Genomic DNA, 72,089 nt, shown 5'->3' on the forward strand with positions numbered 1-72,089 from the left:
GAAATTAAGACAGTGCCTCAAGTGTCTCAAGCTAGAAGATGAGTGGAAGAGAAGCCCTTCCCTATCCATGTCTTCTGAGATGGGATAGGCAAAGAAAATGACCTGAGGAACAGCAAAAGGAGCAGAGCCAGTCTGTAGTTCATCAAAATTTGTTTTGGACTTAAAGGTGGAACAGAAAGGAAACATAGCATGTTTATTCACTTTACAGAAGATTCAGTTATTATATCATGATGTAAATCTCATCTGAGCAAATTAAATACTGATGAAGAAAGAGCCTAGGGAATGAATGTCCTTTGTCTTCTTTTCTCTCTGACTTCGGAGTTGGCACAGAGCAGGCAAATGCTCCATATCTCTCCTGGACATTTTCAGTCCCTTGAATCCATGTGCAATTCTGACTGCCATCACCCTGAAGAACAAAATCAGAGCTGCTGCTGAGTGAAAATCTCTTCTAAAATGGCAAAGGGGACATGTACTATTTACTTGATCACTATTAGCCTCTCAAGGTTTTCACAGATGGATCTGATGGCAATAAAATCTAAACTTTCATTACAGGGTTAACAATTACAGTAATTATGAGATAATCATTTTGACATGTAATAGGTTTGTATGACATCTGAAATACATATTTTCATATTGATAATCCTATGGACTTCTCATAGACAAGTAGTCCTTATCATCATTCTATTCATGAGAGAACAGAAGTTTGCAGAGGTGACATGACACATACAAGATAACCTCATAATAAATGGCCATATAAGGTTGAAGTCCTAGCCTGGTCACCTCAGGAGTCTGAATATCTTTCTAGCAACATATAACAGCCCCCCCCCCACGTACACATGTACATACATGCACATGGTTTTAAAAATATTAACTTTATGATTATAATATTTCCATTTCAGTTTTACTTAAACTGCTATACCTTCAGATCCACACAAAGCTTTCTGAAAGAACAAAAATAATAATTTGGGGATTGTAAGTCATCTTTCATTGACTGCAAAATTGACACAGTTGATGAATGATGGTGACATAATTGAGCTTTACTCCCTGGCTCACCCTCAATTTTCAGTTGTAAAACCTAAATGCTTTTGGCAGGTTAATAGCATTATGAGAATATTTCATTATAAATATTGTCACTCTGTGTCATTTTCTATTCTCCATCTGCATAGACCACAAAAAACGTAACAGGTTGTATTTGCATAGGTACATCACTATTTTATTTTAGTGTCTACAAAATTGCAGAAGAAACCAGAAAGGTATTGTGTTAGTCAGATTTCTGTACTTGTAACAAAATACTTGAGATAATCATCTTTTTCAAAGCAAGGAAAGTTTATTTTGACTCATGGCTTCAGACATTTCTCTCCATACACTCAACTGACTTCAATGTTTTGACCCTGGTTCAAGACAAAATACCATGGATGTGGGAAGTTTTGAAGGAGTTTGTGCATGGTAGAATGGTCATAAAGGAGAGTGGGGGAAGGAGGAGGAAGAAGAAGAAGTAGAAAAAGAAAAAAAAGAAGAGGAGGAGGAGGAGGAAGAAGAAGAAGAAGAAAAGAAGAAGAAGAAGAAGAAGAAGAAGAAGAAGAAGAAGAAGAAGAAGAAGAAGAAGAAGAAGAAGAAGAAGAAGAAGAAGAAGAAGAAGAAGAGGAAGAAGACGAAGACGAAGAAGATCAACAACAACAGAAGTGGGGAATGGAGGGAAAGAATATACTCTTCAAGAGTTCTCCAAATGAACCTCATTTGTCCATGTTGACCCCATCTTCTAATAGTTCATCCAACTATCAGCTATGAATTAATCTATTGATGAATTCCAAGCCTTCATGATCCATTCACTTCTGCAGGCTATATCTCTAAGTTTTGTTCTTTTGAGGAACAAGTTTTCAAAACATGAGTCTTCCAAGGACATTGCAGGTCTGAACAATAACATGAACTAATAAGATTCTGAAATGTGCAGAAGAGAAATTTAAGAAAAGAATCATATCTAAGTCTCATTTTCTCTGAAACTGTCTCAGCGTCTTTGAGCCTAGATCGTGAAATTTTCATTTCTTTTTTTAATTTTCATTTCTGCTATAGGTACAATACTAATATTAGTAGTAATTATATTGCTACTATACTTATATTAATAAACGTAAATGGTCTGTCTTTGTTTGGTGCTGTTGTAAAATAATACTATTTATTTGTTTATTTATTTATTTTTAATTTGATTTTCTTGAAATAGGGTCTTACTGTATTGCCCAGGCTGACTGCAAATTGTGATCCTTTTGTCTCAGTGTACCAAGTACAGGGATCACAGGCAAAAGCCAAAACCCTCATCCTGCATAATTTATAATAAATAAAATATTTTGTGGAGTCTGGAAAATCTAAGATTGAGGACTTGACATCTGGGGAAGTCCTGTTTGCAGCATGATCCCAACTAAACTGGAAAGATATGGAGGGAGCACTCAACTAATTTTTTCATGAGGCATTCACTCACAAGATAAGGAACACTCCTTATAGCTCCCTTATGATAGTTTCATATTGGAAGTCAAGTTTCCAATGCATGACCTTTGGGGGAACACATTGAAATGATAGCAAGAACTTCGGTGAGACCTGCTTGATACTTTATAGTTTAAGGAATCAGCTCTAGAAATGATAGAGCTAATGATAATTGTAGGTATTTGATAATTCTAGTAATCAGCATTTTCAGATATCTTATAAAAGGAAATTAAAGAATGGTACAAGACATATCTTAGAAATATTAAATGTATTTATAGTGTTTAAATCTCTAGGGTAATGGAAAGTTGATTTACAGAGTCACAAAGAAACTGCAGAAGAGTTTGTACTAAAAATAACACAGGAACTATTTTTTAATGTTGTTATTATCCTTAAGTAGCACAAAGGAGTTATCATTTGACAAATCAGTATATGAACACAATGTATCTTGATTGGGAAGTATTTTTGTTGCATTTATTTCTCACTTTCAAATTAGAATCTCACTCAGAAGGACTATTTCACATATGTGCATGCTAGCCTCAATTTTAATCTCACTCAAATATTTTTAGGATTTTTTCTCACGTAGTTCTGTGAAGTATAACTCAGTTAACCAATTTTCAGCAATAAATTAAATCAAAATCAATTGTTATCTATCTTTTGTTTTAATAAGTGATTATACTAAAATTTGATTGTTCTAAGGACATGATTCACAATTGGTGTTGATTATGCATCTGCTGTTTCTTTTCCTATTTACTGCCAGATGTTTGGCCCAAGGAATAGAACATAGCCTACAAAACAAATGTGTCTTGTTTCTCATTTACACATTTTTTGGATGTGAATTCTCATAAGAAGATCAAGACGATGTAAACAGTACAAGAATATTTTGGTGATGATTCAAAATTGTGGAATAATAGAGTTTCTGTATGTGGTTATTTCCCAGTTGTTGATTGAGTGCTTGTTTCTATCATACTAAATTGTGGAAGTATATGGTGGTAATACACAGACAAGATATATCTCCTACTTTCCTGGGATTACAATCTAGGGGAGAATGACATTTAAGAAATAATCATATACATGCAAAAGTATGCATACTAATTTATATAAAGTAATTGAGCAGCTTAGCGATTTCCTTAAAATTATCTGCCTATTTTGTGGCTGAACAAACCACAAAGAAGTATTTGTGTTAGGTGGGAGAAGAATAGGAATGAGAAGACAGAGAGCAATGCATCAGGCTAATCTAAATTGCAATAGATGTATAAGTGCAATACCCTTGCCCAAACCCTTTGTATAATTAATTCATGTTAAAAATAAAATAATAAGAATTAAATATGAAAGAAAGACAGGCTCTGATGAAGAGCAGATACCATCAGGAAGGGAAAGGGCCAACAGAGAGGGTGAAGGAGTGTGAATATGGCAAAAGTACTTAATATGTATAATGAAAGTAGAGAAATAATACAATGTACCCCTATTATATATATGTTTATATATATGTATAGGCTGATATAAATCTCTTTAAAATGTTTTCTGGAAAAATTGCTTTTTGCTCCCCTCCTCTGTTTTGTGTTTCTTTTTATTTTTTTATTGTGAAAATACTGTACAGAGGGGTTACAATTACATGGGCAAGATAATGAGTACATTTCTTATCAAGCATTGTAGCCTCCTCCTTTGTTTTGTGTTTTAATGTTTAAATACCAAGGTTCATTCTTGTTAGAAAGAGAACTTTACAGATAATAACTTTAAGGATAACCATCTCAGAACACTTGGAACCCAGAAACTTCATAAATAACAGCAACAGGACCATTAGAAAAGAAGACTATCATAAAATTTAAAATCACCCCTCATGCTCACCCAAATGTTGAAAGCTAAACCACATCTCCACAAACTAGATAGATACATCTATACAAGCTTCATACAAGCAACACCTAAACAAGGTAGTTTGTAGGTTGAATGTCCCCATCCTCCAACTTGCCAACTTGTTCTTAATAAATGAAAAAGAAGGGGAAGGGGAAAAACAAGTCGTTTAAATAAGGATACAGGTGGACGCATTGCAGCAATGAGAAGTACAAGTTGTCATGTCGAAAACGAACTTTACAACTTTGGTGGGGGGGGAGGAAGATTGGGGGGGGAGGTTGGGAAGGGATGTGAAGGGTAAACAAAGGAGGCTACAATTCTTGATCGGAAATGTACTCGTTATCTTGCCCATGTAATTGTAACCCCTCTGTACAGTATGTTCACAATAAAAAAAAAAAAAAAGAAAAGAAATGAACTACCCATAAAAAATAAATGAAAAAGTGTGATAGGTAGAACTTCTAATATTTCAGTTAAAGACACTAGTATATGCCAACCTCATAGTTTGAAAGTTATTGATTACTGGAAAAGATAAAAAGAAGAGAGAAAAGATCAAGCTAGACTGGAGTTTCCTGGATAATATGACAGGTCCTTCAAGATGAGGCCAATAAATGTGCACATCTTCGTTCAACTTGTGAAGAAATTTTAGCTCTACCTGAAGCAAAAGGGCTAACTTTAGAGATGTGTAGGCAACAGTGTACAATTTCATTGTTCCCAAATTCAAAAGGTAGATGTTAGCATCACTTGGGAGACAAAGTGTGAAATGATCCATGATAGAAAATAATGGGCAAATAGTGCCATATACATGGTTTGAAGTCATATTTTAAAATCCATCCAGTGATTTGTTGAATGAAAAGATATATGAGGCAACTGATTCGTGAATTATTTCATGTAAGCAACCAGATAAATATGGTGAGATGTTTCAACAAAATACTCTTCAAAAATATTAAACACACCTCATAGCTGTGTTGAACCCATCTCTTCTCATTAAACTCCAACCAGTTAACAAATCAAATCTAAAGTTTTTAAAGAAACAAATATGTAGTTTTTAAAGAAACAACCTTAATGCTTGAAAACTGACCACATTACAAACCACATATTAAGCTACATTGGATTTCAAGGATCAAAGTAACACCAACATCAGTCTAGTCACTTGAAGCATAAAATTAGAAATGAATAACAAAGTTAAAAATATATGGCTACTTTACAAAAACTTAAAAAATACATATTAATATTTGTTGAAATAATATTCAAAGTAAAATTTCAATTAAGAAATAAAACCACACATTTACAGTCAGCTGATATTTGACAAAGGAGTCAAAAACATGCAGTGGAAGCAGCACCGCCTCTTCAATTACTGGTGCTGGGAAAACTGGGTGGTCACATGCAGAAAACTAAAAGTGGACCCCAGCCTGTCACCATGCACTAACATCAACTCAAAATGGATTAAAGACCTTAACATTAAACCTGAAACTGCAACTATTGCAGGACAAAGTAGGAGAATCAGTTGAACTTATAGGCACAGGCAGGAACTTCCTGAGCAGAATTCCAGGGTCACAACAAATTGGAGAGAGAGTCAACAAATGGGATTACCTTAAAATAGAAAACTTTCTGCACAGCTAAAGATATAGCAAACAAACTAGAAAGACTTTCAACTAACTGGGGAAAAAATTACCAGCAATATATCAGACAAGGGGCAAATATCTGGTATATACAAGGAACTCAAGAAAATAATCACTCCCAAACCCAACCAATTACTAAATGTGGGCAAGAGATATAAAGAGAGACTGCTCAGAAGAAGATATAAAAATGACAAAGAAACACATGAGGAAATGTTCACCATTCCTGGCTATAAAGGAAATTCAAATAAAGACAGCCCTGAGATACCACCTTACACCAGGAAGAATGGTCCACATCCTAAAGTCAGCCAACGACAAATGCTGGAGGAGATGCTGAGAAAGAGGAATCCTATTACACTGCTGGTGGGAATGTACACTTATACAACTACTTTGGAAAGCAGTCTGGAGGATCCTTAGAAAGTTAAATGTAGACTCCCCTATGACCCAGCCATACCACTCCTAGGCATCTATCCTGAACAACAGGAACCAGGATACAAGGACACAAGCACCTCCATGTTTATTGCAGTACTGTTTACAATAGCCAGGATGTGGAAACAACCCAGATGTCCCACTACAGATGAATGGATCAAAAAATCATGGTGCCTATATACAATGGAATATTATGCAGAAAGGACAAAATAATGGCATTTGCAGGGAAATGGATGGAACTAGAAGAAATCATGTTGAGTGAGGTAAGCCAAGAGCAAACAGACAAAAGGCACACGGTTTCCCTGATGAGTGGATGTTAAATCCAAAATACAAACAGAGTAAACAAGACTCGAGAAACAAAGGATCTCCACTTGAATCATTATTAAATGACCCCATGCTGATGACTGAATATATGGTATATATGTGTGTGTGTGTGTGTGTATGTGTGTGTGTGTGTGTGTGTGTGTGTGTGTGTGTGCACATCAGAGGGAAACTAACAGGAGGATACAGAAACAGAGGGAAATGGGAAAACATACAACAGGGACCCATCAGCTGCAACAGTCATTGATCAAAATAAACTAAGGTACTCAAGGGCAGCCATAGGAGGGAGGGAATGAGCAGGAAAGAGGGAACAGCTGACACTAAATGTACATATCACCAGATGTGGAAGAAATAACTGTATTGTCAAAGCTCATAGAACTCATAAACTTTATAAACCACGAGAGACAATTTGCCCCATGAAGGTTAGAAGTGTTTGTGACTTTAAATATCACTATCTCACAACACTATGAAATTTGTGAAATTTATATAATCACTTGATCACAATTAAAAAATTGCTATAAAAAGAAAGTTCAACATGAAATTAATTTAAAATATTGGCAGAAGATATCTATGCCAAGAAAATACCCATGTTAATCCAACAAAAATAAATGAAGAACATGGTCAATTTAAAAGCCAATAAAAATGAGAAATTAAACTAAAACAAAAGACATGGTATGATAAATATAAAATCAGTACTATAACATCATATTGTTAAATGTTAGATATCTGTGAACAGTCTAAAAGCAAATGCAAAAATTATACATTATAATTAAGAGAAGTTAATTGTGAAAAACAAAGGTATCATGAGACATGTTATCAATTAATGGAAATCTTCATTTTAATGGATACAAGAAAAAACACATACATCCTCTGTATGGATTCATAAGAGTTGCTTGGGAAAAATTTATAGACTAGGGAAAGATACTTAACAAAATTAAACATAGCAACGTATTTTGATGCTTAGTAAAATACATAGTTTAAAAAAAAAAAAACAAGAAAATCACTGCTTAATAAACAAACCTGCTGAAAAGGCAGCAACTTAAAAAAGAAACATGAGCTGGGCGCTGGTGGCTAACTCCTATAATCCTAACTACTCAGGCGGCTGAGATCTGAGGATCGCAGTTCAAAGCCAGCCCAGGCAGGAAAGTTCGTGAAACTCTTATCTCTAATAAACCACCATCAAACAGGAAGTGCTGCTGTAGCTCAAGTGGTAGAGTGCTAGCCTTGAGCTGAAGAGCTGAGGGGATAGTGCTCAGGCCCAGAGTTCAAGCCATGACTGACAAGAAAGAAAGAAAGAAAGAAAGAAAGAAAGAAAGAAAGAAAGAAAGAAAGAAAGAAAGAAAGAAAGAAAGAAAGAAAGAAAGAAAGAAAGAAAGAGAGAGAGAGAGAGAGAGAGAGAGAGAGAAAGAGAGAGAGAAAGAAAGAGAGAAAGAAAGAAAGAAAGAAAGAAAGAAAGAAAGAAAGAAAGAAAGAAAGAAAGAAAGAAAGAAAGAAAGAAAGAAAGAAAAAGAAAGAAAGAAGGAAAGGAGGAAGGGAAGGAGGAAGGAAGGGAGGAAGGAAGGGAGGAAGGAAGGAAAAGGACAGAGGGAGGGAGTGAAGAATGGAACAAATGAAGGAAATGAAGAAAAGAAAGAGAGAGGGGGAGTGAAGGAAGAGAGGAGGGAGAGGGAGGGGGAGGAAGGGAAAGAAAAAATCTTCATAATGAAATTATTTCATATATATAAATAGGTATATATGAAATGTATCTATCTGTTTATAATGTTTATATACACACATAATTAATATAGCCTAATCAAATTCACCAAATATAATTTGAAAAAGAAGGAGGAATTGATTGAATTTTTCTACCCTCAACCTAAGGTTGTCTTGTTCTATATTTATATATTAATCTGCTCATTATTTTTCATTATTTATGTAAGGTTAATTTTGTACAAAATATTCATGTTCATATTAATTTAATATATCTCTGCAACTTGTGTTTCACTGAAGTTTGTATAAATTCCCATTAATTATGGGGATTCTATTGTACACATACACTGTGTATAAAATGTCCTTTGATTCTTAAAAGAATGCTCGTATGTTTTAGCAGCAAGAGAACATCTAAGGTCTAAGATCACCTGTAGGGCAAAAGTGAACGTAATCTCTAAATGGGGGGAGAAATCTCAGAAGGAAATATTGTCTCATTCTGGCACATCATTTTGATCTGACATTTTATTGAGGGATATTTATGATAATATAACTAACAGTGTATTACTTTTATGCTAAGATAAACAGCTATGATATACAATAAAAGGCATATTTTCTTACATTAAATGATTAACCAGAATTCCAAGGGAATCTGTGCTTGTGACTTTAAGCTGTGTCTCCTGGCTCATAGGTGGGTACATCTCCCCTCCTCTCTGCTACTGGCAATACTTCAAGGGGGAAAAAAAATGCAAAGCAGGGCCTTTGGTCCTTATTTCATTCCCTTTATCACCCTTCCTTGTTTCCATTTCAAAGCAGATCCTTTCATGTTTTCTTTCTCCGACCTGTGGGAGAAGGAATGTATTCCATCAAGGCATGCATGGCTGACATGCCTGAGACTATTAACTGAAAGGGTTGTGATGAACAAGACAAAATAGAATGTTAACTGTTGGAATTGAAGTGCAGGAGGAAAGAAAGAAAAGAAATGGGGAAAAAATAAGTTTACTTCAAGGGAAGTTTTTACTTTTCGAGGGTTTAACTCTAAGCAGAAATATGATCATTCTTTATTGACTAGGTTAGCCTTATATCTCAGTAGTGTATTTAAAACTTGTATTGCACTGTTTTCCCCTTTACCTGTCAAAATGCATTTGTGCAAGTATTCTACAAGTCACGAAGAAGAAAACCGAGGTCCTCCCAAGTCATATCAGAGGTATAGGTGATATTAGTCACACAAATCACAGGTCATTAGATTCAGACTGATTTGTTTTATATGTAGGGAATATTTTCATAACCTAAATAGTAGAAAATTGGGTGATCCTGTAGAGTGAGCGAAGTATCTTAAGTGAACCTTCAATCTGGGTAACACTTTATGCAAACTTGTTCATGGTGAGAAGTTCCTGGATTTCGTGCACTCACATTCCACATTTCAATGTCAGTATGAAACTAAACAAATGGGCCAGGGGCAGGTGGCTCACCCCTGTAATCCTAGCTACTCTCAGAAGGTTGAGATATGAGGATCACGGTTCAAAACCAGCCTGGGCAAGAAAGTCCATGAGACTCTTATCTCCAATAAAACAAACAAACGACAACAACAAAAATAAAAAAAACACTAAGAAACCGGAAGTGGTGCTGTGGCTCTAGTAATAGAGCATTAGCCATTAGCTAAAGAACTGAGGGACAGCACGCAGGCCCAGAGTTCAAGCCCCATAACTGAAAAAAAAAAAATAGATGAATGAAATTTCTAGAATGAAATTTCAGATAGCCTAAATTTCTATTGGTAACTTTAAAATGTAAGTAACAAGTGAACTCTTGAAAAAGCTTATGTATTATATGTGTATTTTTCAGCTATTAATGTTAAAGCTTTAACTTAGTAGTTTATTCTATATGCAGACAAACATCTTGTCTCAGGGCAGCAAAGCTTCAAAGGGCTTCTAAGCCAACAGCATATGTATAACTCTGTCATACAAGAACTTGCTGATACGTGAAAGTGACCAGCTCTTAATTACAACTACTTTGTGCTTCTTTCTGTAGCTCATAGCTAGTTTGGAGTTATTCACAGATGGTTAAAATATGCATACATAAATCAGTTACTTTTCAGTATACTGTGAATTATGATTTAAAAAGAAAAACTACACTGTTATATCTGGTGCTGCTGGCTCATATCTGTCATTCCAGGTATCCAGGAGGCTGAGATCTGAGGGTCATGGTTCAAAGCCAGCCAGGGCAGGAAAACTCATGAGACTCATTATCTCCAATTAACCACCAGAAAACCAGAAGTGATAGACCACTGGCCTTGAGCTGAAGAGCCTCAGGGACAGTTCTCAGGCCCAGAGTTCAAGCCCCATGACCAACAAAAACAGACAAAAAAATTACACTGTTTATAATCTGCAGAATGCTGATTGATTTTAACCAACTTTGATTTAAATTGGGGAAATATTTTATGAAATACTAAGATATTTTTGGACAGTTTCTCTGTAGGTATAGTTTATTTAGTTAGTGATAAAATTATTTCCTAATATGTCTCATACTCATATGATCTTTAACTGATGCTTGATCAGATAATTAAGCAATTGTGATTGATTTTCCTCCACAGGAAAAATATTTTCAGAATACACACCATCTAAACTTTCTCTGGTAAATAAATAAAAACATTATACATTTCATGATAATTTCATGAGACTTTTCCAGTTTGCTCTGAATATATATATATATATATATATATATATATATAAAACAATAGATTCCAGTAGGATAATGTCTTGACTTTGCTAAAAAGAAAGCAAAAAACATTGAACTTCTTTTACCAACTAAGAGAGCTGAAAAGTTGTATTAGATGTTATAAATATGCATAATCAAAATATATGGATTAATTTTCATATTGAAATTAAGCATAAGCAGTTAAACCTTAACCTTAAGCACTGTCTCTAGTTTTTCAGTTTTCTTTGTCTCATAATTTACATTTTTCAGATAATTTATAATTTTCTACCCTTTTACATCAAGTTTATCAGAAATATGTAGTAGCACAAAAAACTTATTGTTTGCATATAATGGAGTTCATTTTGATCAGCATATTTTTATATGGTCATATGTACGTAACTATTGGGTTATTGTAATCTTTTGCTAGAACTATCTTAGGTGCAAGGGCCTAATGTCTAAAATACAACTTAAGTTCAAAAAATTAAACCGACAAACAAATCCTCAAACAAACAACAACCCATTACTAAGTGAGCTAAAGAATTAAAAAACATTTCTCTGAAAAGAAGTAAGAATGGTCAACAGACACATGAAGAAATGTTCAATATCCTGTCCATAAAAGAAATGCAAATTGAAACAACATTGAGATCCCTCCTCACTGTAGGTAGAATGACCATTATTAAGAAAGGTAATAATAACAGATGCTGGAGGGATGTGACCAAAAGGGAATGTTACTACACTGTTGTTGGGAATGTAAACTTGTTAGCCTCTCTGGAAAGCAGAATACTGGCTCCTCAAAAGGCTAAACCTAGAGTTCCCCTATAATCCAGCACTCTTATTCCTTGGCATGTACCCAAATGAACACAGAAAGACCACACCAAAACTACCAGCACAACTATGTTCACTGAAGCATGATTTACCATAGCCAAGATATGGAATCAACCCAGATGCCCCTCAGTAGACTAATGGATCAAGAAAATGTGGTATAAATGCACATTGGAATTCAATGCTTCCATCAGAAAGAATGTCATTGCCCCATTTGTTTGGAAATGGAAAGACTTGGTAAAAGTTATATTAAGTCAAGTAAGCCTGCCCTAAAGAAACATAGACTGCAAAGTTTCCCTCATTTGTAATAACTACAGTAGGTCTAGGATAGTCTTATCAAAGGATCACAATGGTTCAATGGTGTTGTGGCTATGGCTATTTAAAATTATGCTTACCGAATTTGAAACCAACCCAGATGCCCCTCAGTAGATGAATGGATCAAGAAAATTATATACATATATATATTCTAATGTGTGTATGTGTATACACATACACACATACACAATGGAATTCCATGCTTCCATCAGAAAGAATGACACTGCCCTATTTGTCCATTTGTTAGGAAATGGGAAGACTTGGAAAAAATCATATTAAGTGAAGTAAGCCAGACACAAAGAAATATAGGTCCCATGGTTTCCCTCATTTGCAATAATTAGCATACTTCTAGGATAATTTTACCAAATGAGCAGAAAAGCTCAAAAGCTACATACATATGACCATATAAGATGATGCTAAGTGAAATGAACTCCAAGTTATGGACACGAGAGGTCTTTCTTTGTTGTTGCTGTTTTTAATGTACTATGTGATTTTGTTTCCTTTGTATGTTCTTCCCCCTATGGTATATCACCTGTTGTCACTGTACTTGATTTTGGCACCCTGCACCTTGTATATACATTTGTGTAATTTGGGGAGGGGAAGGGAAATAACAAAATGCTGAAAAAAAGACACAGGGTGACCCATTGCAACAATGATACGCACAAGACAGTGTATTGGAAATGAATTTCACAACGTCAGGGCAGGGAGTGGGGGGTGGATAGGAGAGGGAGATCTGGGAGGGAAGGGATAGTTGGAGAACAATGCTTAACAAGAAATGTACTAAATGCCCTACTGTAACCCCTCCGTACAGCATCTTTACAATAAATTAAAATTAAAAAAAATTGCTTACCAAAATGAATTCCAAGAAATGGAAGCAAGAGGTGTTTGTTTTTGTTTGTTTTTATAATTGCGCTTATTTCTTTTTTTTTTCTTCTTTTCCCCTTTAGTTTATTCCCTGTTGTCACTGTTTTTTTTTAAATTTCAATACCCTTTGTCTTGTCCATAACTTTTTCTGATTTAAGGAAGAGAGGGGGATCACAGAAATTGTGGGACAAAGGGTGAAACAATGCAACAGCTATGCTTAGTAGACACCATGTCAGAAGTGAACTTTACAACTTGGTAGGGAGAGAAGTCAGGGGAGGAAAGTGGGAGAAAATGAGGGAGGGGGTAACACTGTCAAAATGAAATGTACTTATTGCCTTTCTTATGTAACTGTAATCCTTCTGTACATCACCTTTACAATAAAAAAGAATAGTACATAGCCTCATTAGCTGCAGAAAATAATTGAGTCTATGTTTTTTTAAATATGTCTAACATCAGATATATGATTTAGAATGATTACTTCTTTCTTATTCTCTTTTACATTTTAACTATACAAGCTATCATATTTTCTAATTCTGTTTTTTATATCACAGTCATTTTGTCATCACTGTGATGAAAAACCAATGGAAATAACTTGAAGGAGGAAGATTCATTCTGACTAGCTGCCTCCATTGCAGAGGTGTAAAACGAAGACGAATCCTACTTCTGAATTGTAGTTAAGGATGAAAGTGCTCTTCTGATGGTAACTGGGACATGGGAGACAGAGAGAAAAATGGATAGGAACAACGTTACATAATCAGAGACCTTTTTCCTCCAGTCATGTAGGGCATGCCGTACCACGTAGTTTCCATCTCCTCCCAAAATAGCCATGAATTTATGACTCCATCAACAAATTATACCAGAAACTTTATCATCCAATCACTTTGCCAAAAGCTGGCAACCAATTGTTTAATACATGAATCACCTGGAGATATTCCAGATCCAAGCTATAAAATCACATTTGTTTTTCTTTTATAGGTTACCACTATGCCAAATCTAATAAAATATTTACCTAAAGAAATCTAAAAAGAATTATTTTTTCCTAGAAATATTATCAAACTTTTGTATGTTTTTAATTGTGAAAATGCTGTACAGAGGGGTCACAGTTATATGAGCAAGGGAATGACTACATTTCCTATCAAGCATTGTTGCCTCCTCCTTTGTTTTCCCCTTACCATCCCTTCCCTCCCACCTCTACAACTACCCTACCCCCTCTACCCTTCCCCACTGAAGTTGTAAAATTCGTTTTCAACGTAGTTTCTTGTACATCACAGTGTTACAATGGGTCAACCTGTATCCTTATTTAAGCATTTTGTTTTTTCCCTTCCCCTCCCCAAATTAGAGAAGTGTATATACAAGATGCAGAGCACCGACATCAAATACAGTGAAAACAGGGGTTATACCATGGGGGAGGTAGATTATAAATACGTTAGAAACAATAACAAGAAAGTAAAGATATTTATGTCCTTATCTTGGGTTTTATTTTGCTTAATATCATCTTATATGGTCATATGTACATGGCTTTTGGGCCTTTCTGCTTGTCCTACATATGTACTAGTTATTGTAAATAAGGGAAAACATGAGACCTATGTTTCTTTGGTCCTGGCTTACTTCACTTAATATAATTACATTATCAATTTTTTTAAAAGGTATTATGTTTTGGAGAAATATTTCTACCTTAGTTTATTATATTTTGATGAGCCACACTCACATACAGGTCATATTTTGCTTTGAAATCACACATCTGGAATAGATTTTTCCCAAATGCTATTGAGTCTTAAGAATTATAGACTATGAACCATTAATGTCTGTGACCTAATACCCAGTAAATATTTCATTATATCAATTGAAGATCATGTTTTTAGAATATATCCTGTAACCAATTTTGTACTCTTCTCTCTATTCTCCCTTGATTTCATGTTTTCAAATTATCACTTGTAAAATACCAGTTCCAAGAAAATATTTCTGTTTGTTGTAAAATCTTATTGTGATAAAATACTTAATAGAAAACAAAAAGGAATAACAATTAACAATACCAGTTGACAAGTGGTAGAAATTGAAGGACATACATAGAAAATCGCAAGAGACAACATCAAAGGATTCTATGTGCAATATGTATTATCACACTTTTGATTCAGGAATTAAGTACAGGCACCATCTGGATATCCAATTATGTGGAGGAGAGGTTAGCATAATCTAATTCATTCTTAATAGCAGAATAAAAATGATATATTATCCCATCACATTTCTAATTATATAGTTTGGCTTAGTTTGATTTTAAAATTAATCTTTTCAGTCTAGAATTACTTTTCAGTTATTCTTGCTCTTTGAAAAACTACTCATTCCTTAGTAAAAATAAAACACATGGGGTGCAAAGTTACTCCAACTCTCATTCATAACTACTTATTTTCTCTATACTCCAATTGTATTGTCTATATTTCTATGCTGATGGTTTTATTCTATATACAATAGTTAGTTGTTCATATGCTGGTCTCTGTCATATGAATTATTCTACATTAGGAGGCAATTATGCCTTCTCTTTTTACCATGTACTTTTGCTTCCTTTCTTCCTTCCATTATTATATATTATTGCTGGGAGCACTTGGCAGTATTTTCTACCAAAAAAATAATACTATGAATGGTACAAATAATCACAACTGAAGTCAAGAAACAGTATATGGTCATCTAAAATGTTTAATGCTCTCATAAATGCCATTATTTTGAAAGTATTATCTTGAGGAAAAAAGTAGAATGAATAAGAAAATAATAAAGCTGGTTTTCAGAGTCAGTGATTTTCATGGATTGATATAGGCTGGGGACAGGCAAATAAAAAGCAATAGAGGGCTGGGAAGGTGGCTCAGGGCTGGGAAGGTGGCTCAGTGGTAGAGCGCTTGCCTTGCATGCCTGAGGCCCTGGGTTCGATTCCTCAGCACCACATAAGCAAAAAGAAAAAAGCCAGAAGAGGCGCTGTGGCTCAAGTGGTAGAGCGCTAGCCTTGAGCTGAAGAGCTGAGGGACAGCGCCCAGGCCCAGAGTTCAGGCCCCATGACCGGACCCAAAGAAAGCAATAGAAAGTGTTATTCTGATGCAAGTGTAATATACATATGTCTGAAATGCAAATGTAAAATCCCTTAGTATCAATACACACTAAATAAAATGCATAAAAGCAAACTAAGATTAATTGTTCAAAGGTGAATATCAGTAGAAAACTGCCTTGGAGGGAGAGCTGGGTTAAAGACAGTGCTAGAGGGGTTGAGTTTGATAAGGATATGTTGCTTGCTTATCTGGCAACTTAATGATTTCCATTGTTAGAGAGGTCATAATTATTATTTTAATATCTAAATAAAAATTATTGGCCTTAAATTGGATTGAAACCCTGATTTGGCCTCACTAACCAAAAATACATCTTCTCCAAACACTTTCATTGAAATACTCTGAGACTGATGTCATTCCAGAAGAAATAAGCATCTACCTTCATAATTTTATTCCTTAAAGTCTTCCACTAACAGGTAGAAAAACTTAGAGAAATATCTGATTTTAAGTATGACTTTTCAACAGTTCGATGCCAAAGAATATTCTTGTCTAACTATCTTGATATCCTATTGTCAGGCTCTAAGTCAAAGTGCATTTTCTGTCATGAGTTAGTTTGTCCCTATTTTAGTGTTTTCTCAATTCCAGAATTACCCAGATGTTTGTCTCAGACATATACTAGTTATTGCAAATAAGGGAAACCATGGGACCTATATTTCTTTGGGCCTGGTTTACTTCACTTAATATAATTTTTTCCAAGCCTTTCCATTTCCTAACAAATGAGGCAATGTCATTTTTTCTGATGGAGGTATAGAATTCCATTGTGTATACACACCACATTTTCTTAATCCATTCATCTACTGAGGGGCATCTGGGTTGGTTCCATATCTTAGCTATAGTAAATAATGCTGCAGTAAACATAGTTGTGCTGGTAGCTTTAGTATGGTCTTGTTTGTGCTCATTTGGGTAAATGTCCAAAAGTGGGATTGCTGGGTCATGTATAGTATATGTATAGTCTTTTGAGGAACCTCCATAGTACTTTCCAAAGTGGTTGAACAAGTTTTCACTCCCACCAGCAATGCAGTAAGGTTCTCTTCTGTCAGACAAGTTGATGTTAGCCAAAATGAACCCCAAGATAAGAATTCAAATTTTTTTTCTTTCTTGCGATTGTTTCCAACATATTTATAAGATGATTTCTTTGTTGCTTTGTATGTACCTCCCCCAGGGGTTATAAGCCCTGCTTTCACTGTATTTGATGATGATATAATTTGTGGAGGGGAAGGGAAAAAAACCAAACTGTTTAAATAGGATTACAGGTGGACCCATTACAACAATGAGATGTACAAGACTTTATGTTGAAAAACAAACTTAACTTTGGCCGGTGGGGATGCGGGGGATGGAGAGGGGAAGGGATGGTATGGGGAAACAAAGGAGGAGGCAACAATGCTTGATAAAAAATTGTATTCACCATCTTGCCCATGTAATTGTAACCCCTCTGCCCCTCTTTATGGTATTTCCACTATAATAATAATAATAAAAGAATTACCCAGATGTTAAAGCTTTTAGCTTAGCAAACCATCTGTCCTCTACTAAGACATTGAAAGAGAATTTAAGTCCAGGTTTCCAGTTGACAGCTCCTGGACTCATTTCCAGCATTAGAGTTTGAGGGTATTCATTGCACTCATCTCATATCATCTTCATTTATGCAAGACTGATTTGGTACTTTTCTCCCTACTCTGCACACTGGGCATTGTCTAATAGAGAGTTTTATCAGAAAAAAATGAAACAACACAGGCTTATATTAGATAAACTTTGATGCAAAAGCATCTGAAGCTAAAAGAGAAGCAATCAGTGGGGTGTTGGGAGATTGAGGAAGGGATCAAGTGTTAGCCCAAGAGTTCAAGGTAAGCCTGAGAAATACAAGAACGATCCCATTTCAAAAAAAGAAAAGAAAGGAAACAGAAGAAAAGGAAATCAAAGAAAATCTTTCTTCTGCTCCTGTGTTATGCATTTCTGTCTAGCTGAGGCACACATTTTCTTACTTATTTTTGCCTTGGCAGCACTGATTACCTAAAAAAAGCTTCACTAATGCTTAAATTAACTATTTTAATTTATTTAGCAAATGTGCCTTGCCTATCAATCCTTGCTCTTTGTGGTGTTGTGGCAACAGTGAAACTTGAGAAAGAGGCAGAGTCAGGGCTACAAGTTCATTCAATACAGGATTTTTCAAGTCTCCTAAATAGTTCCTCACTTTGACATCATCTAATGAAATATGGGTACATATTATAAAACTATTAGTATGTTTTATAAATGACCCTTTTCAGTACTATTGGTCATTTTCCCACATGACTATGTAAAAGTGTGTATGTTTATGTGTGAGTGTGCATGCATTTTTTCTTGAATGTCAGCTACCAATCCTTCCAAAGGAAAACAGAAAGTTGCTGTCAAGATTTCCAAATTAACTTCCTTTCCCTGCCTTTGGTGTCTAGCAAGCAACTTCCTGGAGTGCTAAAGAACTGAAACAAAGATAAATCAGTCATGACTAAAGAAGTAATCTTAGTTAAAACTAATGAGAAAGCTAATTGCAGTCATTTATCTTCATGTCAGGTTCATTACTATACTACCGCTCTTCTTTGTGCTAAAGTAGCCAAAATGTCCACGCGAATAAACAATTTATCAGCTCTTGCTTTGTTAAAAATGAGGACACTAAAATAGAACTCACAGTTTGGTTGAAAGATTCTGAAGCCCACATAAAATTAAATATGTTACTTCTATTGATTTTTCCCTTCTAAAAGTAATAACTTATATGTATACAAATGTCTCATTACATATGTAATTGAATTAAATGTCCTGTGGGATTTTGTGGGATAACTTTGAAAGAAAAGATTGTCAAAGTGATGATCAGAAGGGTTACAGTTATATCAGTCATCTAATGAGTACATTTCTTTTTGAACACTGTCAACCCCTCCCTCATTTTCTCCCAGTCTTTCCCCTCTGGAACCCCCTTCCCTGGAGTTATATAGCTAATTTCCAACATCATGACTAATGAGTATCACTGATGAATTGGTTCACCCTTTGGCCCTGTGCTTTTTGATTTTGTTTTTATTTTTTTCCTTGGTTTATTCCCTTTTCCCTGTTTTTTGTTTTGTTTTTTTTTATACCTTTTGTCTAGGATAATTTCTATTTAAGCATTATTGTAGTCACTTTATTGACGAATGTCATTTCTCTTGCTGAGAATTTTGAAAACAGATTTGAATGTTATTTGATAAATTTTCTCATGCTTTCATCACATGTAAAAATAAGAGTTTTTAAGTATTTTGTCTTGTTTGTTTATACTTTTACATTTAGTTGTTTTTCTCAGATTTCAATGCAAGTACAGAATGTACTTTGATCCTATTTGCCTCCTATTTAATTCCCTAGTTAACCCTTTCCCCTATCATTCATCTCTTTTCTCTTTTGGAATACTCACTTTGCTACTGTTACATATATTTTACATTGGGAATCTTCACATAAGGTTAAAAAAATGTTATATTTTTCTTTCTCAATATAGCTCATTTTATTTAATACCATAGTCTCCATTTCCATCCATTTTCCTCTTAATGACATACTCTATTCTGTCTTACAGCTACACAAAGTATTATATGTATACACATCACATTTTCTTTATCCACTTATCTATTGACAGCCAGTACACTGATCCCAGATTTTGTGAATAGTGCTGCATTTGACTTTGTTCAAAGAACACATTTCTTTAAAGATCAAATCACAAATGAACTCTTACAAATGAATTCTTCTTTGTTAAATTTTTCAGAGTTTATTGTAAGAGAAATTGAGTATGAATTTAGAGATCCTATTATAGATTATATTATCTTCTATATGTTGTAATTAAAACACTACACAATGAGAAAACATTTGATAGTAATTGGTAACCTCCAATTTTATCACACTATGTAATAGGAAAGCAAAATGTATCATAGTGTTTAGCACCAGATTTGAAAATAGGTTGAAGTTAGTCTAATTAAGGATAAAACTAACCAAGAATCAGAAGATAAAAACAATGGTAAGGAAATGACAGCCAGAGCCAGCTTTCAACATTATGTTTTGTGAATGTATAATGACTATCACTATGTCACAGATTTCTTAAGCCAGAACACAACTGATTTAATCTCTTCTACTTTATTTGCTTTCCACACTGACTTCTAATCTCCCAGTTGAACCAAATAGTACTGGCTAATGATTCTTACTGACTTTTGAAGTTGACTTTTTGTACTGAGATTATTTATCAATATGTATTTCTTTTACTATGCTTGTTTCTAAAGATGAGAAGCCCTTTTTTCTTTTTTCTTTACTAACAAGGACAGCTCATCTCATTCTGTAGAGGTCCTATTAGTTTTAAGTTGAACAGCCCACCACTGACCTATTGCAGACCTAGTTCAATCTTTTAATTGAGTTTCATTTATTTTGATTTATATATTTTTATTATAAAGATACTGTACAAAACAGTTACAGTTACATGAGTAAGGTCATGACTACATTTCTTCTTGAGCATTGTTGCCATCTCCTTTGTTTTTCTCCAGCCATCCTTTCCCTCCTCACCTCCCCAATTCCTTCCTTCTCCCCCCCCCAACCTCTGCCCCAAGTTTTAGAGTTCCTTTTTAACGGTGTCTTGTACATCTCATTGTTACAATGGATCAGCCTGTATCCTTGTTTCAGCATTTTGTTATTTCCCTTCCCCTCCCTACATTAGAAAAATGTATATACAAGATGCAAACTATCAGAATCAAATACAGGGAAAATGGGTTATACCATGGGGGAGGTACATGTGAAAGAAACAAAAGACATCACACAGTACATTATAAGAACATTAAAACAACAGCAACAAAGATAAACCCTCGGGCTGGGAAGGTGGCTCAGTGGTAGAGCGTTCGCCTTGCATGCTCAAAGCCCTGGGTTCAATTCCTCAGCACCACATAAGCAAAAAGAAAAAAGCCAGAAGTGGCACTGTGGCTCAAGTGGTAGAGCACTAGCCTTGAGCTGAAGAGCTGAGGGACAGCGCCCAGGCCCAGAGTTCAGGCCCCATGACTGGAAAAAAAAAAAAAGATAAACCCTCTTGTGTCCTTATCTTGGGGTTCATTTCGCTTAGCACCATCTTATATGGTCATATGTGCATAGCTTTTGACCTTTTCTACTTGTCTGATAAGGTTATCCTAGATATATATTAATTATTGCAAATAAGGGAAACCATGGGTTTATCATTCTTTTGTCCTGGCTTACTTCACTTGGTATAATTTTTTCCAAGTCTTTCCATTTCCTAACAAATGGGGTGGTGTCATTCTTCCTGATGGAGGTAGATAATTCATATATATATATATATATATATATCACATTTTCTTGATTCATTCATCTACTGAGGGGCATCTGGGTTGGTTCCATATCTTAGAGTTAAACTACTGCTATGCTTGTCAGAGCCTAAAAGACTCAGCTATGGCTACTTTATATGCAGTGAAGTACAGGAGATATTTCTTTATATGTTAATTAAACTGTTCTAAAATTCATTTTTCAAGTTACTAATGAATACAATTAAAGACAAGAATGTTGGCACATGGCTGTTACTCCAGCACAAGAGAGGTGGTGAAAACTATTTTGAACTATATAGCAAATTCAAAGCTGGCTTTACTCCATAGCAAGATGTTGCCTCAAAAACAAAACAGTGTCCTTAGGCACTAAGGAAAGGCATATCAGAGTGACAATGAAATTTCATCTTTCCCAAATAAGAATGGCTATTATTAAGAGAACAAAGGGCAAAATATGCTGGATGTGGAGAAACTGGGACCATTAAACTCTGTTGAGAGTAATTAAAATAAATCTACTATAGAATTCAGTATGGAGGTTCCTTCAAAATCAGAAGATTAATGTAAAATATAGTCCTATTACATCACTGTTAAGCATCTGTCTGAAGATATGTAAAGCAACACCCATGTTTATTGTGGTACTAGTCATGAAAACCAAAAGGCAAAATTAACATAGCTTCCCATCAACTGTTTAATAAGAAAGAGTGATCAATATTCACAACCGAGTATTAGGAGAATAAATAAAGTAGAAGAAAATCTTATTTTTTCTGCCAGAAAATAAATAGGATTGGACATCATCCTGTTATGTGAAATAAGCCATATAAACTTATCTATCACATTCTCTTTTTCTCTCTCTCCTATGAGGAAACTAGTCTTTAAAAATGAATGACAAGAATGTAAAACAGGTTTTCGTTGGGGTGTGTATCAGTAGGAAGAGGAAAACAAAAGAAATACTATTAAGGAATGAATATTGTTTAAGTTTCCCTAAGTGCATATAGAAAAATGGAAAAAATCTGCTGAATTTGTTCCAAGAATGGAGAACAGTAAGAAGGGAAACAGAAGGTATAGATATGATGGGAAACATCCCAAAAACATCACGAAGAAAACCCTTCATAAAACCCATATAAAAACAACTTCTCTTTTCCCTTCCCCTCCACAAATTATACCAACATCAAATATAGTGAAAACCGTGGGGGAGGGACATACAAGTCAACAAAAAAAAAAAAATCACATGGAATCCTATAAATACTTCAGAAACAATAGCAAGGAAGAAAAAACCACTTGTGTCCCTATCTTGGGGTTCGTTTTGCTCAGCATCATCTTATCTTCATTTTGCTTATACCAGACATACACTAGTTATTGCAAATAAGGGAACTCATGGGACCTATGTTTCTTTGGGCCTGGCTTACTTCACTTAATAAATTTTTTTCCAAGTCTTTCCATTTCCTAACAAATGGGGCAATGTCATTCTTTCTGATGGAGGCATAGAATTCCATTGTGTATATATACCACATTTTCTTGATCTATTAATCTACTAAGGGGCATCTGGGTTGGTTCCAGATCTTAGCTATGGTAAATACTGCTGCAATAAATATAGTTGTGCTGGTAGCTTTAGTGCGGTCTTGTTTGTGATCATTTGGGTAAATGCCCAAAAGTGGGATTGCTTGCAACAGTGAGATACAATGAGATGTACAAGACTCTATGTCGAGGGCTGGGAAGGTGGCTCAGTGGTAGAGCACTTGCCTTGCATGCTTGAGGCCCTGGGTTCGATTCCTCAGCACCACATAAGCAAAAAGAAAAAAGCCAGAAGTGGCGCTGTGGCTCAAGTGGTAGAGCGCTAGCCTTGAGCTGAAGAGCTGAGGGACAGCGCCCAGGCCCACAGTTCAGGCCCCACGACCGGACCCAAAAAAAAAAAAGACTATGTCGAAAAACGAACTTTACAGTTTAGGTGGAGGGATGAGGGGATGGTAGATAAGGAGGTGGGAAGAAAGAGATGGTAGGGGAAAAACAAAGGAGGAAGCAACAACGCTTGATAAGAAATGTACTCATTACCTTGCTCATGTAACTGTAACCTCTTTGTACAGTATTTTCACAATAAAAAAGTTAATTAGGGGCTGGGAAGGTAGCTCAGTGGTAGAGCGTTTGCTTTGCATGCTTGAGGCCCTGGGTTCGATTCCTCAGCACCACATAAGCAGAAATAAAAAGCCGGAAGTGGTGCTGGCTCAAGTGGTAGAGCGCTAGCCTTGAGCTGAAGAGCTGAGGGACAGCGCCCAGGCCCAGAGTTCAGGCCCAAAGAACGGACTGCCCCCTCTCCCCAAAATAATAATAATAAATATTTTTTTAAAGGTGTATGGTTTTTTAAAAAAAAAAGTTAATTAGCTGGGCGCTGGTGGCTCACCCCTGTAATCCTAGCTACTCAGGAGGCTGAGATCTGAGGATTGCAGTTCAAAGCCAGCCCAGGTAGGAAACTCCATGAGACTCTTATCTCCAATAAACCACTAGAAAACCGGAACTGGTGCTGTGGATCAAGTGGTAGAGTACTTGCCTTGAGCTGAAGAGCGCAGGGACAGTATCCAAGTTTAGAGTTCAAGCCCCACAATGACAAAAAAGTAATAATATATATACTAATATATACATATATATGTAAGGAAAAAAGTGAAAAAGAAGAAATTAAAAATAACATTGTATCATGTAAAACCCAACCCAAATTTAAAAAATTATTAATCCACAAACGTTGAAAATAAGCTCTTCTGCTGAAGAGCAAGCCTGCTGCTATAATATATTTACAATTCATTGGAATAAAAACAGAGTGATTCTAAAGAATAATATTTTAAGGAGCTGGGAAGGTGGCTCAGTGGTAGAGTGCTTGTCTTGCATGCGTGAGGCCCTGGGTTTGATTCCTTATTACCACATAAGCAGAAAAACTGAAAATGTCACTGTGGCTCAAGTGGTAGAACACTAGCCTTGAGCTGAAGAGCTCAGGGACAGCACCCAGGTTGAGTTCAGACTCACGACTGACAATCAATAAATAAATGTAACCTTGTGAACTCAGGAAGGAGGAAAGGAAGGAAAGGGAGAAGAAGGAAAGGAAGGAAGGAAGGAAGATTGAGAGATGGATGGAAAGAAAGGAAGAGACAGAAACAAGGGAGGGAGAAAAGGGAGAGGAAGGGAAAGAAGAAAGAAGAAGGATGTAAGAAGGGGAGAAGAGGGTAGAAAGGAAGAAGAACCATAGAATGTTTATTTTATCTGGTTGGATTAACTAAAATAAAAATCATATTACAAATTAGAGAGGGAGTATAGCATGGTTTAAATGGTAGAGCACCCGTCTAACCAGTGCTAGTCTTTAGTTCAAAATTTTATTAATGTCAAATAAACAAAATAAAATACATGAAAATGACAAATATGGAATAAGATCTTATCAACACCTTGGTTATTATCACATATATTCGCAAAAAATTCTTAAGAATTCTCTCAGCAGATATTTTACCTTTTTCTTATTTGTATCTATTTTCATTCCTCATCTGTCCCTCTTCTCTATCTTGAATAGGCAGTTAAAAGAGAGTAAATAATAGTTTTTAATTGAAAAACTTATATAAATACCTTTGACATACAAAAATCAAATATTTAACCAGGCAAATAAATATGATGAATAATAAATCTAGGAAATGGGATTATTTGGTGAACTTCAAAGTGATGCATAATATTATGACTCCTTTTGTTAATGACCTAAGTTAAACTTCAGATTGAGAAGGTTGAAATGTGGTCTTAACAGACTTATTTGTGTACTGGTGCAATTATAACAGATGTAAAGACAAGAATCCTGGCATTCCTGTTGGATTCTTTCCTTTACATTGGGGGCATGCAAATATCCACAAATGTATTAACTGAAATATTGTAGATTCAAGGGAGAAATCAAATAGCATAATTCTTTAGAAAAGGAAAATCAAAGTTCAACACAATAATCACCAGGATATGAGTATTTGAAAGGGATGGAATGAGGTCAAGGGAAGAGGAGTAGACAAATGAAGAGAAGCAAGGGAAAATGCAGTTACAAATTCAATGTATATCCTACAAAAGTAAGAAGAGTAGGGGAAGGGGTGGATAGGGAGGAGTAGGTTCCAGGAATGTTGAAAACGTTGTAATTCATCAAGATGTAACATATTCATAAATTGCATTGTTTAATGGCAACTCCTTTGTACAGCTACTTAAATATTTTTAAGTCTTGCACTCATTTATAATTTGAATATCTTATGATCAGTATTGCCTGCTGAAACACTTTCTATTTCTCAAGGGTAAAGTTATCTTCTTTTAAATTGCTTTCATCACCAAAGTACATAGAAATTCCAAGTGCAGCAATTTCTTTCTTTTTTCTACATTATGTTCTGTCATATATATATACATATATATATATATAGACTTTATGTTTAACCTATATTTGGGCTGAGGTATATCAAGCATGCACAAGGCTCTGCATTCAGTCCCCAGCACCATAAAAAAAATAACATACTCTTGCTTTCACAGGAAATGAAAAGAGTTTAAGACTCTTATTATTCCACCTCAAAAGTAAAAGCATACATCCCTAGAAAACAGATTCAGCATTTTAATAACCAAAATGTACAATGCAATCTTATAGACTGAATTTTTGTGTCATAAACAATTATTATAAAATATTTTGCTCTAATGATGAAATAGGACTATCCTGAAGCTTAAGAAATAAATTCACATACAAAGCAACAAAGAAGTAATCTTATAAATGCTTTAGAAACAAATGCATGAAAGAAAAAAACATTTAAATACATATCTAAGGGTTCATTTTCCTTACATCACATTATCTGACCTTTTCTGCTTGACTCATACATATACTAGATATTGCAAATAAGGGAAACCATGGGACCTATGTCCCTCCCCCACAGTATAACCCCTGCTTTCACTATATTTGATGTCGGTATAATTTGTGGAGGAGATGGGGAAAAACAAGTCGTTTAAGGATACAGGTGGACCTGTTGCAACAATGAGAAGTACAAGTTGTCATGTCGAAAACCAACTTTTCAACTTTGGTGGGGGGGGGGGAGGATTGGATGGGGGGGCAGGGGGGAGGCTGGGAAGGGATGTGAAGGGTAAACAAAGGAGGAAGCTGCAATGCTTGATAAGAAATATACTCATTATCTTGCCCATGTAATTGTAACCCCTCTGTACAGTATGTTCACAAAAAATAAAAATAAAAAAAGAAATAAATTCACAGAAAAATTCTATTGCCTGATGTTGAAAGACATTTAAGTTTGAAAATCACTATTTTCCTAAGATCTTCTTTGAAACCACCTTCCTTCATTCTTGCTCACTTTCCCATTCTTCTATGCAAACAAAGCCAACCATTTACCTTTTATCAGTGAAAACTTAGCTTTGATATTGAATCTATGAACAAAAAATACCCTAACAACAACAGTGAAAAGCTAAACATTGAGTAAACATTGAAAGAATATATATAGATGCTCTTAAATTGGCATGAGTCTTTCTATTAGCAGTAAATTAAAAGGGAAGGATTGGATTTTGGCATCCTGGATATTGTATATCTGAATTAGGGAAGGGAAAGGGAACAACAACAAAAAAAATGGTTTACTTCACTTAAAATAATTTTTTCCCAAGTCTTTCCATTTCCTAACAAATGGGACAATGTCATTCTTTCTGGTGGAGGCATAGAATTCCATTGTGTATACCTACCAGATTTTCTTAATCCATTCATCTACTGAAAGGCATCTAGGTTGGTTCCATATCTTAGCTATAGTAAATAATGCTGCAATAAACATAGTTGTGCTGGTAGCTTTAGTATGGTCTTGTTTGTGTTCATGTGGGTAAATGCCCAAAAGTGGGATTGCTGGGTCGTAAGGGAAGTCTATGTGGAGTCTTTTGAGGAACCTCCATACTGCTTTCCAAAGTGGTTGAACAAGTTTACACTCTCACCAACAATGCAAAAAGGATCCCTTCTGTCCATATCCCCTCCAGCATCTGTTGCATTAGAGTTCTTTATTATAGCCCTTCTAACTGGAGTGAGGTGGAATCTCAGTTTGGTTTTGATTTGTATTTCTTTTATGGCTAGAGAGACTGAACATTTCTTCATGTGTCTATTGGCCATTCTTATTTCTTCTTCAAAGAAGTTTCTCTTTAAGTCTTTAGCCCACTTATTTATTGGGAAGGTGTTTCTTTGAGGATTTGTTGTTGGGGATTTAATTTTTTCAGTTCCAAGTATATTTTAGATTTGAGACCCTTATCCGTTGTATAGCTAGTGAAGATCTTCTCCCAATCCATAGGATTTCTATTGATTTTGCTTCCTATGTTCTTTGCTAGGCAGAAGCTTTGTAGCTTCATGAATCCCATTTGTCCAACCTTTCTTTGATTTGTTGTGCTTCTGGGTCTCTATTAAGAAAATTTTGGCTCGTGCCAAGGAGACCTAGGGTTTCTCCTATTTCCTGTAATGTTTTCAGCATGTCTACTTTGATCCTGAGGTCTTTGATCCATTTGGAGTTGATTCTGGTGCAGAGTGATTATATTAAGTGAAATAAGCCAGGCCCAAAGAAACATAGGACCCATGGTTTCCCTTATTTGCAATAACTAGTATATGTCTGGGACAAGTAGAAAAGGTCAAAAGTTATGACCAGATAAGATGAAGTTAAGCGAAATGAACTCCAAGATAGGGAGATGAGACAAGTGTTTTTTTTTTTCCTTGCTTGCTATTGTTTCTAAGCTATTTATAAGATTCTATGTGATTTTTTTGTTGCTTTGTATGATCCTCCCCCATGGTATAACCCGTTTTCACTGTATTTGATGTTGGTATAATTTGTGAGGGGAAGGGAAAAAACAAAATGGTTAAGTAGGGACACAGGTTGACTCATTGTAACAATGAGATGTACAAGGCACTATGTTGAAAAACGAACTTTACAATTTAGGCGGGGGGGGGGGGGAGGGTAGTAGGGGGAGGAGGGGGAGATGGTAGGGGAAAAACAAAGGAGGAGGCAACAATTCTTGATAAGAAATGTACTCATTACTTTGCTCAAAACCCTCTATACAGTATTTTTACAATTAAAATATCTTATTAAAAAAAAGATGAGACAAAGGACAAAGAGGGAACCAATGATATTCACAAGGCACTATGTTAGAAATAATCTGTACCACCTGGGGTGGTGGGGAGGAGAATGTTGGGGGAACTATAGTGTCCCGACCCGCAGGACATCAACGAGGGCAGTGAACCTAAGCGAGAAGGAATGAAGGGACAAGAGACACGAAGAATGACAGCAAGACAGGCGTTCTAATCAAGCTGCAAATTTTTATTTTTCACACAGGAGTATTTATATGCTTGGAATAAGGAAGCTTTTAATTGGCTGTCAAGGAAGCTTCTTCATTGGCCGTAGCAGCTGCAGGATGTTTGCTTAGGGCAGGGGGAAAGGGTGGTCATTAGCAGCTGCAGGATGTTTGCTTAGGGCAGGATCAGGGTAGGATTCTGTAAACTCAGCCTCAAGATGTTCCAGTGAGATAGTCAAGCCTATTATGTTGAGAGACTCAACTTTTGGCTCCCAACATTATAGAGGGAGAAAAATAGGAGGGGGTAACAAGTTTGACAAGAAATGTATTTATTACCTTACTTACGTAACTGTAACCCCTCTATACAACATCTTGACAATAAAATTAAAATAAAAATTTTTAAAAGGGAAGGACATTTTAGCCTTCAGTTGAAACTTCTTTGGTTCCCCCATTGCTCATTCTAATGAATGTCTCTCTTTGAGTATCATCCTAGTCTGATTTTTCCACTGGTTCAGAGTTGCATTTTAGAGTTATTCCTTTAGACTGGTTCTGAGGATTTATTGATGTAGGAGCTTGATTCTCTGGGGTGTCATCTTTAGTTTCACATCTCATGTATCAGAGCTTCTTTAATGGACTGTTGAAAAGGGAGGTCATGGTGACCTGATGAGAGTTTGGACACATAAGGTGTTGTCCTGTATTTTTAATAGATATTTTATATTAAATGAGATGAAATGTTTGCCTTAAATTTCCATTTAAAAATGAAAGCAGTTTAATTCACAAAAAGGTTACAGTTACTAATACTTTACAGAGAGTGATCTTTAAATATTATACAGTTAGTGAGTAGGTAGCTTTCTTTTTTGGCCAACTAAACTACTGTCTTGGAAAGCTAAAAAAATTGTGCTGGAGATTAGAAGTAAAGTCCTATCATAAAAGCCAAAATACAAAGGCCTTGTGGAATAAAAGTGCAAATTGCAATTTTTAGGGACAATGTAGAACTTCAAAGCATATAAAAAACTACTTAAAGAAATTTCTGCACACATTTTCTAGTGATGAGGGATTTCTTTTCTCAATTATCTCTCAATGTCCCAATAGTAAATCTACTTGTAAAAGTTTAAAAAATAATATTAAATAGTATTATAATTAAAAATGGAAATACATATATGATAAGCAAGTAATAAAATAGACCATGTAGAAAGATGAGTCAAACTTGGTTTAGGCTGAATTAATGTTCTGAATTGCTGGGGATTACATGCGTTTGGGCATCCACTCAATGCCATCTGACTATTTGACACAATAAACTGGGTCATGATTGCACAGGAAATGTCTAGACTCCTTCATCTGAAGTGCACACAGTGTCCACACTTACCAAAGACAGAGACATGGGCTTGTCCGGCTTCTGAGCCAGGTTCTTCCTGCTGAGATTTTCCTGGAGCCTTTCCCTCTGCCCATGAATCATTATTACTGTGGTGTTTGTGTCAGCCTCTGGTCCTGTTTTGTTTGAGATTATTTAATTGTTCCACATGCTGGGAGTATTTATTTATTCACTCACCAGACACCTGCACCTCTTTGATGATGTCATTTTGATTCTGTTATAAATAGAAAAGAAGAAAATCACAGTGAGGATGAAATGCATTTTAAGTCCAGTGAAAATGGCTAGTAATCACAGAAGACAACACATTGTTTTAATTTCACAGCCCATTGAAAACATTACCTCATTATCAAACTAATTAAGAAGAAGGAAAGAGAGGTGATCTGAGATGCAGAATAATATTTACTATCCAGTCAGTCAGCAGGCAGGCTCACAGCCCATAAATCTTTAACAGTTAAGCACAAATCAGGGCTCTGCCTCTCCTCCATCGGCGTACACCCTATTAGATTTTCACTTCCCTCTTTCTCTTCTGTGTCACAGAAGTTGAAATAAGTTCTCTGGTTCAAAATAACAGGACAAGATTTTTTATAATATATATATATTTTTCAGGCTAATTTTGTGTCCATGATATTAAGGGGAGTGATACAGCAGGAAAAAAGTATTCATTTTCTACCTCTTTTCTTTCAATTTTTAATAATTTTGCAAGTGTTTAGCCATGTGGCAGACAGGAAATACAGCCTTTGACTCCTGTGTTTGTCTTGAAGAAACAATTTACAGCACAATTGCCATAAAAAGTCATTATTCTGGGGCTGGGATGTGGCTCAGTGGTACAGTGCTTGTCTCTCATTTATGAATCCCTGAGTTCGATTCCTCAGTACCACATACACAGAAAAAACTGGAAATGGCATGGTGGCTCAAGTGATAGACTGCTAGCCTTGAACAAAAGAAGCTCAGGGACAGTGCCCGGGCCCGGATTTCAAGCTCCAGGACTGGCAAATGGAGAAGAAGGAGAGGGAAGAGGAGGGGGAGGAGGAGGGGGAGGAGGAGGAGGGAGGGGGGGGGAGGAGGAGAAGGGGGGAGGGGGGAGGAGGAGGAGGAGGAAGGGGGGAGGAAAAAATCATCATGCTTTGGAGGAAAGAAAAAAATGGGAGTTTTAGGAAATGTTTCTCATGATAGAAAAATATTTAAATGAGATACCTAATTTTGCTGGACAGAGGGCAGGCACATCAAAACTGTTAGTGCAGAAGCCTCCTCCCTCACAGCTTAACATGCTCTTTCCCTAGGCAACACTAGGCCCATGTAGTAAAAGCAGCAACTTATCAGCCCCTACCGACCCTTTCCCTGAGAAAGCACCCTATTAGGATAGCTAAGACCACAGAAGGCAGCCAGATCCCCCAAATCCCAGAGGAAACAATAGCTGGCAAGTCTCCCTTCCTCTCACCTGGTGAGAAGGGGCCTTGTTGGTCCACTAGCTGGCAATAAACCTTTCGTTTGTTTTTCCTACCTGGATGTCCATGTGGTTTTCGGGCTGAGTCTAATTTACTCTATCAGTGGTGCATGGCTGGGAACTAGGTTCATCTGGGTGAATTTGCTCATCTGAGCTTTCTGGGAGCCTGGTTCTCAATTGCCTCTGTGCTAATCACCCTCTCACCTGAGAGTTGAGACCCCAGGGACCTGGACTTCTGCCAGCCGGGTCTAGCCACCAGGCAGCCTCACTCCGGCCACCCAGCACACTCCCACATCCAGTTCACCAGCCTTCATTCATCTGCACAGGGTAGTGGACTTGGGATTCCTATGCTGACATTCTTTTACTCAGACTTGTAGTGCCAACTTTTCTTTTTCATAATGTTTTTATTGTAAAAATGCTGTACAGAGGGGTTGCAGTTACATGAGCAAGGTAATGAGTACATTTCTTACCTAGCATTGTTGCCTCCTTCTTTGTTTTCCCCCCCTACCATCCCTCCCCTCCCACCTCCACAACTATACCCTCCCCCTGCCAATGTTGTAAAGTTCATTTTCAACATAGTGTTTTGTACATCTCGTTGTTACAATGGGTCAGTAATATACAATGGAATTCTATGCCTCCATCAGAAAGAATGGCATCACCCCATTAGTTAAGAAATGGAAAGACTTGGAACAAATTGTATTAAGTGAAGTAAGCCAGGCCCAAAGAAACATAGATCCCATGGTTTCCTTTATTTGTAATAACTAGTATATGTCTGGGACAAGTAGAAAAGGCCAAAAGCTATGTACATATGACCAGATAAGATGATGTTAAGTGAAATGAACCCCAAGATAGGGACACAAATATCTTTTTTCTTTCTTATTGTTTCTAACATATTTATAATGTACCACGTGATTTTTTTTGTTGCTTTGTATGTTCCTCTCCCATCAAATAACTCCTATTTTCGCTGTATTTGATGTCGGTGCCCTGCATCTTGTATATACAAGAGGGGAAAGGAAAAAACAAAGTGCCAACTTTTCTTTAACTCACACCCAAACCCAAAAGCCTTGGTACCAGGACCCAAACCTGAGGCTCCAGACACAGGGGTCAGGTTATGATCTACCACTGTCCACACTCTCCCTAAGACGGAAACATTCCAGGGGGGACACCTTGATTACTTTGGCCTTAGATCATGTCAGCAATGGATGGGTAATTCTCAGTCTAAGATCCCATCTGACACCCCCCCCCCCCCCCCTGGGCTGCATACTGGACAATATGTCCTCTCTCCACCTAGCTCCTGGCCTTCAGCACCAGAACCTCATTGATCTGGACAACTGAGCATGGCCTGATTATGACCTAGGGAGCCCATCCAGATGACTGTTTAATGGCACCTTTAACCCCATCATTATTCAGGATTTATACAACCATGTGAGTGCTTGGAAAATGGAGCACATCCAGGACTTCTTCTCTTTTTTTCACTCCATCTCTCTAACTACCTCCGGACTAAAATCATCTCTCTCTAAGCAAAAAAAATCATTTTAATGCTCTCTCTCAAGGCCAAACTGTTTTCAAACTCTCCCTCCTGCCTTCCCTGCTGTACCAGTTGCCCCTCTGACTTCTTAACCCCTCCCCTTCTAACTTCTGCGGGGGGGGGGGGGGGGGGGGGGGGGGGGGGGGGGGGGGGGGAGGGGAGGAGGAGGGGAAGGAAACACCAGGAAGGTCCTCCCTCCCTCCCTCCCTGCCTCCCTCCCTCCCTCCCTCCCTCTCATTTACTCAATGGTTTCTCCTTCCCATCTAGCCCTCCAGACCAAAGCCCTCCTCTCTCCCAAGGCTAACTCCAGTATGACACTGCTCCTCATTCCAGGCCTCCGCTGCCCCCCCCCCCCATTTCCAAGCCCTCCAATCCTCACTCCACTCCAATCCTCCCACTTGTCCTCCTGCCCACTAAGTCCTCTGCTATAAATCTCCCAGCCAAGCCCTCTAACGTTTCTTGTCAGGTATCAGCTCCATCTTTGTCTCTCTCTCCAGACTGGAGATCATTTCCTATTCAATGGCCTCCACTCCTGGTGACAGGAGTGCTCTGAGAGTGAGATACAGGCAGGCTCCCAGAGGACCACCCCCCCATTCCTTCTCATGGGCCAGCCATCCTGGATCAGAGGTTCCTCTTGTACATTCTTCCTTTCTGTAGCCAGTTTGGAGTCTTTAAACTAAAACTGTTGGTTTACTGCAAACTCGTGCTAACCTATGTCCCTGCCTCCCTCTATGTGGGGGCATCAACCTTACATTTCCCAAACCCCTTCTCTGGCTAACACCTTCTTCCCTTCTAGACCCTAAATAAATGGGCCTCTGTCCTGTCTTTGTTGGTAATTCATCACTGACAGTGGCTGGCTGGCTAACACACTGGAGCAGTTTCTCTCTTTAACTGCTGTTCCTTTTATTCCTCTCTCTTTTTCTGACCCCAAAATGTCTTTGGGACTCACACCATAATTTAATTTTTTTTCTCTTTCCTGAGTCCACACAATTTGGTATCTCAATTCTTAAATTCTCCCTTCAGCCAAACTCCTCTAGGAGGCTACAAAATAAAAGTACCTCCCTCTCACCTCTTCCTTATCCGGATACTTCTATCCAATCACCTCCTCTCATTAAAAACCTGCTCAGCAACCACCACCCCCAATTTTCTTTACTGGCCTTGGTAACTGACACCTAGGAAGAGGCAAAAGGCACCTGATGGGTTTTCTACACCCTCCCGCACTCTTGCACCAAGCTAACTCTTCTAGGTGTTAAAATATCAATTCATATGGATATGCCTTGCTAACAGAATTGCTCCCTCTCTTCATAGGCCATGTAAACTGAGTCCCAGCCATCTAATATTTTTTTTTGTTAGCAAACTTGTCTAAATTTATTCTGTTGTCAAACTTCTAATTCTAAGTAAATACTTGCAGCCATCTTGGTACCTCTTGCTGGGAGGAAATTCTCCACCCAGTGTCTGGATCTACAATAATTAACTTCCTAAATGGCTTAAAATGGCAGCCTCTACCCTGTTTAGGACTGGAACAACTCAGGCATCAAGAAGACACCATGCCATGTGTCTGCACTTTCATGTCCTGTGGCTTGTGTCCTGGCTTGCTTTTGTCTGGTCACCATGGCATGCCATTCCAGCTCTCCATTTGAGCTGAACCGGTTGGTTGCTTTTGTTTTTGTTCCTTCTATCCTCTCTGGTCTATTTCCTAATTGTATTTTTTAATATTTTTTTGTTGGTCATGGGGTTTGAACTCTGGGCCTGGGGGCTGTCCTTCAGCTTTTCAGCTCAAGGCTGGCGCTCTACCACTTGAGCTACAGTGCCACTTCTGGTTTTCTGGTGGTTCATTGGAGATAAGGGTTTCTTTCCTGCCAGAGCTTGCTTTGAACTACAATCCTCAGATGTCAGCCTCTTGAGTAGTGAGGATTACAGTCATGAGCCACCAGTGCCCAGCTCTCCTAACTGTATTAAGTGTATTAACGGGCTCCAAGATTCGATCCTTCAAAATGTGGCTTCTCCTTTTTCCCACCTTATTATAAAAGTCCCACCAAAATTCCAATGCCAAAGAGGGCATCTGGGTTCCTTAAAGCCACTGGTGGATGGCCTGAGTGGGCCAGTTACCAGGCAATGGAAACCCTTTCAGAGAGGTGCACCCTCTGACAAATTCCAGGGTGCTGTGGTCTTTCCACTGCTCTGACAGCCAGCTGATGGATGCCAGACATGCCATCCAAACATGTTTTTGGAGTCACTCAAAAATCTTGCAAAAATTCTCTTATTTCTCTGTCCTGTTTCATTTTTATGTTTTCCCCCAAACCTGGGGATCAATCCTTTTGTTTGGACTTCCTGTCTCTAGGGAGAAAATCAGAGTCTACTAAGTGCTATGTCCTTTTCTGCAAGAAGGCAGTTGGGAGTATTAAGGCAGCTAGCTGAGAGCCTGGTTCAAACAACTAACCAAATGCCTTGCTAACCAAATGCCTTGCTAACACAATCAAGCCCTGAAAAAATGAGCTCCAGATAAAGTGTTTTGTTAAAAAGGCTTTGTCTTAATCTTGGTCATCTGCAGGAGTAAGATTAGCAAAAAGATCTCCTGCCACTAAAAATTATTCATAAATGTGTGTACATGTTCAAGACAAAAACTGTTAGCATGATGTAAGAAGAGAGGGAGTCCAACTGGCTGTGATAAAGAAATGTAAACCAAGAGGAAAGCTAGTAAAAAAGGAAAGGGAAATTGAGGAAACACCTTTGGATAAGAAAGTATTTGGAGGAGCTGGGAAGGTGGCTCAGTGGTAAAGCAATTGCCTTACATGCATGAGGCCCTGGATTCGATTCCTCAGCACCACTTAAAAGCAGGAAAAGCTGGAAGTGGCACTGTGGCTCAAGTGGCAGAACACTTGCCTTGAATTGAAGAGCTGAGGGACAGTGCCTAGGCCCAGAGTTCAGGCCTCATGACCAACAACAACAAATTTGAAAGTAAGAATTGTCTTAATGCTTGTTCCAAAAAAGAAAAGGTAGAAATTAAGACAAACTCCAGAAAGTTCTGGTAAGTGGCAGAAGGCATGGGTATATCATAAATTATTAATAGATAAAGCTTATTAAATGTGATAAGCAGTTGAGTTAGCTGTGATTTAAGTACTGATGTAAAACCATCATGTCATTCTTTAGGTCCATCTAAAGTCAGGTGGCTTTAACCAATATGTGTATAAATTTGTGAGCAACTGAACAGGAGACTTGACAATCCATCCAAGGGACACAGTCTAGCCCAGATCCTGCCTGGACCATCCTGACTACCTCCACCATGGTATACTGGACTCCTGCCTGATTCCATCACACACAGCTGATTCCTGGTGAAAGACTGCTTTAGATTTACAAAAACCAAGACACTTGTGGGACACTCTCTGTAAACCTTACCCAGCCTGACCTGAAAATGCTGGCTATCAAAACAGGTGTAGGCCAGGAGAGCCGCTTGTGAACTTTGGTTATCAGGTTTTCCAGGCAACCACGCTATACTATACTGTACTATATATATCTATGCTAAAACTCTCATCCCGTCTATTCAATTTTGTCATTGCAGAGTTCTGGCAAGTGTTTGTTGGTCAAATCTGGATAGAGTGCAGGTAAGCTCTACTTGTTCCCATTAATCTCCTTGTGGCAAAGATTGCAGTTCAAAATCAGCCCAGGCAGAAAAATCCCTCTGCGACTCCATCTTCCAACTAACCAGCAAAAACTGAGGCTGGAAGCATGGCTCAAGAATTAACCAGCCAAATGCTAATAAAAGTGGCACTGTGACTCAAAGTTTTAGAGTGCTAGCCTCAAGCGGAAGTGCTTAGGGATAGTACCCAGGCCTTGAGTTCAAAGCCCATGAATGCCAATTGGGATAAGTTATCCTAGCAATGATCAAATCGCAGGATAAGGCCAGTTCTGACAACAAGGAACTGTGGACAGGAGTAAGGGAGATGATGTCACATCAGCCACTTTGTGCCTGCCTTTTCAAAATTAACCAGAGCTGGGAAATTAAAAGAAATAAGTTAAGAAGTTTGCACATCTAATGTCCATACCTGTCTACCTTCTAACTGGACAGAAATTTGCATTCTTGCCTTTGTTATTCCTATTTTTATCAATTGTGAGTCTTAGACTCAGGGCTGTTAGCCTTGGCAGCTTCCTGGGTCCCCCATACATACCCCATAATCCTGACATCTACCAAGGCTTCCAGTCAAGCCCCTTAACCACCACAACACAGCCCCAACTTCTGAATGCTGGCCAATCTAGCATGCTCTCCCTTACCTAGTCAACATATGTCCAAAGTAGCTAGAAACATTTTCTACCAACTCCAGGACTGTCTGGAATGCAGGAAATAAGAACTAGTTAATCTAGCCAAGTCATCCAATTTTTTAATTTTCTGCCCCAAATACTTCCTTTTGCTGTTCATGTTCTCTTTAACATCATTTCCATTATTGCCCAGCCCCTGCCTCATGAGATTTCTTCTAGACTTCATTCAAGGACTAGCATCTACCACCAAGGAACAGTGCAGCTCACTGCCTTCTCCCAGAGGGGATCACATCTCCACATCTCTGCCTTTTACCCCTAATGTCATTGCCCCTTGCCAGCAGAAAGGTGTGTCCTTTTCCATATAAAAGGGCTGGAGATGTCAAAGACTGCCCCATTACTGTATTCATCTTGGCACATCAAATGCCACTAGACTAACCAGGCTTCTCACTCCTGAGTCTACCAAAGCAGACAAGCCAACCCAGATCCATCCAGTTGCTCCTGCGTCACAGAAATGTCAGGCACTAATGATATTAAGGGAAGAAACAACACCATCAGCCATCCTATCCACCTCAAACAAGTACCATTTAACCCATTTCTCCTTGGGGTGGGTTTAGGAACAGTACCCCTACCAGACTGGTCCCTGTCTCATCAGATATTGGAAACCTAAAATACCAGTATGAAGAATCCTTCTCCTTGGAGTCCTTGTAGGACCACATGCATTATAACATCTGGTTTCACCTGTCCCAAACTTTTGTCTGAGGCAGGTACTGGAGATGGGACATGTGCTCAGGTCCTGCCTGCTTCCGTTGTGCAAAACTGTGGCAGATATAAATGCCATCTATGTTAGCTCCTATAGTTGGGGAAAGCCTTCACATGAAGGCCCAGCAGATGCTCTGATGTTGTGCCTCCCCCTCCCCTCACCCCCAGTTTATAATGCCAGAAAATAACACTTGTGCCCAGGTTCAAAACTGCATCCATGACAGTATAGAACTACAGAAGGGAAGCTTTGCTTGTGCCAACTATGAAGGCATCTTGTATGCTAAGGGCCATGTTTCCTTACCCAAGGGCTGTTTTTTGTTTTGTTTTTTACCTTTAAGAGTTATACTCTTAATTATATCCCTGCCAACCTGCTTCATAACTTCCAATGCTGCCTAAGCCATCTAGCTGTTGTATCACCCCCCCCCCCAAGCAGCTCTTCCAGCCTCAACAACAAGCAGTCTAGTACTGAATGAGAACTGTACATTGCCCTCACTTTTCCTTGTTTGAGATACCAGAGCTTGTGGTAGGGGGTCTATAAGGGTGTCATACATTTGGCATGCATAGTGGCAAAAAACAAAAAAAAAAAAAACAAAAAAAACCTCCTCTGCCATTATATTGCTATCCTTGACAATCACGCTGCCTTGATTACTCTTACTCCACCAACAATGGTGTGAGGAGATTAAAAACATGTGTTGCTGTGACCTAACTGATAGCAGCTATACCATCAAGGAAGAAGTCAAACATCTCAGAAAACTTGAGGAAAATATCCAACAGAATGAAGGGGATGGGACCTATTCAGGTGACTTACTCTCTGGAATGTGCCTATCTTGATCCCTTAATTGCAATTTTTGCCTCATACTCATCATGCCTTGCCTATTCAGGTATATGAAGAACATCCTTATGGGAAAGATGAGACTTTTCACCAATCAGTCGTCAATCAGATGCTCCTAGGAAGGTACCTGGTTGTGTGTCTCCCGTTGACCACTTTACTCTTTTCTCAGCAGGAAGCAGCTCTATAAGAAAATGACCTTTGCCCCTGCTTCCGACCTGGAGTTGCTCTCATCTAATTATTAAACCAAAGAGTGGGGGATGTTAGCCCAGAAGCTTCCTCCTTCATAACTTAACATGCTCTTTCCCTAGGTAACACTAGGCCCATGTAGTAAAGGCAGCAAATGATCAGCCCCTACCCCCCTTTTCCGGAGAGAGCACCCTGTTGGGATAGCTATAAGCATATAAGGCAGAGAGATTCCCCAAATCCCAGAGGATATAAAAGGTCACCTGAGACCCTAGCTGGCACTTTTCTCTCTTCCTCTCACCTGGTGAGAAGGGGTATTGCTGTTCCCCTAACTGGCAACAAACCTTTCCTTTGTTTTTCCTACCTGGATGTCCACGTGTGTCCCGACCCGCAGGACGTCAGCGAGGGCAATGAACCTAAGCTAGAAGGAATGAAGGGACAAGAGACACGAAGAATGACAGCAAGACATGGATTCTGATCAAGCTGCAAATTTTTATTTTTCACACAGGGGTATTTATATGCTTGGAATAAGGAAGCTTTTTCATTGGCCGTTAAGGAAGCTTTTTCATTGGCAGTGCAAGATGTTTACTGAGGGCAGAGGGAAAGGGTGGTCATTAGCAGTTGCAGGATGTTTACTTAGGGCAGGATGAAGGTCGGATTCTGTAAACTCAGCCTCAAGATGTTCCAGTGAGATAGTCAAGCCTATTATGTTGAGAGACTCAACTTTTGGCTCCCGACACACGTGGTTTTCTGTCTGAATCTAATTTACCCTATCAAGAACTACTTTGCATTCTGTGGTGCTAGCCATAAAAAATAAGATTTAAAGAAATAAAAATTATAGTAACTTATATTAACTTTTTGCTTCCTATTTTCCTAGTACTATGCTATGTACCTTCCATACTTGTATCTCTCACACACACACATACACACACACATGCACACATGCACACACACATCCTTACAACAAATATAGGTTTTATTTATCATGCACATTTGGTAGTTGAGGGTTCATAGCCTCAGACACAGACTGATTTTCTAAAACAGTATTGAAAAATAAAGACACAGAAGCAAAATCAAACTCAGGTGTTCTGTGTCTCATGCATTCAATTTTCATCTCTGTAAATGGAAATTAAAACCTCCTATCTATGCATAGCAGAGCTAATAGGAAAAATGCCCATAAAGCCAAATTAGCCTACAAAATTCAATGCAATCCTCATAAAAAGAATGCCTAAATCTGTAGGCCTTGACTTTTTTGTTGACTTTATCCTCTTGTTCCTTTCCTATACTTTCCTTTCCATTCCTTTCCTTTCCCTGAGTACGATGCATCCATATTGTCCCTTAAACATAAAAGTGAAGTCCTACTTTTTCTGCATTTGCAGTTCCTCCTGCTTAAGTTACAGTATCATCTGACTTACTGTTACTGACACTCCCTTCTACTGCCTTCAGGTCTCCGGAGGCTTTCTCAATACATTGTTCTAAACTCCAGCTGGTTTGTTTTCACAGGATTTATCATCTGTGGCAAGCCACTTTCACGTGTGTGCTAATAGTTTCCTCGAGCCAGAAAACTGTGAGCCAAATGAAATATGGAGTTTTTGTTTGTTTTTTGGTATCCTATAGCTTCTGTATTATCTAGAACTGTGGCTACAAAATATAAATATTGTTTGTACTTTTTAATATATTTGTTAAACATATTTTTATTTCAACTTCACCAGTTTACCAGATGTTGCACTATATTGATTTTGAGATACAGCTACAGGAATTTACCCTTTATTAAAAATAAAAAAATAATTTCACTTTAGGATCATTAGGTCAAGTAGGTAAAAACATTTTTGCTATGTCTGAACCTTGCCTAATATGAATCAGGGTTACAAAGTATTCAACATTTATTTGTTATCATTGTAAATGATAAAAATATACATATAATATAATGTGCTCCTCACAAGGACTTTATGGGGAATTTTGCTGTCAACATAATTTTATATTAAAATTTCTCTCTTTAGTTTTCAATGTGATTTTTATATCTAGATTAAATCCAGACTGCTATAGTCCTATTTCATAGGTGCTAGAGTAATTTGCTGGTAAACCTATAGTTCTTTCATTTCATGGATAATTGCCCTCAGGAGATAGCTGCCAAATCTGAGAGGTTAAAGTCTCCTCCTCTCCCAACTGGACAATAATGAACCAATAAAAGCCAACTCCTCTGACTGACCTATGAGAGGGGAGATTCTGCCATACTGTTTTCAAGTCTAGAATCCTGAAAATCCTTCTTCTGCTCTTTTCCTCTCAAAGATCCTTTCCTTAGGCCTCTTCCTAAGAGTATTTCCTTGGTAAACTCAGTATTTTCTAATCTTTTCCTAAAGTGCAGGCTCTAAGAAACCTAAACTTAAGGGCAAAGTGGGGAAAGTGGTTAGGTGGATGGTTTCACCTCCATCCGGAAGAAAATCTGATACAAGAATTTCAAGCTCAATTGTAAAGTTCATTGTTTAATATAGAGTCTTGTACATCTCATTCTTGCAATGGGTCAACCTGTATCCCTATTTACAATTTGTTTTTTCCCTTCCACTCTCCAAATTATACTAACATCAAATACAGTGAAAACAGGGGTTATATTGTGGGGGAGGGACATGCAAAGCAAAAAAAAAAAAAAAATCACATGGTACCTTATAAATACGTTAGAAACAATAGCAAGCAAGAAAATAAAAAACACTTAAATGAACTTTACAATTTAGGTGGAGGCGGGGAATGTAGTTGTGGTGATGGAAAGGAAGAAAGGGATAGTAGGGGGAAAACAAAGGAAGAGGCAACAATGCTTGATAAGAAATGTACTCATTACCTTCCTCATGTGATTGTAGCCCCTCTGTACAGTATTTTCACAATAAAAAATACTTATTAAAAAAATTTGGAGCTGAGATCAAGTATTGCTGAAGAGCTGCTGAACTCTACCCAAACGATATTCTTCCTCAATTTCCACAAACCTGCTTCTCTTACAGTCTTTTCCTAAGAGCACTTCCTGTGTAAACTTAATCCTTCCTGATCTTTCTTTCTCTGTGGTTAGGAAACCTAACCTTGAAGATGAATCAGGGCTGAGGACTAGGTGGCTGAACTCCATTAGAGCATAAAAATTCTTTGATTTGTTGTGTTTCCGGGTCTCTATTCAGAAAATTTCGGCCTGAGCCAAGGAGACCCAGGGTTTCTCCTATTCCATCCTGTAATGTTTTCAGAGTGTCTGCTTTGAGTTCAAGGTCTTTGATCCATTTGGAGTTGATTCTGGTGCAGGGTGATATATAAGGATCTAGCTTTAGTTTTCTACATGTAGTTAACCAGTTTTGCCAGCACCATTTACTGAAGAGGCTGTCTGTCTTCCATTCTATTGTTTTAGCTCCCTTATCGAAGATTAGATGGCTATAGGTCTGTAGGTTCATTTCTGGGTTTTCAATTCTATTCCATTGGTCCTGAGGTCTGTTCTTATGCCAATACCAAGCTGTTTTGATTACTATGGCTTTATAGTAGAGTTTGAAATTTGGTATTGATATTCCTCCAGCAGTATTCTTTCCGTTGAGGAGCGTTTTTGCTATTCGGGGTCTTTTATTGTTCTGAATAGAGACCCGGAAACACAACAAATCAAAGAAAGGCTGGACAAATGGGATTGTATAAGGTTGCAGAGCTTCTGCAGGGCAAATGACATAGCTAGCAAGATCAATAGAAAGCCCACGGACTGGGAGAAGATCTTTACTAGCCATACAACGGACAAGGGTCTCATATCTAAAATATACTTGGAACTCAAAAAATTAAACCACCCAACAACAAATCCTCAAAGAAACAACTGCCCAATAAGTAAGTGGGCGAAAGACTTAAAGAGAAGCTTCTCTGAAGAAGAAAGAAGGATGGCCAATAGACACATGAAGAAATGTTCAACATCCCTAGCCATAAAAGAAATGCAAATCAAAACAACATTGAGATATCACCTCACTCCAGTTAGAACAGCAAAAATCAAGAACTCTAACAACAACAGATGCTGGAGGGGATGTGGACAGAAAGGAACCTTACTTCATTGTTGGTGGGAATGTAAACTTGTTCAACCACTTTGGAAAGCAGTATGGAGGTTCCTCAAAAGACTCCACATAGAGCTCCCCAACGACCCAGCAATCCCACTTTTGGGCATTTACCCAAATGATCACAAACAAGGCCACACTAAAGCTACCAGCACAACTATGTTTATTGCAGCATTATTTACCATAGCTAAGACATGGAACCAACCCAGATGCCCCTCAGTAGATGAATGGATCAAGAAGATGTGGTATATATACACAATGGAATTCTATGCCTCCATCAGAAAGAATGACATTTCCCCATTTGTTAAGAAATGGAAAGGCTTGGAAAAAATTATATTAAGTGAAGTAAGCCAGGCCCAAAGAAACATAGGTCCCATGGTTTCCCTTATTTGCAATATCTAGTATAGGTATGAGTCAAGCGGAAAAAGTCAGATAATGTGATGTTAGGAAAACAAAACCTCAAATATGTATTTTAATGTTTTTGTTTCTTTCATGCATGTGTTTCTAATGCATTTATAAGATTATTTCTTTGTTGCTTTGTATGTCCCTCCCCCCACAGTGTAACCCCTGCTTTCACTATATTTGATGTCAGTATAACATGTGGAGGAGACGGGGACAAACAAGTCGTTTAAGGATTCAGGTGGACCTGTTGCAACAATGAGAAGTACAAAATGTCATGTCAAAACCAGCTTTACAATGTCGGTGGGGGGGGGAGGGGGGGTATGATTGGGTGGGAGGGAGGGGGGAGGCTGGGAAGGGAGGTGAAGGGTAAACAAAGGAGGAGGATGCAATGCTTGGTAAGAAATGTATGCATTATCCTGCCCATGTAATTGTAACCCCTCTGTACAGTATGTTCTCAAATAAAATAAAATAAAATTTAAAAAAAAAAAAAATTCTTTATGTAAGAATTTTGAGCAGGGCTCCTGATGGGTAACTCAGGAAGCTGAGATCTGAGGATTAAGGTTCTAAAATATCCCAGGCAGGAAAGTCTGAGACTCTTGCCTCTAAAACAAAAAGCCAGAAGTGGAGCTGTGACTCCAAGGGTAGAGTGTGGGCCTTGAGAGCAAACAAGTATTGAAATGCACCTGTGCCTTGACTGGAAGTCCTAGTCCTCACATGACAGACCTACGAGATAGTGAAGCGAGTAGCTGTAGCATATTTAGCAGACTTAGTGCTGTTAGCTGCGTTCATCTTTCATGTTGTCTGGTTGAGGTAATCTACTTCCATGTTCTTTCATATCCAGTTTATCTGATATTGTGTCAGAGTAGTGTGATATCATTAGTTCTAATGTCCAACAACTGAGGCCAGTTACAAGAAGTCTGCAACAATCAAGAGTCTTACTGAAGATGACAACTAAACTCTACCGAAAGTACGCTGCCCCCCCAAAAAACTATGTTCTTCCTGTATTCTCTTCCCTCTCAATGCTCCTTCCATTAGGTATTTTCCTAAGAGTACTTTACCTCCAAATTTGGTACTTGCTAATCTTTTAGCTCTAAATAACTTAAAGATGATTCAGGGCAAGGGGCTGGGAATATGGTCTTCTCTCCATCAGGAAAGAAGGAAGATTTGGAAGAGTTTGGGGCAGAGATCTAGAGGACTACTAAAGATCAATTAAACTCTAAAAACTGTTAAAGCCTATTGCAACCTAAATTATTTTTCTTGTCACTTCCCACCCAGCACTGCTTCTCTTGGGGTCTTTTTCTAAACTTTCTCAGTAAATTTGGTAGTTGCCAATCTTTGCCTAAGACTTGGGGTCTAGGAAACCTAAATATAAAGATGTATGGGGGCCAGGGGCTGGATGGTTGATCTCAGATTCATTGGGGAGAGGAAGCAAAAGCTTTTTACAAATTTGAGGAGGGACTTTGAGTTACTTCTGCAATGATAGCTACTCAAGCTGAGGTCTGAAAATTGAGGTTCCAAGACAACCTAGGCAGGAAAGTCCATGAGAACCTTTGTCCAACTAACCAATAAAAAGCCAGAAGTGGAGCTGTAACTTGAGGTAGAGGGCTAAGACTTAAGCAAAGAAACCCGGACAGATGCCCTGAGTTCAAACTCCAATTCTGTCCAGCACTCAAAATTCTATTGTTACCACACACCTAGGAGATAATAAAGCTGGCAATTGTACCAGGATCAACAGACTCAATCTTGGTGATGTTACTTCACTTCCTCACAGTGGAGGTAATGTAGTACCTTCATCCAATTGTTTCACAACATTTGTCTTCCATGCTGAGCCATGTGACTTTGGGTCTGAAGAGTATGTGATAATTGGTTCAAGTATCCACACCTGCACCTGGCAGGAGGTCTGTGATATCATTTGCCAATCTAGAGTTCTAAAGGTCACAGCTAAAGTATACCAAAAAAAACAAAACCCTGTATTATTTTTCTGCTTATTGCGCTCAGTCCTGCTTAAGGCCTTTTCTAAGAGTAATTCCTATGTAAATTGGTACTCCTAATCTCTCCCTGAGGGTTAAGGTCTAGGAAACTTCAACTTAGAGGTATTGGAATCTGGAGCTGAGAGGCTTGTTTAATCTCCAGGTATGAAGGCCAATTATATAACAGTTTTGACTAAATGTAGGTGGATCATACCTGATATACTAGCTATTAAGGGCTGAGATCAGAAGATTGAGGCTCAAAGACAGCCAAAGCAATAAAGCCCATTAGACTCTTGTTTCCAAATTAACCAAGAAAAAGCAAGGAATTTTTCTAGACTTGAGCAAAAAAGCTCAGGAACATTGCCCAGGATGTGAGTTCAGGCCCTACTACTGGCAGACTCAAAATTCTTCTGGTCCTACAGAACTATGAGAAACTGAAGCTGGTAGTTTTACCAGGTTTAGTGGACTTCAAATCTTGGTACTGTTAGCTTTCTTTATTATGGTTGAAGAACTCTAGTACTTCCATCCTGTTCTCTTACTTCCATCCTATTCTCTCACATCTTGTTTGTCTTCATGCTGAGCTTTCTGACTTTGGGTCAGAGTAATGTGTGATAATTGGCTGAAGTGTCCACACCTGCTCAGACTTAACAGGCGCTCTGTGATGTTTGCCAATCAAGAGTTCTCCCGAAGATCACACCTAAACCATGTTTGTCTTCACTCTTCCCTCTCAATCCTGCCTCCCGTAAGGCCTTTCCTAAGAGTATTTCATTTGTAAAATTAGTACATCCTAATTTTCTCAAAGCTCAGTATAGGAACAGTAATACAGATTGATCAGCACCAAGCAGGAAAGTCTAGGAGTATCTTTAATTTACAGTTAACAATCAAGAAATGGAAATTGAGCTGGTATTCAAGTGGTAGAGCACTAGCATTGAGCATAAAAACCACCCTCTGGTGGGTTAGCTAGGATTGGGGGGAGGGTCACAACCTTGGGATCCTGAGGGGAGTGCAACTGGAAAGGTTGGGGGTGATCTGGGGGCTGAATGCCCAAGCTTAAAGTTATATCTGGGCCATGAGATGGGTGGATGCTTTTATCTGTACCAAGGTTAAACTATCAGACTGTTAGCCCAAGTTAAGAACAGGTGTGGCTCAAGTGGTAGAGCACTAGCCTTGAGCAAAAGAGTTCAAGGATATTGCCCAGGTCCTGAGTTCAACTGCCAGAACTGGCACCAAAAATGCTTCCAGAATAGGAAAAATAAAGCCTGAAATGATGTTATGACTCAAAGATTATAGTGCTAGCCTTGAGCACATGAGCTCAGGGACAGGGTCTACCCCCCAAGTTCAAGCTCGAGGCTTGAAAAAAAAAAGCCTGGTGCTAGTGGCTCACACCTGTAATCCTCAGGAAGCTGAGATGTGAGGATCAAGATTCCAACCTGCCCAAGCAAGCAAATTGCTTGCAACTCTTATCTCAAATTAACCATCAGAAAATCAGAAGTGGTGCTGTGGCTCAAGTGGTAGAGTGCTTGCCTTGAGTTGAAGAGCTGAGGGACAGTGCCCAGGCCCAGAGTTCAAGCCACATGACCAACTTAAATGAAAAAGTCCTGAAGTAGTGCTCTGATTAAAGGTGTAGAGTGCTAGCTTTTAGCAGCAAACTGAAGGGATAGTGCGCATGCTATGAGTTGAAGTTCCAGTATTGGTGCTCATGCACACACACACACACACACACACACACACACATACACACACACACACACACACACACACACACAAATGTACTGGTACCAAGAAGGTAGGAGATACAGAGGATGGTAGTTGTTCCAGGTTTAGTGGATTCCAAATCTTGGTGCTATTAGCTCTCACATTCTCATGGTTGAAGACAACCTCACATTCCCTCACATTCAGTTTTTCCTCCATGCTGAACCACATGGTTTTTGTTCAGAATAGTAATAAACCTACCTGTGAGGTGATAATAACAATCTTTTTTAATTTTTAAAATTTTTTATTGTGATTAAGTATCATTATCTCACAATACTGTGAAATTTATGAAATTTATGTAATCACTTAAAGTCACAAACACATTCTAACCTGCATTAGACACATTGTCGTTATCATGGTCTATAAAGTTTGGAAATTCTAAGAGCTTTGACAATATAGCTATTTTTTTCTACATTGATTTTATGTATAATTCTTTCCTTTTGCTTAGTGTTAGCTGTTCCCTCTATCCCTCTCATTCCCTCCTTCCCATTACTGCCCTTGAGTTGTTGGTTCATGTTCATCTATATCTAGTGCAGCTGATAGGTCCCTCTGTTGTATGTTTTCTCCTGTTTTCCTCTGATTCTGTGTTCTCCTCCTATTTTCCCTCAGATATGCACATATATACCATACATGTGTTCAGCAGCCTGGTGTCATTTAGTAATGACATGACCAGATGAGTGGAGGTCCGTTGTTTCTCCAGTCTTATTTTGTCGTATCTCCTTACATTTTGGATTTAACATCCACATATCAGGGAGACCATGTGTCATTTGTATCTTTGATCTTGGCTTACCTCAGTCAAAAAGATTTGCTCTAGTTCCATCCATTTCCCTGCAAATGCCATTATTTTTTCCTTTCTGATGGCCGCATAATATTCTATTGTATATAGGTGCCACAATTTTTGGATCCATTCATCTGTAGTGTGGCACTTGGGTTGTTTCCATATCCTGACTATTGTAAACAGTGCTTCAATGAACATGGAGGTGCATGTGTCCTTGTATCTTGGTTCTTGTTGCTCAGGGTAGTTGCCTAGGAGTGGTATGGCTGGGTCGTACAGGAAGTCTTTATTTAGCTTTCTGAGGTACCAACAGGCTGTTTTCCAAAGTGGTTGTGCTAGTGTACATTCCCACCAGCAGTGCAATAGGTTCCTCTTTCTCCACATCCCCTCCAGCATTTGTAATTGGCTGAATTTAGAATGTGGGCCATTTTGACTAAGGTAAGGTGGTATCTCAAGGATGTTTTTATTTGCATTTCCTTTTCCGCCAGGGATGATGAACATTTCCTCATGTGTTTCTTTGCCATTTTTTTCTCTTCTGAGAAATCTCTCTTTAGTTCCATTGTCCATTTAGTACTTGGTTTGTTAGATTTGGGAAGGGTTAGTTTCTTGAGTTCCCTATATATAACGGATATTAGCCCCTTGCTGATATATTGCTGGTAAATATATATTTTCTCCTAATTGGTTAGCTGTCCTTCTAGTTTGGTTGCTATATCTTTAGCTGTGCAGAAACTTTTTATTTTAAGGTAGTCCAATTTGTCGAGTCTCTCTCCAATTCGTTGTGACCCTGGGACTTTGTTCAAGAAGTTCCTGCCTGTGCATATAAGTTCAAGTGTCTCTCCTACTCTGTCCTGCAGTAGTTTCAGAGTTTCAGGTTTGCTATTATGGTCTTTAATCCATTTAGAGTTAATGTTAGTGCATGATGACAGGCTGGGGTCCACTTTTAATTTCCTGTATGTGGCCATCCAGTTTTCCCAGCACCAGTACTTGAAGAGACTATGCTTCTTCTACTGTATATTTTTGGCTCCTTTGTCAAATATCAGCTGACTTTATGCGTGTGATTTTCTTTCTGGATCTCTTAATCTATTCCATTGGTCTTCAGGTCTGTTTTTGTGCCTAAACCAAGCTGTCTTTGTCATTATGGCTTTATAGTAGAATTTGAAGTCTGGTATAGTGATCCCACCCATGGTTTATGTGTTGTGTGTGTATGTGTGTGTTTGCCTAGAATTGCTTTGGCTTTTCTAGGTGTTTTGTTGTTCCATTTGAACTTCTGGATTGTTTTCTCTATTTCAGTAAAGCACATTATTGGGATTTTAATGGAATTGCATTGAATTTGTATATCAATTTAGTAAAAATGGCCATACTGCCAAACTTAAGTCTACCTATCCAAGAACATGGAAGTTCTTTCCATTTCCTGGTGTCCTCGGTGATTTCTTTCTTTAGATTTTTTTTACAGTTTTTATTAAATAGTTCCTTTATATCTTTGGTTAGGTAAATTCTCATTTTTTTAAGATTATTGTGAATGGGGTTTTTTCTTGATTTCCTTTTCTACTTGTATGTTGTTGATGTACAGAAAGGCAACTGATTTTTTGGGTTAATTTTGTATCCTGCTACTTGCCAAAGTGGTTTATAATTTCTAAGAGTTTGGGGGTGGAGTTTTAGGGATTATCGAAGTATAATATCATGTCTTCTGGAAAAGGGATAGTTCTTTCTTCCCTATGTGGATCACTTTAATGCCTTTTTCTTACCTTATTGCTCTGGCTAAGGATTCTAGAACTATATTGAAGAGGAGTGATGAGAGTGGGCATCCTTGCTTTGTTCCTGTTTTTTAGGAGAATTCATTGTAGTTTTTCCCCATTACGTATAATACTGACTATTGGTCTGTTGTGTATGGCTTCTATTGTTTTAAGGAATATTCCTTCCATTCTAATTTTCTCCAGAGATTTTAACATGAATGAATGTTGTATTTTATCAAAAGCCTTTTCCACATCAATGGAGACAATCATGTGGTTCTTGACCTTGGATCTGTTGATGTGATGGATTACATTTATTAATTTATGTATGTTGACCTCTTCCTGTATCTCTGAGATGAAGCCTACTTGATTGTAATGTATGATTTTTTGATATGTTTCTGGATTCTGTTGGCTAAAATTTTATTGAGGCACTTTGCATGTATGTTCATCAAGAAGATTGGTCTGTAGTTCTCTTTTTTTTTGTTGGGTCTTTGCCTGGTTTGCCTGGGGATGAGTGTGATATTGGCTTCATAGAATGAGTTTGGGATAGTTCCCTCTGTTTCTATTATTCAGAAGAGTCTGAGGAATATGGGTATTAGTTCCTCTTTAAAGGTCTTATAGAATTCTGTAGTGAATCCATCTGTTCCTTGGGTTTTCCTTGTTGGAAGACTTGTGATTGCTTCCTCTATCTCATTGTAAGATATTGGCTTATTTAATTGATTTATTTCTTCTTGGTTCAGTTGGGCAATTTGTATTTCTCTAAAATTTCATCTGTTTCTGTTAGGTTTTCTGCCCTTAGTGAGTATAGATTCTGGAAATAATTCTTTACAATTGTTTGGATGTCATGGGTATTTGTTGTAATTTTTCCCATGGTATCTTTGATCTTACTGATTAGGGTTTACTCTCTTCTTTTTTTAGTTAATCTTGCCATAGGTCCATCAATTGTATTGATTTTTTTCCCCAAAATCATCTTTTTTAATTTAGTTTTCTTAGTATCCCTTAATTTCAGCTCTTATTTTGGTTATCTGGTTCCATCCGGTAACGGTAGGTTCAATTTTTTCATCTTTTCCTAGCAGTTTTAATTTCAACATGAGATTATTTACTTGGTCTGTCTCTATTTTTTGATGTGTGCACTAAGAGCAATAAATTTGTCCCTCAGAACTGCTTTTGCTGTGTCCCATAGGTTTCTTTGTGAGACATATTCATTTTCATTGAATTGTAGAAAATTTTAATTTCTTTAATTTTTTTCTGTGACCCAGGCGTTGCTCAGAAGTGTGCTGTTCAATTTCCATGTGTTTGAGTAATTTCTGCGCTATACTTTATTATTGAGAACTAGCTTGATCTCACTGTGGTCAGAAAGAATACAGGGCATTATATCAATCCTCTTGTATTTGTTTAAATTCCTTGTATGAATTGTTATGTGGACTATTTTGGAGAAAGTTCAATGGGCTGCTGAGAAGAATATGTATTGGGTTGTTGTAGGGTGGAAAACTTGGTAGGTGTCAATTAATTCCGCTTGAGATATGGCATCATTTAATTTGAAGGCTTCTTTGCCAATTCTCTAGTTGGTAGACCTGTCCTTTGAATCGAACATTCCACTTTCACCCCAAATACCATGATGCTAGGATACTTTATTTTATTCTGTAAGTCTGAGAATATTTGCTTAATGTATTGTTTGGGGAGTATAAGTTGATAATGGTAATATCATCTTCTTGGATTGTTCCATGTATTAATATGTAGTGTCCTTCTTTGTCTTTTTATATATTGATTTTAATGAAAAGTTTATTTTGTCATGTCAGGATGGCAACTCCTGCCTTCTTACTGGGAGCATTTGCATGGTAGATCTTCCATCTATTCACTCAGAGTTTGTTTTTATGTTTGGTTGTGAGATGGGCCTCTTGAAGGCAACAAATGGATGGATCTTGTTTTCTGATCCAATTTGCAGTTCTTTTTCTTTTGATTGTTGAATTGAGCCCATTAATATTTATACTTATCTTAGAGAGATGCATAGTGTTTCTTGTCATTTTCCTGCTTTCCTTAGTTTTTCTTCTTTCCTTTCCTCCTGTGCTTACTAAGTTGGATTTCTACTGATATCTGTCTGATGTGGAACCCTGATCTTGAATGCTTTCTTCAGGTTTTATTCCCCCTCTTAATATTCTTTAAAGTGTTGGGTTTTTAATGAATTTATTTAGTTTTGCTTTACTATTAAAAATGTTAGTTTCTCCATTGAATGTGAATGCTAGCTTCACTGGATAGACCAGTCTGGGTTGGCAATTATTGGTTCTTGGCTCGGATGGTACTTTCCCAGGCTTTTCTTGCATTCAGTAACTGTGTGGAGAGATCTGCAGTGATTCTGATTTTTATTCCCATTTTAATATAACTCCTTCTTTGTCTTTGCTACATGCAAAAATGCTTCTTTATTATTCAGATCTATCATTTTTACTATAATGTGCTTAGAAGTGTTCCTCCTGGGATCCTGCTTGTTAGGTGTTCTGTATGCTTCTGTTATGTAAGTAAGGTTTTCTCTTTTAAGATTGGGGAAATTTTAGGTGATAATCTTATTGAATAAATATTGCATTCCTTTATTCTGGTATTCCTCACCTTCGTCCACCCCAATTATATGAAGGTTAAATTTCTTGGTACTGTCTGCTTGTTCTTGGACTTCCCTTTCGAATAGTTTGTTTTTGGTTTTGGCTTTTTTCCATATCTGTGACTTTTATTTTCCAGTTGCTGCATTTTGTCTTACGTACCTGATATTCTATTTTCCATTTCATTCACTCGGTCAACTATAGCTTCCATTGTGGTTTGCATGGAGGAAATTGAGAGCCAATATAAAAATCATAAAGGGTTCAGAATATTAATCTCATCTTTTAGCAAAGTGTGTACTGCATCTATTTTTGAATGCAACTCCTGTTTGAAATCATGTATCTCTTTTAATAATTTATTTCTTTGCTCTTTAACTTTCTGATCTATTTCTCCCTTTAATTCTGAGTCATTGCCTCTAACATCTCTTGTATGTAGCATTTGTCTTCCATTTCTGCTTTTCTTTCATTGGCCTTTTCCCTGGGTGGCTGCTTGCCTTTAGGATTGGCTTGCTATCTTGGCTATTGATGAATCTTGTAATTTTTCTCTGTGATTTTCACATGGGGATTCAAGGATTACTGGAGACCAATCCCAAACTCTGGCTCTTTGCTTGTTTCTGGGTTGGTTGAATCTGGATGAATTAATGAAGCTTGCTTGTGGCCCTGGGTTGGCTGAGAGAGTTTTTACCTGGTCTTGGTTCTGTTCGGGGAGAGGCTGACCTCCAGCTGTTAGTCTAACCCATGTAGGACTCTCAGCTGTCTGCTGGAGATCACAGGCAATTCCCATCTTCAGCCAAGGACTAAGCAGCCTAGACTGTTAATGCTCCCTCTTAGGGGTGCTTTTGACAAGACCAGATGGGCTGGGTGTGTTCTCCCAGTTGCTTGAGTCTGCTATGAGTTCCTGACTGTGATCAGGTGCTGGCAGCCTGAGCTGTCCAATTCCCAGCCTGGTACACACAGGTCTTTTGCTGTCCTGGGTGCAATTCCTGGGAGGGGTGGAGGGGGGGGGTACAGTTCCCAGCTTTCTATACTCTGCTGAGGTGTGTGCTCAGCTTCTGACTTCAATCGGGAAAGGTGGGTTAAGCAGCTCCGGCCAGCCGGGGCCTGGCCCTGGCTCTGGATCCCAGTCCCCGGTCTGATTCACACTGGTTGGGCTCAGTTTGGGACTTGTGCTGCTGGGTTTCCTGCCTGGGGTATGCAGATCGGATTTCTTCCACCACTGGCTGCTGTGGCCTGTGGGCACTGTTCCCCACTTGAGCATTTAAGCTTCTTCCCAGGCACGCTCTTGGTCAAGTCTGCTCCACAGGCAGATAGGGCGATTGCACAGTTCCCATTTTTAGTGGGACCTGTGTAGTCCAGGTGGTAGCGGGAGGGATCCCGGTTAAGCTCTGGGGGTTACCACCAGCACTGGTCTCCCTTGGGGTGGGGAAGCTGTCCTCTATGAGGTACTAATTTATCCTAAAACTGGTTGGGAACTGTCCAGCGGGACTGCCACAGATAGCTATTTCTGTGCACTGTAATTCGCTGGCTGCTACCTCAAACAGAGTGGCCAAGGGGCTGGGGAAGGTTGTTCTTACTTTTCTTTGTGTACATTCTGAAAATTTCTCCTTTTCTTTTGTTTTCTTCACCTCCTGTCCTTCTCTGGGTGTTCACCTTTTTGCTGTCATCAGTCTCTTAGGGAAACTGAGCATTGGAGCTCAAACACTCTATTTCGTTGGAGAGAGCTGTGGTATTTCCCTACTGTTCCATCGGCATCTTGGCCCCCCTCCCTCTAAACTTACTTTTTAAACAAATGGCACGAGCATGAAAAATGGAAATTAAGCTTTGGTAACAGAATGGTCCAGCACTCAACACATTCTAGCTCAGGTGTTAACCAGCCAGAGAATCTTCTGAACCCTTTTGAAATGTGGTTTGGCCACAAGACAAATAGGCAACAAAATCACTTGGTCCAATTTGTTACAGGATACCATTAGAATTAAGCCTGCAGAAGGGATTGAAAAAAATTTATATATATATTTTCCTTTTGAAAGAGGATTTCCATTTTTCTGTCCTTAGCAAAGGGTTGTGAATATTGGACTTATTTGTTCAGTTTAGTCTCTTAAGTGTAGAACTTGATCAATTCCTGTGTACCTTTATCTTGGGGTCACATCTCCAACTGTAGCTCTGTCACAAATTTTCTGTTGTACCTGGTTTCTATAAATCTGAACTTGGTACTTGTCTCTATATATCAGACCTATTTAGTATATGAACAAAGGAAGAGTAATGTAGCACTTCAGTTGTTTTAGACTACTTGGAGAGATGAAGTTAACCATTTAATTCTTTAGAAGTGCCCTGAGTTATCACTTAAGACAATTATCCTTTTAAGTGATCTGTGGTCTAAGTGTTGAGATGCTCACCTCAATAGAGAATTATGGAGTTGTTGAACATCATCACAACAATTCTGTACTTAGGTCTTTAAGTTTAAACTTCCATATGTTCAAAATTACCTACCACTGCCCCTTATGAAGTAAATCTTTTGTGGATTGTTACTATAATTTTTTAAAGAATACTATCAGATTTTTCCTGGCACTGAACAGAAAACTAGCTCTTGGGTTGAGCCTCTGGTGAACCAGTTGCCTTAACTTTTGGGGACCATGTCCTATGTATGTATTTTTTTTAACTTCACCTTCAAACCATTCTAATGGAATGATTCAGATAATTTAAATGATGTATTTTCCTTGATTTTAAATCATTTGCATATGAAGTTGTATATGTGTATGAAGGTATATATTGAGATTTTGTGGCTGTATTTTGAAATTTTGTAAATATGTGTTTATTTGGGACTGAATTCCACTGTACTATCTACTTGAAGGCTCAAAGTTTGAGACAAACAACTAAGAAAAACCTATGCTGTTAGAAGCAAATTCTAAAAATGGCTCCTCTGACAGGATGATTGAATCATCTTGGCCTACTCTTCATGTTTTACCAATAGAAACTGTGAAACCTCTGACCTTTAGATCAGTCCTCCAGTGATTTACCACTTATAACACATGCCTTTTTTTATTTGTTGAGACTCAATGCTCAAGATTCAGAGACCTGAGGATTGAGGTTTAGAGCCAGCTTGGTTAAATTGGAGGGATTCTCATCTCCAATTAACCACCACAAAACAAACACTTAAAAGTAAGGTGTGTCTTAAGTGGTAAGAGCCATGAGTAAAGGCTAATCTATATTGGGAGACCAGGAGGCCAAGCCCTAGTACTGGCACACAAAATAACTAAACAAAACAAACTATAAACCCTTTTATCACTATTTCACTTTCTAATTTAATCTCAAATGTTTTAAAATTTAGTATCTTTAGTGAGATTTAAAGGTATACAAAATCATATATGAGGAAGATGTAACTATTTGAAAGCATATGTGGTGAAACACAAAAAAAATATGAAGAGCTATAAGTAAAGAAAAGATAAAAAGTTATGAATAAAAAAGATGTTATTTCTTATTTGTTGGTGGTAGTCTTGGGGCTTGAATTTGGGGCCTGGGCCTGGATATTGTCCCTGAGCTCTTTTGCTCAAGGCTAGCTCTCTACCACTTTGAGCCACAGCATCACTTCCAGTTTTCTGGTGGTTAATTGGTATAAGAATGTCACAGACTTACCTGTCTGGTGTGCCTTTGAACCTTGATCCTCAGATCGCAGCCTCCTGAGTAGCTAGGATTACAAGTGTGAGGCACAGATGCCTGAGACTGATAGCTAACTTTATTTATTTATTTATGCTTCCTGTGGGACAATGTTGATATGCCACTTGCTGTAAATTGATAGTGAAGTAACTATGAGAATAGAATAAAAACATACTAAAGGAGCCTTCATGTACATAAAACTATTTCCCTGGGATGAATGGGTTCCACCATTGTAGTCTTACTTTCTACCTACCCACTCCATGTTTATTTCTACAGGCTTCAGCCTATAGAGAAGAACCTTGCAATTTTCACTGTTAGTGTAAATTTGTGTATATTGCTTAGTTAACTAATGGCTTGGGCCTAATGTAAGTATATACTTGTGTAGCTCGGCGAGTAGCATGTCATTCCTGATTTGACTCTCATCTTCTAGTTCAAGCTGAATACATTTTTTTGCCACTACACAATGGTACTAAAAAAGACAGGCCATATATGAGCTATTCAAGCCTCTGCATGGCCAAGTGCAATTTCAAACACTAAGAACATAAGGATCTTTCTTAACTGTCGGGTGACACTTCTTGATCCAAAGTACCTGTCATTATGTGTGACATTGCATTTCAGACTAAAGCTCAGCCTGGAGCATGGACTCCAATGGACCTTGAGCCCCTTGAGAGTGGTTCAATTTCACACAGCTTTACTTCAGGATTATCTGTCCCAGGTTGTGACTCCCCTGCCACCTAGGTTGCCTTGCTCAAAGCAAGGCTGTCATTAGAGGTTTTTGACTGAGCAGGAGAAAGGAAGTCACTGTGGCAGGCTTTGGAAAGCATGTAATTATATATACATTTTGAGAGCTAACTCTGTTATTGGTTTTTGTATTACACATTTATCTGCCAGAGTTCCAAATCACACACATCAATCTTTCAAGCTATACTAACCTATTTGATATGGTGACTAAAATAAATTAATGACTAAATTAAAGGACTAGATATGTCAAAATAAAAAATGACATGGTGCAGAAATTAGGAATCATGTGGATCAGCTTTTGAACAATAGAAGTTTATATAATGAAATGCTTAATTATCAAAAAGTAGTTCAAATTTTAGGGTGATTTTCTTAGATCCGTATATCTGTTTCACTATATCTGTATCTAAACTCTCCCTTATTTCTTTTTCTCTCTCTCTGTCTGTTTTTGTCTCCGTCTCTATCTCTCTATCTATATATTCCCATACATATAATTGACTTTTATACTTACCAGAAAATATTTAGTAAAATATCACCCATCAGGGTCTAGAAAATGGAAGGGAACAGAGGCCCTAGTGAACAGAATATATGAGAAATTATTGAAATAAATATGCTAAAAGAAAAATCTATAGCTAATATAATTTTAGTGAATATATTCACTGTTCTTATAAAGTTTTGTGTGGGATACAGAAAAGTGAATTGGATAGTAGTATTGCTGAGAAGTTATATTTCATTATAACAATGGAAAAATTCATAAATGATATATGAAGACATAATTTAGGGTAGTTGAAATCATTGACAAAACACTAGGAGAAAGAAAAGAAAATTAACTACAAACTAATTTTTGGTGTCCAAGGACTCTTGCAATCCTGGTCAAACTGTGGTCAGAATTTAGAAATATTAGGAATTTCTGAGAAAAAAAAAACATGAATTGAAGTTATATTCCTAATGATTATCATTAAGTCACATAAAGTGACACATTTATTTCTGTTATTAAGGTTCATTTCTCAAGTAATATTAATTATAGATCAAAGGAGTTAATCCACAGTTGTTATTAACTGTATTTGTGTGTGTGTGCTGGTTCTGGAGCTTTAACTCTGAGGCTTATGTTCAAAGCTAGGGCACAAGTTAAAAAATGACTCAGTGTTAGAAAGTATTTCAGCATTTCTTCCACATTTTTTTTCAGCTTGAGCACTATCATGTGGTAGATATAGAGCAGACAGAAATCACCAGCAACTGTGGTCAATTGTTGTTTTCAAATTCATCCTCACCCTTACCCAGCTCAAATATATCCAAACAGATCAACTTTCCACTGCACAATCTGTTAGTTTTCTTCACATATGTGTAAATGTCTTGAAATATCAATATTTTCATATTTGAAATTTCAGGGAACAATTTTTAATCTTGTTGAAAATCATCATTAGGGATCTTTCTTTTTTTCTTTCTTCCTTCCTTCCTTTCTTTCTTACTTTCTTTCTTTCTTTCTTTCTTCTTTCTCTTTTTTTTCTTCTTCTGTTTTTTGTTTTTTTTAGTTTTGGCCAGTCCTTAGGCTTGAACTTTGGACTGGACACTGTCCCTGAGCTTATTTTGCTCAAGGCTAGTGTTTTGCCATGTAGGCCACAATGTCTCATCTGGCTTTTTCTGAGTAGTTTATTGGAGATAAGAGTTTCACTGATGTTCCTGTCCTGGCTGGTTTGAACTGCAATCCTCAAATCTCAGCCTACTGAGTAGCTAGGATTACAGGTGTGAGCCACCAGTGCCTGGAAACTAAGGATGTTTTTTTTCAAATTAAATTTTCCTGATGTATGTGTAATTGATCATGTATTTTGTTGTTGTTACTCAATGTACAACAATAATGTGATTTATGAGCATTCTAGCAAGCTAAGTAGTTAGGACCATTTTTGGATTTATATATTAGGAAAAACTTCCTATATCTATTTTCAGCTCTAGATCTCTTGCTAATTTTATTCATAAATAGCTGCACTTAGATAGCTTGAATTATACATATGGAACTGTGCTCTCTTTTTATTATAATGATTAAATTAAATTTTGATTATTTTAGTACCCCGAAAGACCAAAGCAATTAAGGTTTTTGAAAAAATATTGTGCTTTCAGAATATTTCCTATTCTAGAACCATTTGTATAGTTAAAAATCATACAATTAGTAGTGAGAAATTAATTACCTAGGTGAATGACTTCTAATATTGATGTTTAATTAATGTATTCTTTTTGTCCAGTGAGAAGGTAGATAGGAGAAAATAGAATGCATTGGATCAGAATTAAAGTTTGTTTTTTGTTGTTTTTTTTAATCCTCAGTACAGCTATGCACAGGACAGAGCAGTTATATGATCTGTACTGAAGGTGAGGATTGAGAGAGACAGAGACAGAGAGCAAGTTGTATTAATTGTGGTAATGCTAGATGACCAAATAGTGAAGTCTCAATGGCAATTGGCTATATTTTCAAACATTATCGAATGAATGGATTATCCTAAAGTAAACATAATGAGAACTCAGGTCAGCTCTCTCATTGTAGCTGGCCCCATGAAGTTCTGCTCAGCCAGGTGGTAGTCACGTGCGTTGTCAGTACTAATTCTAAGTGTTAAATGTAATCTAAATCCTTTCCTTCAAACAGACAGTCTTGAATGCCATTGTCTTCCCCACTGGTTTCCTTAGTATTATACATACGCATCATATAAATGAAAATATACATATACACACGTAACACATACATATACACACATTAATAAACAGTGAACTAATGAATATGTCCTCTCTTCATTGTCCCTGGTGCTTTATTTTATTACATCTTTTCCTCTTTGCCTGCTGCTATGAGATAGCTTTTAAATATTCTCTCAGGAATAACATATTTGGGTGTTTATGATGTCAGAATGTATCCCAATTGCCACAAGTCATCATAACACCATCCTTCTTCCATTTTGGGGTCCTAGTATGCCCTTTCCTAGGACTGCCCAAGAAAGTGTTTCTGCCTTAAACCACAAGTCCTGTGTTAAACTCCCAGCATTCCCATTACATACCTTCCCCGAGCAAAGGAGGGAATAAATATTTATCCCTTTAAAAGCCTCTGACATTGGATTACAAATGAGCTTCATGTATTGCTTTTTGATTTAGAAAAGTTAGTAAATATGCATGAAGTTATTAGCGACAAGCCTAGATGTTTGATCAAGTCACTTTTATCCCTCAGCCCATTGAATAAACTTGTAAAATGCCTTTAGGAGTACCTAGAACATATGGCAAAATTTATTTGCATTAAAATCAGAGGCTTGTGTATAAATGTGAAGTACTAACTAAGTGTATTTAAAGAAAGCAGCACCAAGAATGGTGAACTCTGTGGCTTTAATCTTGACTTTCATTAATGCTACCAGTTACACAAAGTTCATTTTGTCAGTACTATCCTGATTTTTCATATCTCCCAGCTTCTGGAGTAAATAAGCACTATTATCTGCTGTTAGCAATTCAGTTCATGTTCTTCATGACAATCAGATATGGTCATCATATTTTCTTTGTAATTTTTTTTATTTTTCAGCAGCTTAAAAAAATAAGAGCAAAATCTTCTTGAGATGGAGTGCAGAGCCTGGGTACCTGCAGACAACTGTTTGAAGTATCAGCAATCTGTGCATCACGTGAGCAAAACAGGGGCTATATTCATGATTAACTTAGGAAATTGAATAGCAATGAGTACATAACAAAAGGAGACACAAGGATTGGATTGTTACTACAGCATTACAGTAACTACTACAGAAGATTCTAATCTATCCTTCAAAAACCAAAAGCTAAGCCGGGTGCTGGTTGCTCACGCCTGTAAACCTAGCTTACTCAGGAGGCTGAGATCTGAGGATCGCGGTTCAAAGCCAGCCCGGGCAGGAGACTCTCATCTCCAATAAACCACTAGAAAACCGGAAGTGGTGCTGTGGCTCAAGGGGATAGAGTGCTTGCCTTGAGCTGAAGAGTGCAGGGACAGTGCCCAAGCCCACAGCTCAAGCCCCACGACCGACCAAAAAAAAAAAAAACAAAAAAAAACAAAAGCTATAGTTTTACAATAATATCTGCATATCAGTGTAACACAAAACACTAAATAGTATATTCAGAAAATTTAAACTGCCCTGAAGTAAGTCTCTATTAGCTATTGTAAAGTTAACTTCCTTTGAAAGTGGCCTTAGATTATTCATATATTGTATTATGTTCTATAGTTGTCTGTGTAACAGGTGATCAAGGAGGATCAGACCTGAAACCAAGGTTCTGTGGGGAAGCACTTTTCAGAAAATGACACATTCACACACACAGTACAACAAATTCCACAGGGCTATATACAAGCAGCCTGTATCATGAGCCAAAATCTTCTATGCCTCACAATTCTGTCTCAGAATAAAGGAGAATACATTTATTTAGAGGTAATGTGATAAGCATTCATATCTTGAAAATAACTGGTAACAACCTATGATGGAAAAGGTTATATGAGAACTTCAAAGATAGAAAGACCAACCACTCTGCTTTCTCTGAGAACTGGCTGAAGGCCAGGTGTTCAGAAAAGAAAATGAAACTGTGCTATCAATCAGAATTTGAAGTAAATAGGTGCCTTAATTAAAAATCTATTTTTAAAAGTTTAATGAAATTACATTTATAATTAAGAATGACATTTTATACATTTTTAATATTTCAACATTGTTAAATATAATTTTAATAAAATAATGTGGCATATTAATTTAAATTACTTTTTTTGCTGTCTAGAATTTGGAACATGAAGATATACCAAAGAGAAATATTTCAACCTGGTAGAATTAATCTAATAGTGACTCACTTCAGAAAATTAGAGTAGCCAAAGCTATGATCATTTGATAGAATAATGAAGGAGTATACTCTTTCATTTTCTTATTCAGTGAATATTTGTTAATTATCTACTATACCTCAGATACTAAACTTCATAGTGAGAATTAAAATGATTTTTGTAGCTTTCAGGCAAGTACAATGTTCAGTATAATCAGATCAGTATTAACCTAGAACTGTACAGAATTTTATTGCTCAAACTTGGTCTGTAGACAAACAGAAAATGATGCCATTTGTTAAATCTTAGAGCTGAAGAATCACCGATGATTGTGGATATATTCTGATTCAGAATATTCAGAACCTAAATGAGACCCATATGAATAATAAAGTTGGAAAATCATAGGAAGAGCGATCATAGTTAGAAGAAAACAATGAATTTCCACATGCCACTTTTATAGTAAAAAAGAAATGTTCTCATCTCAAATAAATTAAGTTTTAAATAATTTCAAAATTGTTGCACAAAGTGGTTTCACTTGAACAGGTTGATTTATGAGTCTAAGAACCTCAGTCAGTGCCACTCTTTACATCATTCCCTGAATTTATTTCAACCATATATCACTTCAAATTACCCATCTCCATTTTCATATATGTAGATTGAATATTAAGGTTGTATTTGCCCATCATTCCTATCTTCATTTAAACCACTTCCCTTAAGTCCTAATCCCCTGAGACAAAGTATGTTTCAGTTTTCTGCTATTAATTTAATAAAGGGTCTGTTAATTATGCAAAGTAGTTACACAATGTGAAATCTATCCCAGTGTATGATGTACTTTAATCTAACCATGTGTATATGCATATGGACCCATAGGTGTCAATAAAATAAAATTTACTCTTTTCCTTTGGTTGTAATTTTCATGTTTAACTCAGTAGCCAAATATATTTTAGATACTATTCAAATAACCTACAACTTGTATTTTGTGTAGAACCATGATACATTGATAATCCAATGAGTGCTTTACTATCAGTTCATTTTCTTGCTCTCTATTAGTCATAGACACTGGATAGAAATGTTCTAGCAAAACTGACCTAGAGGTATGACTCAAGTATTAGAACACCAGCTATCTATGTGCAATCCTATTGATCTCAAGGCACTGAGTTCAAACCAAATGGAAAGAATTGGAGAAAGGAATAATTAGGTAAAGAATGAAAAAAGAAAAGGAAGAAACAGAGGAAGGAAGATAAAAAAAAGGAAAAAGTGTTCTATATGATTTTATCTTTTGCTTTGTATATATATATGATATTAGATTGCCTCTTTGAGAATCAGGTTTAAATTTTAAATTTCTTGTTGGAAAACATATTTCAGTAGTAATTTTCTTTGTAACATGCACACAACTTAAAATTCAGTGTTCAGTTTACTTAGACTATCCTCATAGATTTTCTATCTATGGCTCTTTACTGCCTGAAGTTATAAAAATGTCTGATTTGTGAAGGAGAAAGGGAAGTACAGAAATAGTGGGACAAAGGGTGAACCAATTCAGCAGTGATATCCACTGCTCACAATGTTGGAAATGAACTGTACAACTCTTGGGGGAAGGGAAATGAGGAGGGGAAAACCTGGGAGAGAATGAAGGTGGGGATAACACTGTTAGGAATGAAATATATGGGCTGGGAAGGTGGCTCAGTGGTAGAGTGCTTGCCTTGCATGCAGGAGGCCCTGGGTTCAATTCCTCAGCACCATATAAACAGAAAAAGCCAGAAATGGTAGTGTGGCTCAAGTGGTAGACCACTAGCCTTGAGGTGAAGAGCTCAGGGACTGTGCCCAGGCCCTGAGTTCAAGCCCTAGGACTGGTAAAAAAACATACATACTCATTAAAAGTGTTTTATTAATATATGCCACATGATAAAAAATATTACACATACCCATAATCTTAGCTACTGGGGAGGTAGCAGTAGGCTAGTGATCCAAGCTCAGCCTAGCAATAACATGTCTGAAACAACAACAATAATAACAACAACAAGACAACAAAGAATGGAATCCTTGCTGAAGTGATAGTACATGTGACTAGCATGTGAAATCCTATGGATTTCCCAGTACAAAGAAGGAGAAAAAGATGGGGAGGAGAAGGAAGAGCAGGCGGGGTGGGTTGGGGGGTTGAAGAAGACACGGAGAGGGGAAGGGGAAGAGGAGGAAAAGCTATTTTTGTGATGAATACATTTTTCAATATAGTAAGTTTTCAGTGTAAATCCTTGCATTGTTTGGTATTAAAAATAGTGTTCTCTTTTAATAAAATTTTGAAGATTTTGAAAGAAAATATTATGTCCCCAAACCATATGCCTTTTAATAAAAGAAAATGAGAAATATTACTCAAATACAAAACAAAATAGGAAAAAGGCTGAAGTTGGCTTCTGATTTCATTTAGCATAGAGCACTTGTGAAATTAGTATCTGATAAAACATACCATTGTGAGCTTTTTCAGTATGATCCAAATCTGCTTCGTTCCTTGCATTGCACTCACTTTAATATGTGAAAGATTATTAAGTCTTCCCTTCACAATTACCATTACCTGTTGAACTGCTTTTGTGCCCACCACTGTCTTTCTAATAATTCTTTCTTCCTTCCTTCCTTCCTTCCTTCCTTTCTTTCTTTCTTTCTTTCTTTCTTTCTTTCTTTCTTTCTTTCTTTCTTTCTTTCTTTCCTTCCTTCCTTCCTTCCTTCCTTCCTTCCTTCCTTCTTTCTTTCTTTCTTTTTTTCTTTCTTCCTTTCTCCTCTCCCTTCCTTCCTTCCTTCTTTCCTTCCTCCCTTCCTTCGGTCCTTCTTTCCTTTCCTTCTTCTCTTCTTTGTTCCTTCCTTATTTACTTCCTTTCCCTCCCTCCCTCCTTTCCTTCCTTCCTTTCTTTCCTTTCCTTCTTCCCTTCTTTGTTCCTTCCTTCCTTCCTTTCCCTTTCCCTCCCTTCCTTCTTTCCCTTCCTTCCTTTCTTCCTTCCTTCCTTCCTTCCTTCCTTCCTTCCTTCCTTCCTTCCTTCCTTCCTTCCTTCCTTCCTTCCTTCCTTCCTTTCTTCAGAAGTCTATTGCATTAAGAGCCTGAGAAGTGTTTGTGTAAGAATATAATAAAAATGTGTTATCAATTCAAAATAACTAGACCTAATATCCTTCCTTGATGTGTAGGTGAAATAGAATGATCATAACAAAATCTATTTAGAGGTTCTTAGGAAATTCAAAATACCCATGAGATTTATATCTAGATATCTACATAAGGGAAATCAAAACTAGTTTTGCAAATTTTCTTTTTTTGTTGTGAAAATACTGTACAGAGGGGTTACAATTACTTGAGCAAGGTAATGAGTATCAAGCATTGTTGCCTCTTCCTTTGTTTTCCCTTCCTATCCCCCCTCCCCCTCCCCTGGCCAAAGTGGTAATGTTCGTTTTTCAACATAACGACTTGTACATCTCATTGTTGCAATGGGTCCACTTGTATCCCTATTTAAACGATTTGTTTTTCCCTTCCCCTCCACAAATTATACCAACATCAAATACAATGAAAGCAGGGGTTATACTGTGGGGGAGGGACATACAAAGCAACAAAGAAATCATCTTGTAAATATGTTAGAAACAATCGCAAGAAAGAAAAAAAACATTTGAATACTTAACTTGGGGTTCATTTCACCTAACATCAACTTATCTGACCTTTTCTGCTTGTCTCAGACATAGACTAGTTATTGCAAATAAGGGAAATCATGGGATCTATGTTTCTTTGGGTCTGGCTTACTTCATTTAATATAATTTTTTCCAAGTCTTTCCATTTCCTAACAAATGAGGCAATGTCATTCTTTCTGGTGGAGGCATAGAATTCCATTGTGTATATATACCACATTTTCTTGATCCATTTATCTACTGAGGGGCATCTGGGTGGGTTCCATATCTTACCTATGGTAATAACGCTGCAATAAACATAGTTGTGCTGGTAGCCCACAGATTGGGAGAAGATCTTCACCAGCCATAAATGGACAAGGGTCTCATATCTAAAATATACCTGGAATTCAAAAAATTAAATCCCCCAGCAACAAATCCTCAAAGAAATAACTGCTCAATAAATAAGTGAGCTAAAGACTTACAGAGAAACTTCTCTGAAGAGGAAAGAAGGATGGCCAATAGACACATGAAGAAATGCTCAACCTCTCTAGCCATAAAAGAAATGCAAACCAAAACAACACTGAGATACCACCTCACCCCAGTTAGAATGGCAAAAATCAAGAACTCTAATAACAACAGATGCTGGAGGGGATGTGGACAGAAGGAAACCTTACTGCATTGTTGGTGGGAGTGCAAACTTGTTCAACCACTTTGGAATGTATTATGGAGTTTCCTTAAAAGACTCCACATAGAGCTCCCCTATGACCCAGCAATCCCACTTTTAGGCATTTACCCAAATGATCACAAACAAGACCATAGTAAAGAACCTGCAAATTTTCATACAAGATTTGTGCTTTTTCTCTTGGTGCCTGTCCTGGCCTTAATTCAAAACATAGACACTGTCCCTGAGCTTTTTGTGCTCAATGTTACTGCTTTACCCCTTTAGCCACAGCTCCATTTCCATCTTCTTGGTAATTAATTTGAAATAAGAGTCTCAAGGTCTTTGCTGTCCTGTTTGGCTTTGAATGCAATATATCAGATCTCAAGACTCTTGAGTAGCTAGGAATTCAGGTGTAAGCCACAGGTGCCTGGATACATTTTTTTCATTTATAATACAAAATAGTCAGTGTGAAATCTATCCAAATTCCCATCATGAGAATTAGGAATAAACACATTACAGAATTTTTCAATAGAAGATTGTTCTTCAATAAAATATCCTCTGAAACAACATGTATAAAACTCACACATTTTATGTTGTGCAGTCATGCAAGAGACCATGTGGAAAAAATGCTACATGTTGTCATCTTCAAAAGCAATGTTAAAAATCTTTAACTTCTCACTGTGGAGAATTTATAACATACATATATATTGATAAAGATGACAAAACTGTTCAGTTGGTGGTAGGTATATAACCCTGAATATTTGTTATAATTCATCAAATTTTAAACTTCAGACCTGCTCATTTTATTGTATGAAATCTGAAATCTGTGCAACTTTTTCAAAGATTAGCCAAATATTTTAAGTAGAAAAATAAAATTTATGGGACATAATTTTGAATCTTCAATCGGTATTTATCATCAAGCCAAGGTATATATCATGATGTAGTAAAATTTCCAGCGCAGCTAATAGGATGAAGAAATAAAAATGAGCTGTCAGTTCACATACTGATCTTATTTTATGAAATAATAAGGAAATTACCAAAAAATTGCAATAGGTCTGTTAAATATTTTAAAAAATCCTTAATAACGCCTTTGAGTGTTTAAATTGATTGCTTTCCAATAGGGTTGACTTACTGTACTCTGCTTAGTGTGACTGAGTTTATATTAGATAAACCGCAACCTCAATTAGCTCAACTCAACCCTTCAACTTAATAGGCAATTAAAGAAAACAAGCATTTCAGATGTCAAATACTCTGATTGTAAATGCTGAAAATCTCAAATCTTTCTCAAACTCAACAGATGGCAACTGTCCAGAACAAGGAAAAGAAAGAAAAATGAGAAAAGGAATAGAAAAGTCATTTTATTAATATGTTACAAAATGAGATAATGAAAAGATAAATATAATTTTTTAAATAACTTTTTTTATTTTGAAAATACTGTACAAAAGGGTTACAGTTTCATGAGCAACGTAATGAGTACATTTCTTATCCAGCATTGTTGCCTCCTCCTTTGTTATCCATGAAAGATTAGCAAATTATTAAAGTAGGTATTAGAAATACCTACTAAGGTAGGTTTGGAAATAAAACAAAAATGTATATAATAATCATGAACGTTTATCTAATGGAAAATATGTATGAGGTACATAATTTATGTTTATAATCTTATAGTTTTATTTAATCTTGGAAATGATGCAACACAAGGTGTTTAATAATATTCCAATACTATAGGACAGAACATTCAAATACATAGAAATGTGAGGAAAACCAAATAAAATATATTACTGCATAGTTTAAAATAAGACTGGAAATCAAAAGAAGCAGAGTTAAGTTTGTAAGTGGAGTACTTATCTGCTGATCATTAATTATCTACTGATTAATTTCCATTGTCTTTGATTGCTGCTAGTGCCCTGCCTTCCCTTCTTAAAAGTGTTTAACTTGATTGCTTTATCTGTTACACTCCTTGGATAGCATATAGAGGCTGTGCAATAAAACAAAAACAAAAACAAAAACTAGCATTCACTTCTCCAGTTCTGTAGGCTGGGAAGTCCTAGATCAAAGGGTTCACAGTTCTGATGTCAGGTGAGAATCTGCTTCCTGATATACAGACAGCTGCCATCCCTTTGTGTGATTCAGACCAGAGAGAAAAAGCCAGTCCTCCTGTATTTTTTAATGAGGGCATTAATCGTATTCTTGAAGATTACAAAATCAAGACCTAATTACCACCCAAACACTTCCTATCATCTATGGCAAGATAAATTTAATATATATTCTTGGAAGAAACAAACTTTAAGAATATGGTACTGTGCTCCTTGGCACACTATCAAATGCTATCAAAACTGAGTATCACTGTGATCAGCAACGTATAAACCTAGGATTCTAAAACATATTTAAGATCACTGTGTTTTTGAAGTGGTGGTGATATAGTGCATCTATACACTCTGTTCCAATATATGGGACCTAAAGATAAAACCCAATCGCTGGCTATCCAGGAGCCCTGGGATGGACTAGATTGGAAAGGGCCCCTTTCCGGAAGAAAGAAAAAAAAACATGCAATTCATGTGACATTGGGCTAAGGCTTCTCAAATTAGTGATATTTTTCCACACTGCTACTGCTTTTTCATATATATATATATATATATATATATATATCACTGATTTTTTTTGTACTCAGTTATATGACATCAAAATCTTCCTGAATGTTGTCATTAAGAGTCATCTGAAATTCTATTCTTTGTGACTTTCTCTCAAGATTAAATTCACTTAGAAATGGCCATTCTTTTATCCTTTTTATAGCAAGTTATCAAGAGTCTCTCTCTGTACTCCACATGTGTGTTCATCCAGGGCCTGTTCATCCCTGAATAGGTTACCATTACAAATTGGAACCAGTGTGTTGAATTTGCCAGTTCTAAGGTTTAAAGAATTTAAACCTCTTGAAGAAAATGGAAAAAGAACTTTGGAGATCAAATCCAAGGCCTCACATATGCTAGGCAAATGTTGTACCACTAATTTATACTTCAACTTTTTAAAATAAGTTTTTTTATTGTAAAAATAGTGTACAGAGAGATTACAATTACATGAGTAAGGTAATGAGTACATTTCCAATCAAGCATTTTTACCTCCTCTTTTGTTGTTCCCATACCATCCATTCCTTCCCCACCTCCCAAACTCCTCCCTCCCTCCCCCCCACAAGTTGCAAAGTTTGTTTTCATCATAGTATCTAGTACATTTCATTGTTACAATGGATCAACCTGTATACTTATGTAAACGTTTTTGTTTTTTTCCGTTCCCCTCCCCAAATTAGAAGAGTGTTAATCTCTTTTAAAGAACTTCCATTATATGGGTCATATATTTCATCTCTTATTATTGACAAATCAGATATTAGCAAAAGCTGTTCATCCCTTGGTAATTGATAAATAAATATAATGACAAAATTTATTTGTCATTAAAATGAAATGTGTCCCAGCCTTTCAGAGCCAACAGCCAAATAAATTTCAAATATATCTCCACAAAATTTCGATTGAGTTAGTTGTACTTTCTTTTCCCCCATGTTTTATGTTTGTAAAACTTTTACTGTTACTATCCAATAATTTGTAAATTCGGTTTAGTTTAGTTGTAGTAACTAGAAGGGTAAACACATTTGATATAGAGAAAAAGCTACTTAACTCAAGCGGTATATAGAATCTGGACATAATCTATTTGCTTTTTTAAAAACGAAAGGTGTATTAATTTATTCAACCTGAGGCAGCTATGACAATCTTGAGAATATTACTAAGCTATGAGATATAGGACATCTTGATTCCTCAGATCCTACAAAAATACTATATAATCTGAAATGAAAAATGCATATTTAAACAAAAATTATCTTATGTGTTTCTTTGCCATTTTTATCTCTTCTTCTGAGAAGTCTCTCTTTAGTTCCCTTGCCCATTTAGTAATTGGTTTGTTAAGTTTGGGAAGGATTAGTTTCTTGAGTTCCCTGTATATATTGGATATTAACCCCTTGTCTGATATATTGCTGGTAAATATTTTTTCCCAATTAGTGGGTTGTCTTTCTAGGTTGGTTGCTATAGATTTAGCTGTGCAGATTTTTTTTATTTTAAGGTAGTCCCATTTGTGGAGTCTTTCTCTAATTTGTTGTGACCCTGGGACTCTGTTCAGGAAGTTCCTTCCTGTGCCTATAAGTTCAAGTGTCTCTCCTACTCTGTCCTGTAGTAGGTTCAGAGTTTCAGGTTTGATGTTAAGGTCTTTAAGGCATTTTGAGTTGATGTTGGTGCATGGTGATAGGCTGGGGTCCACTTTTAGTTTTCTGCATGTGGCCACCCAGTTTTCCCAGCACCAGTAGTTGAAGAGGCTGTGTTTCTTCCACTGTATGTCTTTGGCTCCTTTGTCAAATATCAGCTGAGTGTAGGCATGTGATGTTATTTCTGGATCTTCTTTTCTATTCCATTGGTCTTCGGGTCTGTTTTTGTGCCTGTACCATGTTGTCTTTGTTATTGTGGCTCTATAGTGGAGTTTGAAGTCTGGCATCGAGATCCTTCCCATGTTGCCTAGAATTGTTTTGGCTATTCTAGGTCTTTTGTTGTTCCACATGAATTTTAGGACTGTTTTCTGTATTTCAGAAATGACAATGAAACACATGAAGAAATGTTCACCATCCTGGTTGTGAAGGAAATGCAAATAAAGACAACCCTGAGATACCACCTTACCCCAGGAAGAATAGCCCACATCCTAAAGTCAGACAATGACAAATGCTGGAGGGGATGCAGAGAAAGAGGAACCCTGTTACACTGCTGGTGGGAATGTACACTTATACAACCACTTTGGAAAGCAGTCTGGAGGGTCCTCAGAAAGCTAAATATTGACCTCCCTCATGACCCAGTCATACCACTTCTAGGCATCTATCCTGAACAACAGGAACCACTGTACAAGGATACATGTACCTCCATGTTTATTGCAGCACTGTTCACATAGCCAGGATACAGAAACAACCCAAATGTCCTACCACAGATAAAGGGATCCAAAAATTGTGGTATCTATATACAATGGAATATTATGCAGCCATTAGAAAAGACAAAATAATGGCATTTGCAGGGAAATGGATGGAGCTAGAAGAAATCATGTTGAGCGAGGTAAGCCAAAGAACAAAGAGACAAATGGCATATGGTCTCCCTGATAAGTGGATGTTAAATCCAAAATGTAAGGTGATACAACAAAATTAACAAGACTTAAGAAACAAAGGTCTTGCACTCATCTGGTCGACTCACTACTAAATATCCCCATGCTGCTTATCACATGTATGGTATATATGTGTACACTGACGGGAAACCAGGAGGACAACACAGAACTAGAGGGAATCAGGGAAAAACATACAACAGCGGGACCCATCAGCTGCACTGGACATTGACCAAAATGAACTAAGCAACTTACTGGCAGCAATGGGAGGCAGGGAACAAGTGGGAAAGAGGGAACAGCTGATGGTTATGCAAAACAAAAGAAATGTACATATCACCCAATGTGGAAGAAATAACTGTATTGCAAAGCTCATAGAACTCATAAATGTTATATACCATGATAGGCAATTTGCCCCATGAAAGTTAGAATGTGTATGCGACTTTAACTAGGCATCACTATCCAACAATACTGTGAAATTTGGGAAATTATGTAATCACTTAATCACAATAAAGAATTTGAAAAAAAATTATCTTAATAGTTCTACTGCAAGAAATAATTACTGGATTGAAGAGAATTTTAGGTGGGATGGGGCAGTTCAATCTGAACACTAACATGTATCATCAATGCAAGAGATGAGTTCAGTTGTATAAATAATAATATTGATGAGTGACATTTTTGTTCAACCTATACATTTAGAGCAACTTTTCGGGGGGGGGGGAATAAAAATTGTGCTTGACACAGGCTATAATTTCTTGATAGAAAGGAAGGTATCTGGAAGCACTTTTTCTATGAAAATAATTATCCAACTAAGAAAAAAATGGTTTCTGATTGGCTGAGAAACTGAGTTTATATTCTGAGATTTGTTTTTCAATTTCACCTATCTTACTCATTCTTTCATTTTGCCTTCATGAGGTCGAAAAAATATAAATCAGTGTTGCAATTCTGCTGTGTTAATAGGCTTATACCAATAACTAGGATTTTCTGCTAGGACATATAGAATTCCATCAAAAAGTAAAACTGAAATAGATATGTAATTATCATTGAGAACAAATGTAAAGCACCAAATTTATCAGAAGATTAAG

The sequence above is a fragment of the Dipodomys spectabilis genome, unplaced genomic scaffold, assembly GCF_019054845.1.
Source record: "Dipodomys spectabilis isolate Male_0828 unplaced genomic scaffold, ASM1905484v1 ptg000145l, whole genome shotgun sequence".
Lineage (NCBI taxonomy): Eukaryota > Metazoa > Chordata > Mammalia > Rodentia > Heteromyidae > Dipodomys > Dipodomys spectabilis.